We start from the raw sequence: 72,089 nt of genomic DNA on the forward strand, positions 1-72,089 counted from the left end.
TGCTGGAGCGCGTGCTGCGGTTGGGTGCTGCTATAGTGACCAGTGAACTGAGATAAGGCAGGGCTTTACCTAGCAAAGACTTGAAGATGAACTGGAGCCAGTATGTTTGGCGATGAGTATGAAGCGAGGGCCAGCCAACGAGAGAGTACAGGTCGCAGTGAGAAGTATATGGGGCTTTGGTGACAAAACGGATGGCACTGTGATAGATTGCATCCAATTTGTTGAGAGTTTGAGGCTATTTTAGAAATGATATCACCGAAGTCGATTGGTGGATAGTCAGTTTTACAAGGGTATGTTTGGCAGCATGAGTGAGGGATGCTTTGTTGCAAAATAGGAAGCCCATTCTAGATTAAATTTTGGATTGGAGATGCTTGCTACCATTGGAACATACAAATGGACTGTGCTTTGATTTGCAGTCACTGCCCTCTCTCTGTTTCTTTCATATTGATTCTATACTGTTGAGGAAAGAGTTTGCAAGGAAGCATTTCACACCCAGTGTCCTGTAGAGGTCAGACCTGGGTAGAAAAGTGTTTTGTAGTTTATTTCAGCTTTTCAAATGCTAAAGGTAGTTTAATATATATTTTAGGATCCCATTAGCAACAGCTAGTCTTACTGGGGTGTGACAAAAAAATAATTTGGCAATTGTCATATGTTAATGGTTGAAGTGTGTTTGTGCATCTGTTACACATACACACAACCAGTAGGTCACATGGGGGAAGACGCGGTGAGCCGTTGTTTTTTTTAAACCCGGTGTGCTGTTTCCTTGCGCTATATGGAAGTGAGTTCCAGCCAATCATGGCTCTATAACACTGTGCGTTTAATTTGTTCTGGATTTGGGGACTGTGAAAAGACCCCTGTTGGCATGTCTGGTGGGGTAAGTGTGTGTTGACTATGCAAACAATGAGGAATTAAAACAAGAAATGCAGTCAACATTCCCTCAACTACCAGAAACAAAGGAAAACAAATCTGTTTCCACAAGTGGTGTGATCCACAATCCCTTTTTCTCCAGACCCAGTCTGTCCCTAATCAGCAAACATATGGTAGGCAGAAGAGAAACCCACATTTAAAAGACTAGGCATTTTGGAAGTCAAATTGTTTATTGAACAAATCATGCAAGAGTAGCAGGAACACCAGGACACATCAAAATCATAACCGTACAACCGAAGTGTCAGCAATAGTGGCCAAAGCAGATGTAAAATTTAGTCGTATGGTTTTGAAAATAATTCATACCATTGTAGTGTTCACCCCTGTAAACAATTTGCATAATGATGCACAAGTGAAGAAGATCCTCATTTCAAACAAGCGCATTAGTTTGCATTATTCCTCGCCTCAATTACCTTTGCCCTTTTCTTCATATGGAGGCACAGTAACAGGAGAAAGACGATTAAGGAGTTGGGCAAACCAAATTATGATTTCCCTATCTAGCTTGTTGAGGGGTGGGGCCGTCTGTTCAAGGCTGTCCGCCGCTCCTGCAGAGGCACGGGGGCCGGCGGACGCTTCTGCAGAGGTATGGTTGGCAGTTGCTTCAGCTAAGGCGCGGGCCGCTTCTGCAGAGGTATGGTTGGCAGTTGCTTCAGCTGAGGCGCGGGGGCCAGCCGCTTCTGCAGAGGTATGGTTGGCAGTTGCTTCAGCTGAGGCGCGGGGGCCAGCCGCTTCTGCAGAAACATGGTTGGCAGTTGCTTCAGCTAAGGCACGGGCCGCTTCTGCAGAGGCGCGGGGGCCGGTGGCCGCTTCTGCGGAAGTATGGTTGGCAGTTGCTTCAGCTGAGGCGCGGGGGCCAGCCGCTTCTGCAGAGACATGGTTGGCAGTTGCTTCAGCTGAGGCGTGGGGGCCAGCCACTTCTGCAGAAACATGGTTGGCAGTTGCTTCAGCTAAGGCGCGGGCCGCTTCTGCAGAGGTATGGTTAGCAGTTGCTTCAGCTGAGGCGCGGGGGCCAGCCGCTTCTGCAGGGACATGGTTGGCAGTTGCTTCAGCTGAGGCGCGGGCCGCTTCTGCAGAGGCGCGGGGGCCGGTGGCCGCTTCTGCAGAGGTATGGTTGGCAGTTGCTTCAGCTGAGGCGTGGGGGCCAGCCGCTTCTGCAGAAACATGGTTGGCAGTTGCTTCAGCTAAGGCGCGGGCCGCTTCTGCAGAGGTATGGTTGGCAGTTGCTTCAGCTGAGGCGCGGGGGCCAGCCGCTTCTGCAGAGACATGGTTGGCAGTTGCTTCAGCTGAGGCGCGGGCCGCTTCTGCAGAGGCGCGGGGGCCGGTGGCCGCTTCTGCAGAGGTATGGTTGGCAGTTGCTTCAGCTGAGGCGTGGGGGCCAGCCGCTTCTGCAGAGACATGGTTGGCAGTTGATTCAGCTGAGGCGCGGGGGCCAGCCGCTTCTGCAGAGACATGGTTGGCAGTTGCTTCAGCTGAGGCGCGGGGGCCATTGGCTTCTGCCGAGGCATGGTTGGCAGTTGCTTCAGCTGAGGTGTGGGCCGCTTCTGCCGAGGCATGGTTGGCAGTTGGACCCGGCGTCACACTTGCCAGGGTATTGTGGCCAGTAGCTTTAGCAGTTGGACCAGACACCACACTTGCTTGGGATCCAGGTGTTTCAGGTCCAGTGCAGGCAGGATGCCCATAAGCATCACCTAGGAAACAAAACATTACTGTAAAATGCCAGCCTTAAGCCATTGGAACTAGACTGATTTGAATTAGTTTGAACCAAAACGCACCTTGAAGGGTAAAACACGTTATCCCTCCAATTAGCAGGCAACAAATCCAAGAAACACTACAAAACATTCAAACAGTTAAACATAAATAACCAGTGAACACTTTAAGACACGGTAAACCAACCAGATGAACGCATTGAAAAACTAACCTCAAAGAGAGTCCAAAAGTCACAGCCATTTTAATGATCTAAACCACAACCGTATTCAGAACTAATGCTAGCCAGACACACTGCCAGAATACCCCTGTTGCAATGTCTAACAGCTGTTTTGGTTGCACCTCATAAAGGAATCACAGACCCTTCTTACCTGAATGGCTAATTATGTACAGGTGTCAACCAATGAACCTAATTTCAATTGGTTCAATTTCCCAATTGCGATTGGGTGCTCTTGATTTCATGCAGCTGGTGTGCACTGGTGTGCTGGGGTGTGGAGTTTACACATCATGGACCAATCCGACAGTTTTAAAGAGTGAACTCTACCCACCCATTCCAGATTGAGCCAATTGCAAATATTTGTTTTGTACCCCATGGGGGATTCCAACATACACTGCAAGGGGAAATAGATGTCAGAAATGCAGTGCTTTATCACTGTAAGCTATCTGTCCAGAACCATATTTGCTTGCAATGCATTGTATTATCAAATCATGCCAGTGGACTTCTGGTAAGTATGCTTTAGTGAGCAAGAGTTGAACTTGACCCCAACAATGTTTATCTTCACCCAAAATGAATGCTGTATTGATGAGTCATTTCCCTCCACGCACTACTTCTCACCTGAATACATTTTTTTTATTTTAGGGGGTTGGGCAAAAGCTGAAATTGGGGTTGAGAGTTACCCTTTTATATACTGAACAAAACTGTAAATGCAACATGCAATTTCAAACATTTTACTGGGTTACAGTTTGTTTAAGGAAATCAGTCAAATTGAAATCAATTCATTAGGACCTAATCTGTAGATTTCAAATGACTGGGAATACAAATATCTGTTGATCACAGAACTTTTTTTTAAAGGTAGGGGCGTGGATCAGAAAACCAGTCAATATCTGGAGTGAACAACATTTGCCTCATGCAGCACAACACTTGTCCTTTGCATAGAGTTAATCAAGCTGTTATTTGTGGCCTGTGGAATGTTGTCCCACTCTTTTTCAATGGCTGGTTAACATTCACATGAGTCCTCTTACATTTGGGATCTTTACAGTCCCATTGATCAAACAACCAGGAAAAGATAGGCTCTGTCTCCCTCAGTTATGACCATCAACAAGATCAATAACTTATGCTAGCAAGAGAAGCTACAAATCGAACGAAGGAACATTAGATTAACCCTCTCAAACGTTTTCAGCTGGCTGTCAGAATTGCACTGATAATCAATGGAGATTTGCAGCCTACTTGTCCTTCTGCAGCTTGCCTGACAATCCATGCTTGTCCCAACCAAGCACCCAAGCTAACTGGCTAAAGTTGGCTCGCTTGTTAGCGAGCTTATTCCAGACAGAAACGAGAGAACACCTCACTGACCATTTTACTCAGTGTAGCAGAGCTAGTTAGGCTGTTACATGTTATCTATAGCGTTCTTGACTAACAATTACTTCTGTTGTCTACGTTTACTGACACCGGTCATATTCAGCAGGTGTTGCACATTTGTAAATTCATCAGTTGTTCTGCGTTCTGTCACACAGATGAGTGCTCTGAAATCGGAGTAGATAGCCAGAGTGAATTTACCAACGCTATCAAATCAAATTTTATTTGTCACATACACATGGTTAGCAGATGTTAATGTGAGTGTAGCGAATTGCTTGTGCTTCCAGTTCGGACCATGCAGTAATAATCAACGAGTAATCGAACCTAACAATTCCAAAACTACTACCTTATACAAACAATTGTAAAGGGATAAAGAACATGTACATAAAGAGATATGAATGAGTGATGGTACAGAACGGCATAGGCAAGATGCAGTAGATGGTCTAGAGTACAGTATATATATATATATATATATGAGTAATGTAGGTTATGTAAACATATTAAGTAGCATTGTTTAAAATGGCTAGTGATATATTTTTAAATCAATTTCCATCATTAATGTGGCTGGAGTTGAGTCAGTGTGTTGGCAGCAGCCACTCAATGTTAGTGGTGGCTGTTTAACAGTCTGATGGCCTTGAGATAGAAGCTGTTTTTCAGTCTCTCGGTCACTGCATTGATGCACCTGTACTAACCTCGCCTTCTGGATGATAGCCGGGTGAACAGGCAGGAGCTCGGGTGGTTGTTGTCCTTGATGATCTTTATGGCCTTCCTGTGACATCGGGTGGTGTAGGTGTCCTGGAGGGCAGGTAGTTTGCCCCCGGTGATGCGTTGTGCAGACCTCACTACCCTCTGGAGAGAGAGCCTTACGGTTGTGGGAGGAGCAGTTCTTCATTGTAAAGGGCTTAAACATTGTAAAATAAATAAACATAAATATGAGTTGCATTTACAATGGTGTTTGTTCTTCACTGGTTGCCCTTTTCTTGTGACAACAGGTCACAAATCTTCTTGCTGTGATGTCACACTGTGGTATTTCACCCATTCGTTATGGGAGTTCATCAAAGTCGGGTTTGTTTTTTTCTAATTCTTTGTGAGTCTGTGTAATCTGGAGGAATCATTTGTCTCTAATATGGTCATACATTGGGCAGGAGGTTAGGGCATGCAGCTCAGTTTCCACCTCATTTTGTGGGCAGTGTGCACATAGCCTGTCTTCTCTTGAGAGCCAGGTCTTCCTATGGCGGCCTTTCTCAATAGCAAGGCTCACTGAGTCTGTACATAGTCAAAGCTTTCCTTAATTTTGGTCAGTTACATTGGTCAGGTATTCTCTGTTTAGGGCCAAACAGCATTCCAGTTTGCTTACATTTTGTTGATTGTTTCAAGAAATTGTCTTTTTCTGTTTTGTTGATTGTTCCAAGAAATTGTAAATTTTCTCATGATTTGGTTCCCCTCTAGGGTGAACACTGACTTTGTGAGTGTTGCTCATCTGAAACTGCAGTTGAAAAGGGAAAGATGCATTACATCCCTCTGTAAAACCATTTCTACACAACATTATCTCATCACCAATGGTTTGCTGGTTGCACAAACAACAACATAGAAAATACATTTCTGAAATATTCAAGGAACTTTTTAACTCATTTTAAACTTGCCAAACATTTACACATTGGAGAGCTGTGAATATCGCTACCGCTCCTCAGTAAACATCACAAAGAGAAAGAGTGAGAGCTCAGCGCATGTGAAAAAGGAAAGAGAAAATAAATCGTAAAATGAGTCGCACAGCAAGGTGCTCCCTGAATAAAACTCCTTTGCACAGCAAAGGTATTTCGTTTCACATGAGACCAAATTGTTCACACTTTAGAGTCCAGTTTAAGACACATTGAAGTCATAAATCAATGATGCCACCTGACAATGATTTTCGTAGGCGGGATACACGCGCACACACACTCACACAGTACCTAATAACATCTAAACCACCTGCTATAGACCTACTCAGGGTATACGTGATTCCACTATCCAAGAGTCTACTGTCGAGGCATCAGAACATCACACCTTCTCTCCTAGTGTATTGTGGTAACTTATAGAACACACACACACACACACACAGCTTCTCTCCTAGTGTGATGTGGTAACTTAACACTCAGATCTAGCTCTAACTCTGAGGAAGTTAGACAGATAACTAACTTCAAGGAGAAAGAGAGAACAGAACAACTATCTTCCAGAACTCTGTCCCCCAAACACACAGAATGCCAAATGTGCCGGGAGCACTAGAGGGATTTAGATTTGAGATTCCTCTCTCCATGTCTGTGTAAGAGATACGACTGATGGGATTGGAAGTGACAAGGCTATAATTCAGTTTGGTCATGGAGCAGTCCCTTGCAGGATCCTTCCCCTCTTCTCTCCTCTCTCCCTTCGTCATTCCCTTTCCTCTCTCCCTTCGTTCCTCCCCTCTCTCCCTTCCTCCTTTGTCCTTCCCCTCTTCTCTCTCCCTTCCCCTCTCTCCCTTTGTCCTTCCTCTCCTTTCACCTGTTCCCTCTCTCCTTCCCTTCTTCCTCCATAGGAACTGTGTGAAACCATGTCAAGGCCTCTATCAAATAGCTGTGTGATCAGCCATGGTCCTGGGTGACTCAATAGACTTTACCCTCTGTTTCATCCCTCTATACTGCCATCTCCACTCTCTCCAACTCCCATCCTCTATACCTTTCCTTCACTTCTCATCTCTCCTTTCCTCAGTCTCCATCCTCTCTACATCTCCCCCACTTCTCATCTCTTCTTTCCTAGGTCTACATCTTCTTTAACCCTCCCCCACTTTTCATCTCTCCTTTCCTCACTCACCCTTAACATAGTCAACTTCAAGGACTGTGTGTGTGTGTGTGTGTGTGTGTGTGTGTGTGTGTGTGTGTGTGTGTGTGTGTGTGTGTGTGTGTGTGTGTGTGTGTTTGATGGGAGGGGGGTTTAAGACCTGTATGGGCTTCAGGAGCATATAGGAGTTTTGTATTCTCTCTGTAAAGGCTGTGATCACAGAGTCTCTGCTGTTGGACTACACTGTCAAAGTCACTAATAGTATATACTTTGACCATACGGTCTACAGTCCTCCATTGGACTATATATGCATTTTAGTCATTTAGCAGAAGCTCTAACGCAGAGACACTTAGTCAGACTAGTAATGGGATTACGCAGAGACACTTACAGTCAGACTAGTAATGGGATTACACAGAGACACTTACAGTCAGACTAGTAATGGGATTACGCAGAGATACTTACAGTCAGACTAGTAATGGGATTATGCAGAGATACTTACAGTCAGACTAGTAATGGGATTACGCAGAGACACTTACAGTCAGACTAGTAATGGGATTACGCAGAGATACTTAGACTAGTAATGGGATTACGCAGAGATACTTAGACTAGTAATGGGATTACGCAGAGACACTTAGACTAGTAATGGGATTACGCAGAGACACTTAGACTAGTAATGGGATTACGCAGAGACACTTAGACTAGTAATGGGATTACGCAGAGACACTTAGACTAGTAATGGGATTACGCAGAGACACTTAGACTAGTAATGGGATTACGCAGAGACACTTAGACTAGTAATGGGATTACGCAGAGACACTTAGACTAGTAATGGGATTACGCAGAGACACTTAGACTAGTAATGGGATTACGCAGAGACACTTAGACTAGTAATGGGATTACGCAGAGACACTTAGACTAGTAATGGGATTACGCAGAGACACTTAGACTAGTAATGGGATTACGCAGAGACACTTAGACTAGTAATGGGATTACGCAGAGACACTTAGACTAGTAATGGGATTACGCAGAGACACTTAGACTAGTAATGGGATTACGCAGAGACACTTAGACTAGTAATGGGATTACGCAGAGACACTTAGACTAGTAATGGGATTACGCAGAGACACTTAGACTAGTAATGGGATTACGCAGAGACACTTAGACTAGTAATGGGATTACGCAGAGACACTTAGACTAGTAATGGGATTACGCAGAGACACTTAGACTAGTAATGGGATTACGCAGAGACACTTAGACTAGTAATGGGATTACGCAGAGACACTTAGACTAGTAATGGGATTACGCAGAGACACTTAGACTAGTAATGGGATTACGCAGAGACACTTAGACTAGTAATGGGATTACGCAGAGACACTTAGACTAGTAATGGGATTACGCAGAGACACTTAGACTAGTAATGGGATTACGCAGAGACACTTAGACTAGTAATGGGATTACGCAGAGACACTTAGACTAGTAATGGGATTACGCAGAGACACTTAGACTAGTAATGGGATTACGCAGAGACACTTAGACTAGTAATGGGATATTCTAATTTGCAGTTTTTCCAGCATTACGGCGTTAACAACAGTTCATTAATGAACCTCTGAAATGAGATCATTTTAATCTCTTCTTTATACGCAAATCACATGACCTTTTTCATCATTCACATGCTTGAAGCAAACAGCAAAAAAACAATCTATTATGTCAATGTTTACAATACCCTTTTACGGGCAATTAGGCATGTGTGATATAATCAGAAAGATATTATCAAATAGACTCCTAATGGATGCAAAGACACACACACACACCTGGAGGTAAAGCTCCCTGGGCACTGTGCAAGCCTTTTCCCTACATAAGTAACCCTGAAGCTAACTTATCATTGGATAGGTGGACTATAAAACGGAGGACCCTGCCTGAGGCACCTGGAGAAGGCTTTAATCCTAAAAACCTGTACGCAATACATTTTCTATCAAGAGCGGATGAATAGTGAGTACTCAGTGTAGTGTACAGTAATGCTTGTTTTACCATTATATTAAACCAGGCAGGACCGCAAGGCAGTAGAACTCTCTAGCATGTCTAGGAAATCCAGGAGAGCTGGAGACCTTATCTAGGTCAAATGAAGAGGTGGATAGGGAGATACACTCTGGAGAGATACAGGGATACATTCTGGAGAGATACAGGGATACAGTGCCTTGCGAAAGTGTTCGGCCCCCTTGAACTTTGCGAACTTTTGCCACATTTCAGGCTTCAAACATAAAGATATAAAACTGTATTTTTTTGTGAAGAATCAACAACAAGTGGGACACAATCATGAAGTGGAATGACATTTATTGGATATTTCAAACTTTTTTAACAAATCAAAAACTGAAAAATTGGGCGTGCAAAATTAATCAGCCCCTTTACTTTCAGTGCAGCAAACTCTCTCCAGAAGTTCAGTGAGGATCTCTGAATGATCCAATGTTGACCTAAATTACTAATGATGATAAATACAATCCACCTGTGTGTAATCAAGTCTCCGTATAAATGCACCTGCACTGTGATAGTCTCAGAGGTCTGTTAAAAGCTCAGAGAGCATCATGAAGAACAAGGAACACACCAGGCAGGTCCGAGATACTGTTGTGAAGAAGTTTAAAGCCGGATTTGGATACAAAAAGATTTCCCAAGCTTTAAACATCCCAAGGAGCACTGTGCAAGCGATAATATTGAAATGGAAGGAGTATCAGACCACTGCAAATCTACCAAGACCTGGCCGTCCCTCTTTCAGCTCATACAAGGAGAAGACTGATCAGAGATGCAGCCAAGAGGCCCATGATCACTCTGGATGAACTGCAGAGATCTACAGCTGAGGTGGGAGACTCTGTCCATAGGACAGCAATCAGTCGCATATTGCACAAATCTGGCCTTTATGGAAGAGTGGCAAGAAGAAAGCCATTTCTTAAAGATATCCATAAAAAGTGTTGTTTAAAGTTTGCCACAAGCCACCTGGGAGACACACCAAACATGTGGAAGAAGGTGCTCTGGTCAGATGAAACCAAAATTGAACTTTTTGGCAATAATGCAAAACGTTATGTTTGGCGTAAAAGCAACACAGCTCATCACCCTGAACACACCATACCCACTGTCAAACATGGTGGTGGCAGCATCAGAAAAGAAAAGAAAAGCAGGGACAGGGAAGATGGTTAAAATTGATGGGAAGATGGATGGAGCCAAATACAGGACCATTCTGGAAGAGAACCTGATTGTCACGACTTCTGCCGAAGTCGTTGCCTCTCCTTGTTCGGGCGGTGCTCGGCGTTCGACGTCACCGGTCTTCTAGCCATCATTGATCCTTTTTTCATTTTCCATTGGTTTTGTCTTGTCTTCCCACACACCTGTTTTCAATCCCATTCATTACCTGTTGTGTATTTAACCCTCTGTTTCCCCTCATGTCTTTGTCAGAGATTGTTTTATTGTCAGTATAGTGTGATTGTTGTATAGGTGCGCGTCGGGTCCTCGTATCCATGTTTGGTTTGTACATTTATTGTTATGGAGCATACTCGTGGAACTTTATTAAAAGACTCCCTTTTACACTCAGTTTGACTCTCCTGCGCCTGACTTCCCTGCCACCTATTACACCTATGCATGACACTGATGGAGTCTGCAAAAGACCTGAGACTGGGACGGAGATTTGTCTTCCAACAAGACAATGATCCGAAACATAAAGCAAAATCTACAATGGAATGGTTCAAAAATAAACATATCCAGGTGTTAGAATGGCCAAGTCAAAGTCCAGACCTGAATCCAATCGAGAATCTGTGGAAAGAACTGAAAACTGCTGTTCACAAATGCTCTCCATCCAACCTCACTGAGCTCGAGCTGTTTTGCAAGGAGGAATGGGGAAAAAATGTCAGTCTCTCGATGTGCAAAACTGATAGAGACATACCCCAAGCGACTTACAGCTGTAATCGCAGCAAAAGGTGGCGCTACAAAGTATTAACTTAAGGGGGCTGAATAATTTTGCACGCCCAATTTTTCAGTTTTTGATTTGTTAAAAAAGTTTGAAATATCCAATAAATGTCGTTCCACTTCATGATTGTGTCCCACTTGTTGTTGATTCTTCACACAAAAAAACTGTTTTATATCTTTATGTTTGAAGCCTGAAATGTGGCAAAAGGTCGCGAAGTTCAAGGGGGCCGAATACTTTCGCAAGGCACTGTACATTCTGGAGAGATACAGGGATACACTATGGAGAGATACAGGGATGCATTCTGGAGAAATACAGGGATACACTATGGAGAGATACAGGGATACACTATGGAGAGATACAGGGATACACTATGGAGAGATACAGGGATACATTCTGGAGAGATACAGGCATGCATTCTGGAGAGATACAAGGATACACTATGAAGAGATACAGGGATACACTATGGAGAGATACAGGGATACATTCTGGAGAGATACAGGGATACACTATGGAGGGATACATAAGAACAAATTCTTATTTACAATGATGGCCTCCCTTGGGAACAGTGGGTTAACAGTCTTGTTCAGGGTCAGAATGATCTATTTTTACCTTGTCAGCTCAGGGATTCAATCCAGCAACCTTTTGTTATTTTGTTATGCAAATTGTTTTGTTTTTGTTTATTGCAGCAATGAATCACAAAACAGAACAATAAAGTTCAGCATGTCCTGAATACATCTAGAGAAAAAAAAATTGCATTCAAAAGATTGACATTAAATAAATCACATTTTGAGAAAATAGTGAAGCCCATTACTTTGACATATTGTTTTATGATACCTATTTACGTTATTCAATGTGTTCAGAGAAAGATGAAGGGTCAGGGAGGTATTCTGACAGGCGGCTATTACCGAGGGCAGAGCGTGGGGGACGAGGCCGAGCTGCCTAGAACCAGCTGATACAAGAATCACTCCGTTAAAAGTTTTAAGGAATTAACACATTAACATAAAAAAAAAAGATTGGCTACTATGGCAACACTATTGTCCTGTTCTGAATTCACATCTAGTCCCTAGTGTGGTCTAAAAAGGCACCCTGTTCCCTTCTTTTGACCAGAGCCCTATGGAATAGACTGCCATTTTGTCCCACTGTGACTCTCTCTCCCTTTACTTGTTCTGAAACAAAATCCAGAAATTAGCTTGTTGTCCAGTCATTCTGAATACAATAGCCCCTATCAACACACACACACACTGAAATGCATTCATGGTTCACTGTCGCTGTGTTGTTCATTTGCATCAATTGAAGTATTGAAGTAAATCCGTCAATTTAAGATGGAGATATCTGGCTTTTTGCATTGGATGTTGCATATGCGGTAAAATAATAAATAAAATAAAAAGTGGTAGAACAAGAGTGATGTTTGTCAGACCATGAGACATCCCCGAAAATGGGTCTTCTCACGAGAACGTATATGTGGCGTCCAAAATGGTTTGGCCCGCAAACTACAATGACCCCTGTATGGAAAGGGAAGAGTCTCTCTCTCTCTCTCTCTCTCTCTCTCTCTCTCTCTCTCTCTCTCACACACCTGGGGTGGGAACAGTACAAAGCAGAGTAAATATCTCTCAGGACTAACAGAGGAAATTAGTGCAAGCTAAATAGGGATTGTGCAATGCATCCAACTCTTGTTTATTAAATGTGTCAACGTTGTAATTGTTGCCTATCCATATTTATATTGTCCGAAATAAACTATTGATATAAATATCTAGACTTTGTTACTACCTGTCCAGAAATACAGTTTGTTAGTACAAAGGCAGTAATGAAGTCTGTGACTAAATACGAAGAGGCATGCCGTCACTGCAGGCTCAGTCAGCTGGGCATTACCTTGGCATCAGAGTTGCTCCTGTACGTGTTATGACAGAGCTATAGCGCCCTCATCCTGTCCTCTGTGGAATTACAACATCCACCTCCTGGAGTCACAGGTGAAGGAAGATTTACTAGCTGTTAGGAGAAGTGGATAAGAATGTAGTGAATTAGGATGTTAGGAGTAGTGAATAAGTATGTAGTGAATAAGGATGTTAGGAGAAGTGAATAAGGATGTAGTGAATAAGGATGTTAGGAGTAGTGAATAAGGATGTTGGGAGAAGTGGATGAGGATGTAGTGAATAAGGATTTTAGGAGTAGTGAATAAGGATGTAGTGAATAAGGATGTTAGGAGAAGTGGATGAGGATATTAGGAGTAGTGAATAAGGATGTTAGGAGAAGTGAATAAGGATGTTAGGAGTAGTGAATAAGGAAGTTAGGAGTAGAGAATAAGGATGTTAGGAGTAGTAAATAAGGATGTTAGGAGAAGTGGATGAGGATATTAGGAGTAGTGAATAAGGATGTTAGGAGAAGTGAATAAGGATGTTAGGAGTAGTGAATAAGGAAGTTAGGAGTAGAGAATAAGGATGTTAGGAGTAGTGGATAAGGATGTTAGGTGTAGTGAATGAGATTAGGAGTAGTGGATAAGGATGTTAGGAGTAGTGAATACGGATGTTAGATGTAGTGAATAAGGATGTTAGGAGTAGTGAATAAGGATCTTAGGAGTAGTGAATAAGGATCTTAGGAGTAGTAAATAAGGATGTTAGGAGTAGTGAATAAGGATGTTAGGAGTAGCGAATAAGGATGTTAGGAGTAGTGGATAAGGATGTTAGGAGAAGTCGATAAGGATGTAGTAAATAAGGATGTAGTGAATAAGGATGTTAGGAGTAGTGAATACGGATCTTAGGAGTAGTGAATAAGGATGTTAGGAGTAGTGAATAAGGATGTTAGGAGTAGTGAATAAGGATGTTAGGAGTAGTGATTAAGGATGTTAGGAGAAGTGGATGAGGACAGGAGGAGAAATGGATAAAGATGTCCCTCTCTCCGCTCTCCCCCCCTCTCTCTCCCCATCTCTTTCTCCTCCCCTCTCTCTCTCTCGCTCTTAATCTCCAGCCTCTCTCTCCCCTCTTTCTCTCCCCCCCTCAATTTCTCATCTATTTGGTGTAAAACGAAACACGTAATTATCCATGCACTTCATTTTTATTCAAATCACAAACAAGCAATTAACAGCCTCCTCCCTCCACTGCAGCGACAGACTGAAACACACCTGCTTCCTCCCTCCACTGCAGCGACAGACTGAAACACACCTGCTTCCTCCCTCCACTGCAGCGACAGACTGAAACACACCAGCCCCTCCACTGCAGCGACAGACTGAAACACACCAGCCCCTCCACTGCAGCGACAGACTGAAACACACCAGCCCCTCCCTCCACTGCAGCGACAGACTGAAACACACCTGCTTCCTCCCTCCACTGCAGCGACAGACTGAAACACACCAGCCCCTCCCTCCACTGTAGCAACAGACTGAAACACACCAGCCCATTCCTCCACTGCAGCGACAGACTGAAACACACCAGCCCCTCCCTCCACTGTAGCAACAGACTGAAACACACCAGCCCCTCCACTGCAGCGACAGACTGAAACACACCAGCCCATTCCTCCACTGCAGCGACATTCTGAAACACACCAGCTTCCTCCCTCCACTGCAGCGACATTCTGAAACACACCAGCCCATTCCTCCACTGCAGCGACAGTCTGAAACACACCAGCCCATTCCTCCACTGCAGCGACATTCTGAAACACACCTGCTTCCTCCCTCCACTGCAGCGACAGACTGAAACACACCAGCCCATTCCTCCACTGCAGCGACATTCTGAAACACACCAGCCCCTCCACTGCAGCGACAGACTGAAACACACCAGCCCCTCCACTGCAGCGACAGAATGAAACACACCAGCTTCCTCCCTCCACTGCAGCGACAGACTGAAACACACCAGCCCATTCCTCCACTGCAGCGACATTCTGAAACACACCAGCCCCTCCCTCCACTGCAGCAACAGACTAATAAACAAAGTAGAATAGTGTAACAGTATCACTTTAGTCCGTCCCCTCGCCCATACCCGGGCTCGAACCAGGGACCCTCTGCACATATCAACAACTGACACCCACGGAGCATCGTTACCCATTGCTCCACAAAAGCTGTGGCCCTTGCAGAGCAAGGGGAACCACTACTTCAAGGTCTCAGAGCAAGTGACGTCACCGATTGAAACGCTATTAGCGTGCACCACCGCTAACTAGCTAGCCAATTCACATCCATTACAATAGCATCTGTAATACAGTATTATACAGTACTGACACAAACATACTGTCATGATCGTCGTACGAACTGGAAATATACTCAGACCAACGTGCAGCATGATTTGGGTTTTAAATAAAGGAAACTCACAAAAAACAATAAACAGCAAACGAAACGTGAAGTCCAAGCAGTGCTCACAGGCAACTACAACGAAACAAGACCCTTCAAAAACCAGTGGGGAAATGGCTGCCTAAATATGATCCCCAATCAGAAACAACGATAAACAGCTGCCTTGGGAACCATACCAGGCCAACATAGAAATAAATGCACTATATCACCCACCCAGACTGGGCACCGGCGCATAGGAAGGCCCCTGCCATGGAGCTGGACTGGACGCCGTGGTCGGACTGGGCATCGTCTGTGGACCGTCTCGGGAGGTTCCGGACTGTGGACCCTCATTGGAGGTTCCGGACTGTGGACCGTCTCGGGAGGTTCCGGACTGTGGACCCTCATTGGAGGTTCCGGATTGTGAAACGTTGCCGGAAGCTCTGGACTTGGGACCATCGCCGGATGCTCTGGACTGGGAACTATCTCCGGATGCTCTGGACTGGGAACTATCTCCGGATGCTCTGGACTGGGAACTATCTCCGGATGCTCTGGACTGGGAACTATCTCCGGATGCTCTGGACTGGGAACTATCTCCGGATGCTCTGGACTGGGGTTCTTCGCAGGAAGCCTGGTGCGTGGGGCCGGCACTGGTGGTACCAGACTGTTGACACACACCTCGGGGCGAGCGCGAGGAGCAGGCACAGGACGTACCGGAATGGGGAGGCACACTGGAGGACTGATGCGTGGGGCAGGTTCAGGTGGTACCGGACTGGGGACACGCACATCAGGGAGAGTGCGAGGAGGCGGCACAGGACGTACTGGGCTGTGGAGGCGCACTGGAGACCTGGTGCGTAGAGCTGGCACAGATGGTGCCGGAACAATGACACACTTCGACTCCCTGACGGTCTCTGGCTCATTCCACATTCCCCCAAAAAAATGTTGGGCTGTCTTTTGGTCTTTCTCTGTGGCCTCGAACCCCGGCGTCGTCGATGTCCTCCCTTCTCTCCCTGCATCTGCTTCCACGGAAGGCTTTCGTCCCCAGCCATAATTTCCTCCCAAGTTCAGGATGTCTTCTCCTCCTTTATCTCCTCCCAAGCCCAGGATACCTTCTCCTCCAGGGCACGCTGCTTGGTCGTGTTGTGGTAGGATCTTCTGTCACGATCGTAGTACGAACTGCAAATATACTCAGACCAGCGTGATTTGGGTTCCACATGTTAATAAAATTAAGGAAACTCACAAATAACCCTAAACAGCAAACGAAACGTGAAGTCCAAGCAGTGCTCACAGGCAACTACAACGAAAGAAGATCCTACAAAAGCAAGTGGGGAAATGGCTGCCTAAATATGATCCACAATCAAAGACAGCGATAAACAGCTGCCTCTGATTGGGAACCATACCAGACCAACATAGAAATAAATGCACTAGATCACCCACCCTAGTCACACCCCGACCTAACCAAAATAGAGAATAAAAAAGGCTCTCTATGGTCAGGGTGTGACACATACAGTATTATACAGTACTGACACACACATACAGTATTATACAGTACGCATACACACATACAGTATTATACAGTACTAACACACACATACAGTATTATACAGTACTAACACACACATACAGTATTATACAGTACTGACACAGTATTATACAGTACTGATACACACATACAGTATTATACAGTACTAACACACACATACAGTATTATACAGTACGCATACACACATACAGTACTGACAGTATTATACAGTACTAACACATTATTATACAGTACTGACACACACATACAGTATTATACAGTACTGATAGAGTATTATACAGTACTGACACACACATTCAGCATTATACATTACGCATACACACATACAGTATTATACAGTACGCATACACACATACAGTATTATACAGTACTGACACATTATTATTCAGTATTATACAGTACTAACACACACACACAGTATTATACAGTATGCATACACAAATACAGTATTATACTGTACTGACACAGTAGTATATAGTACTGACACACACATACAGTATTATACAGCACGCATACACACATACAGTACTGACAGTATTATACAGTACTAACACACACACACACAGTATTATACAGTACTGACACACACATACAGTATTATACAGTACGCATACACACATACAGTACTGACAGTATTATACAGTACTAACACACACACACACAGTATTATACAGTACGCATACACAAATACAGTATTATACTGTACTGACACAGTATTATATAGTACTGGCACATACACATAGAGTATTATACAGTACTAACACATTATTATACAGTACTGACACACAAATACAGTATTATACAGTACTAACACACACATACAGTATTATACAGTACTGACACACACACACACAGTATTATACAGTACGCATACACACATACAGTATTATACAGTACTGACACAGTATTATATAGTACTGACACACAAATACAGTATTATACAGTACTAACACACACAAACAGTATTATACAGTACTAACATATTATTATACAGTACTGACACACACATACAGTATTACACAGTACGCATACACACATACAGTATTATACAGTAGTGACACAGTATTATACAGTACTGACACACAAACATACAGTATTATACAGTACTAACACAGTATTATACAGTACTGAGACACACACATACAGTATTATACAGTACTAACACATTATTATACAGTACTAACACACACATACAGTATTATACAGTACTGACACACAAACATACAGTATTATACAGTACTAACACATTATTATACAGTACTGACACACACATACAGTATTATACAGTACTGACACACAAACATACAGTACTAACACACACATACAGTACTGACAGTATTATACAGTACGCATACAGTATTATACAGTACTGACACACACATACAGTATTATACAGTACGCATACACACACAGTATTATACAGTACGCATACACACATACAGTATTATACAGTACTAACACACACATACAGTATTATACAGTACGCATACACACATACAGTACTGACAGTATTATACAGTACTAACACATTATTATACAGTATTATACAGTACTGACAAAGTATTATATAGTACTGACACACACATACAGTATTATACAGTACGCATACACACATACAGTATTATACAGTACAGACACTCTGACACACACAGTATTATACAGTACAGACACACTGACACACACAGTATTATACAGTACAGACACACTGACACACACAGTATTATACAGTACAGACACACTGACACACACAGTATTATACAGTACAGACACACTGACACACACACAGTATTATACAGTACAGACACACTGACACACACAGTATTATACAGTACTGACACACACACAGTATTATACAGTACAGACACACTGACACACACAGTATTATACAGTACAGACACACTGACACACACACAGTATTATACAGTACAGACACACTGACACACACAGTATTATACAGTACAGACACACTGACACACACACAGTATTCTACAGTACAGACACACTGACACACACACAGTATTATACAGTACAGACACACTGACACACACACAGTATTATACAGTACAGACACACTGACACACACAGTATTCTACAGTACAGACACACTGACACACACACAGTATTCTACAGTACAGACACACTGACACACACAGTATTCTACAGTACAGACACACTGACACACACAGTATTATACAGTACAGACACACTGACACACACACAGTATTCTACAGTACAGACACACTGACACACACACAGTATTATACAGTACAGACACACTGACACACACAGTATTATACAGTACAGACACTCTGACACACACACAGTATTATACAGTACAGACACACTGACACACACACAGTATTCTACAGTACAGACACACTGACACACACACAGTAGTATACAGTACAGACACACTGACACACACACAGTATTATACAGTACAGACACACTGACACATACAGTATTATACAGTACAGACACACTGACACATACAGTATTATACAGTACAGACACACTGACACACACACAATATTATACAGTACAGACACTCTGACACACACACAGTATTATACAGTACAGACACACTGACACACACAGTATTATACAGTACAGACACTCTGACACACACACAGTATTATACAGTACAGACACACTGACACACACACAGTATTCTACAGTACAGACACACTGACACACACACAGTATTATACAGTACAGACACACTGACACACACACAGTATTATACAGTACAGACACACTGACACATACAGTATTATACAGTACAGACACACTGACACATACAGTATTATACAGTACAGACACACTGACACACACACAATATTATACAGTACAGACACTCTGACACACACACAGTATTATACAGTACAGACACACTGACACACACAGTATTATACAGTACAGACACACTGACACACACACAGTATTATACAGTACAGACACACTGACACACACACAGTATTATACAGTACAGACACACTGACACACACACAGTATTCTACAGTACAGACACACTGACACACACACAGTATTATACAGTACAGACACTCTGACACACACACAGTATTATACAGTACAGACACACTGACACACATACAGTATTATACAGTACAGACACACTGACACACACAGTATTCTGCAGTACAGACACACTGACACACACAGTATTATACAGTACAGACACACTGACACACACACAGTATTATACAGTACAGACACACTGACACACACACAGTATTATACAGTACAGACACTCTGACACACACACAGTATTCTACAGTACAGACACACTGACACACACAGTATTATACAGTACAGACACACTGACACACACACAGTATTATACAGTACAGACACACTGACACACACACAGTATTATACAGTACAGACACACTGACACACACAGTATTATACAGTACAGACACACTGACACACACAGTATTATACAGTACAGACACACTGACACATACAGTATTATACAGTACAGACACACTGACACACACAGTATTCTACAGTACAGACACACTGACACACACACAGTATTATACAGTACAGACACACTGACACACACAGTATTATACAGTACAGACACACTGACACATACAGTATTATACAGTACAGACACACTGACACACACAGTATTCTACAGTACAGACACACTGACACACACACAGTATTATACAGTACAGACACACTGACACACACAGTATTATACAGTACAGACACACTGACACATACAGTATTATACAGTACAGACACACTGACACACACAGTATTCTACAGTACAGACACACTGACACACACACAGTATTATACAGTACAGACACACTGACACACACAGTATTATACAGTACAGACACACTGACACACACAGTATTCTACGGTACAGACACTCTGACACACACACAGTATTATACAGTACAGACACACTGACACACACAGTATTCTACGGTACAGACACTCTGACACACACACAGTATTATACAGTACAGACACACTGACACACACAGTATTATACAGTACAGACACACTGACACACACAGTATTCTACGGTACAGACACACTGACACACACACAGTATTATACAGTACAGACACACACTGATCCCACTGGATTAGGAAATAGCTGATACATAGGGAGGAGTGGATGGAAGGTGAGTGGGTGAATGGACGGTAGAGGGAGGGATGGATTGAGGGTGGAGGGATGGATTGAGGGAGGGAGGGAGGGAGGGAGGGAGGGAGGGAGGGAGGGAGGGAGGGAGGGTGGGAGGGAGGGAGGGAGAGAGGGATGCATTGGCACTACTAACCATTCTATTCCTTCATGCTCTATTGTTCTTTCCTGTGATATTGACTAAGATGCTGGATGATGTTTTATGGAGATTTCAAGCTATTTAGGAACACTAGGCTTCCACCCCAGCCAAAGGTACAACAAGATACCACAAGCAATAGGATAATTGATTAATTGTCTAGATCAATGTGTGTGTGCCAGAGCCGAGAGCTCGCCTTTCTACACAGCCAGAGTTGAGTTCACCTTTCTTCACAGCCAGCCCAGCACTCTTCATCATTGTTGGATGAGGAGCATCACTACCCCCTAATGGACAAACAATGCACAAACAGTACCCCTTTGTCTCTAGTAAAATGTTGGTTGATGAGTGGACTGCTGTAGTATTGTTTTTAGAGATTGTAGTTTATGATGGTAGTTCTCATATGTTTTATTTGTTTACTGAGAAGCTAATTGGTATGCATGAAAACAGCTTTACCGCTCAGTCTGAGAGACACACAAACGTTTATGCATGCACACACACACACACACACACACACACACACACACACACACACACACACACACACACTACTCTCTCTGTTATATGCTAATGCAGGAAGGCTCCAACTCCCACAGCCCCCAGCCAAACCAGATAAACAAAGTGCTGTAGTTTAAGTTTAGCACCTCAGACAGACTCTATAATCTGGTGGGGGGTGGGGGGGGGGGAACAGTGTGATTAGAAATGATTAGATTGGGCTACACAAGATGAGAGGGGGGGGGGACACACTCCACATTTATGGTGGCCAGAACAGGTTACACAAGGTGGTGAAATTACCTAGCCTATCAGAAGGCAAGTTGGAGCCATTACCTATATGTCCTATACTGAAGTTTTGGAAAAGGAGTTTCTCCTGACCACATGACCATATAAGGAAAACCATCTGTTCAAGGTGGTCAGTACATGTGTGTCGGCAGTGTGGTTTACTAGGTGTTGCAAGGTCAAGCAAAAAGAGAGTCCTCCCAGCGAGGAAGTTCAAGTGTGTCCAGCTCTCTATCACAGGAAGACTTTGGTATTTGATTAGGATCCCCCAGTAGCTGTTGCAACCAAAAAAAACAGCAGCTACTCTTCCTGAGGTCAAAACATGAAACATGATATAATACAGAACATTAATAGACAAGAACAGGACAGAACTACATCAAAACAATGTTTTAAATGCACACGTAGCCTACATATCAATACATACACACACTATCAACAATGGCAAGAAAAAAGTAGTGAACAGTTTGATATTACCTGGATTTCTGCATATATTTCATCATAAAATTTGATCTGATCTTCATCTAAATCACAATAATAGACTAACAGTCTGCTTAAACTATTAACACACAAATTGTATTTTTCTTGTCTATATTGAATACATACAGTGCCTTGCGAAAGTATTCGGCCCCCTTGAACTTTGCGACCTTTTGCCACATTTCAGGCTTCAAACATAAAGATATAAAACTATTTTTTTGTGAAGAATCAACAACAAGTGGGACACAATCATGAAGTGGAACGACATTTATTGGATATTTCAAACTTTTTTAACAAATCAAAAACTGAAAAATTGGGCGTGCAAAATTCATCATTTAAATATTCACAGTGTAGGTTGGGGAAAAGTATGTGAACCCCCTAGGCTAATGACTTCTCCAAAAGCTAATTGGAGTCAGGAGTCAGCTAACCTTTAGTCCAATCAATGAGATGAGATCAGAGATGTTGATTAGAGCTGCCCTGCCCTATAAAAAACACTCACAACATTTGAGCTTGCTTTTCACAAGAAGCATTGCCTGATGTGAACCATGCCTCGGACAAAAGAGATCTCAGAAGAACTAAAATTAAGAATGGTTGACTTGCATGAAGCTGGAAAGGGTTACAAAACTATCTCTAAAAGCCTTGGATGTTCATCAGTCCACTGAAAGACAAATTGTCTATAAATGGAGAAAGTTCAGCACCGTTGATACTCTCCCTATGAGTGGCTGTCCTGCAAAGATGACAAAAAAAAAGCCACTGCTGTCCAAAAAAACATTGCTGCACGTCTGAAGTTTGCAAAAGTGCACCTGGATTTTCCACAGCGCTACTGGAACAATATTCTGTGGACAGATGAAACTACAGTTGAGTTGTTTGGAAGGAACACACAGCACTATGTGTGGAGAAAAAAAGGCACAGCACACCAACATTAAAACCCCATCCCAACGGTAAAGTATGGTGGAGGGAGCATGATGTCCTGACTTAGAGCATCTGGACGGTTCGGACTTAGAATATGTGAACAACTACAAATAAGCAGGTGTCTGGCTAGACTGTAAACTCTCCTTCCAGACTCACATTAAGTATCTCCAATCCAAAATTAAATCTAGAATCAGCTTCCTATTGCACAACAAAGCATCCTTCACTCATGCTGCCAAACATACCCTTGTAAAACGTACTATCCTACACTATCCTTGACTTCAGCGATGTCATTTACAAAAATAGCCTCCAACACTCTACTGGATGCAGTCTATCAAAGTGCCATGTGTTTTGTTACCAAAGACCCATATACTACCCACCACTGTGACCTGTATGCTCTCATTGGCTGGCCCTCGCTACATATCTGTCACCAGATCATCTATAAGTCTTTGCTAGGTAAAGCCTTATCTCAGCTCACTGGTCACCATAACAACACCCACCTGTAGTACGCGCTCCAGCAGGTATATCTCACTGGTCACCATAACAACACCCACCTGTAGCACGCGCTCCAGCAGGTATATCTCACTGGTCACCATAACAACACCCACCTGTAGTACGCGCTCCAGCAGGTATATCTCACTGGTCACCATAACAACACCCACCTGTAGTACACGCTCCAGCAGGTATATCTCACTGGTCACCATAACAACACCCACCCGTAGGACGCGCTCCAGCAGGTATATCTCACTGGTCACCATAACAACACCCACCTGTAGTACGCGCTCCAGCAGGTATATCTCACTGGTCACCATAACAACACCCACCTGTAGTACGCGCTCCAGCAGGTATATCTCACTGGTCACCATAACAACACCCACTTGTAGTACGCGCTCCAGCAGGTATATCTCACTGGTCACCATAACAACACTCACCCGTAGTACGCGCTCCAGCAGGTATATCTCACTGGTCACCATAACAACCCCCACCTGTAGTACGCGCTCCAGCAGGTATATCTCACTGGTCACCATAACAACACCCACCTGTAGTACGCGCTCCAGCAGGTATATCTCACTGGTCACCATAACAACACCCACCTGTAGTACGCGCTCCAGCAGGTATATCTCACTGGTCACCATAACAACACCCACCTGTAGTACGCGCTCCAGCAGGTATATCTCACTGGTCACCATAACAACACCCACCTGTAGTACGCGCTCCAGCAGGTATATCTCACTGGTCACCATAACAACACCCACCTGTAGTACGCGCTCCAGCAGGTATATCTCACTGGTCACCATAACAACACTCACCCGTAGGACGCGCTCCAGCAGGTATATCTCACTGGTCACCATAACAACACCCACCTGTAGTACGCGCTCCAGCAGGTATATCTCACTGGTCACCATAACAACACCCACCTGTAGTACGCGCTCCAGCAGGTATATCTCACTGGTCACCATAACAACCCCCACCTGTAGTACGCGCTCCAGCAGGTATATCTCACTGGTCACCATAACAACACCCACCCACATAATTGTTTGTGTGTTAGTATAAGCACACTATTGTTGTGACCTAGATGAAGATCAGATCTCATTTGATGATCCAATTTATGCAGAAATCCAGGTAATTCCAAAGGGCTCACATACTTTTTCTTGCCACTGTAGGTTAAAAATCTGCCACACTGTCTTTGAATCAGCTGTTTTCTCAGAAAAGAAACACATTTAAAAACCACACACTACTTATCCTTTTTATCTATGAAAGGTCTTTCACAACTAGCTCAATTTCTTTTCATCTCTTCACACATTTCTTTGTGGATTCCACCTATGTAAATGTATTTTGCCTTATGATGAATCAGCAGAGGAGTTATTTCCTGTCAATGCGTATGTTTCCATGTTTTCCTCTCCTCCATTACCTTTGACCTTTTTCAAAGTGTTGAGGAGAGGACAGGAGGCAAAGCAAAACCAAAACTGGGATCCTTCCACAGTGGAAGCTCCACAAGATGGTGAAAGCTATCCGAGGGAACGACGGAGCTATTTCCACATGAGTAGAAAATACTGTACAAGGCCAATCTGTTCAGATCAACAGAACACGGGGAGCCTTCAGATAGGCGGCAGGGTAGCCTAGTGGTTAGAGTGTTGGACTAGTAACCGAAAGGTTTGACTAGTAACCGACTAGTAACCGAAAGGTTACTAGTCAAATCCTAGTCAAATCCCCGAGCTGACAAGGTACAGAACAGGCAGTTAACCCACTGTTCCTAGGCTGTCATTGAAAATAAGAATTTGTTCTTAACTGACTTGCCTGGTTAAATAGAGGTAAAATAAATAAAAAATTAATAAAACAAAGGCTGTAGGGTTCTCTGATGGCCCTCCTGATATCCAATCTGGTCCCAAAAAGATTGGATAGGTTTTCCCTTCCTCCCCCACCATCTCTACCCAGGCCCCAGATCTTTCTCTCTGCACCTCTGGAACTCTCATCTACTTACACCTCTCTCTCCATGCATACAATTACACCCCCACCCATCCCCGCATACAATTACACCCCCCCCCCCACCTCCCCACCAGACATTCCCTTCATTAGCACAAGTACAGTAGAGCAGACAGAAAGGAGACTAGGCAGAAAAGGAATGTCATCATCATGGTTAAACATGGAGTTGTGCATTTCATGCACTGTAAATCCCTATGGGGGTGGGGGGGTAAACAGAGTTGCTGAGTTCATGCACTGTAAATCCCTATGGGGGTGGGGGTAAACAGAGTTGGTGAGTTCATGCACTGTAAATCCCTATGGGGGGGGGGGGGTAAACAGAGTTGCTGAGTTCATGCACTGTAAATCCCTATGGGGGTGGGGGTAAACAGAGTTGCTGAGTTCATGCACTGTAAATCCCTATGGGGGTGGGGGTAAACAGAGTTGCTGAGTTCATGCACTGTAAATCCCTATGGGGGTGGGGGTAAACAGAGTTGCTGAGTTCATGCACTGTAAATCCCTATGGGGGTGGGGGTAAACAGAGTTGCTGAGTTCATGCACTGTAAATCCCTATGGGGGTGGGGGTAAACAGAGTTGCTGAGTTCATGCACTGTAAATCCCTATGGGGGTGGGGGTAAACAGAGTTGCTGAGTTTATGCACTGTAAATCCCTATGGGGGTGGGGGTAAACAGAGTTGCTGAGTTCATGCACTGTAAATCCCTATGGGGGTGGGGGTAAACAGAGTTGCTGAGTTTATGCACTGTAAATCCCTATGGGGGTGGGGGTAAACAGAGTTGCTGAGTTTATGCACTGTAAATCCCTATGGGGGTGGGGGTAAACAGAGTTGCTGAGTTTATGCACTGTAAATCCCTATGGGGGTGGGGGTAAACAGAGTTGCTGAGTTTATGCACTGTAAATCCCTATGGGGGTGGGGGTAAACAGAGTTGCTGAGTTTATGCACTGTAAATCCCTATGGGGGTGGGGGTAAACAGAGTTGCTGAGTTCATGCACTGTAAATCCCTATGGGGGTGGGGGTAAACAGAGTTGCTGAGTTCATGCACTGTAAATCCCTATGGGGGTGGGGGTAAACAGAGTTGCTGAGTTCATGCACTGTAAATCCCTATGGGGGTGGGGGTAAACAGAGTTGCTGAGTTCATGCACTGTAAATCCCTATGGGGGTGGGGGTAAACAGAGTTGCTGAGTTTGGCTTTACTACCATGTCTCTCTTATGCGGTCAGGCATAAGGTCGTCTGAACGTTAAGACAATTAAATAAACACTATGGTTGTGTTTTCAAACACTTGTTGGTTGGCTACCTGTAATATGACCGGAGCATTAGACAATGCAATAGAAACACTGTGGTTGTGTACCTGTAAAACAACCTGAAGAACCTATCTATTCCTACCTCCTCACGCCATTTGCACACACTGTATATAGACTTTTTCTATTGTATTATTGACTGTACGTTTGTTTATTCCAGGTGTAACTCTGTTGTTTGTGTCACACTGCTTTTGCTTTATCTTGGCCAGGTTCCAGTTGTAAATGACAACTTGTTCTCAACTGGCCTACCTGGTTAAATAAAGGTGTTCTCAACTGGCCTACCTGGTTAAATAAAAGGTGTTCTCAACTGTCCTACCTGGTTAAATAAAGGTGTTCTCAACTGTCCTACCTGGTTAAATAAAGGTGTTCTCAACTGGCCTACCTGGTTAAATAAAGGTGTTCTCAACTGGCCTAACTGGTTAAATAAAGGTGTTCTCAACTGGCCTGCCTGGTTAAATATAGGTGAAATAAAAAAATAAAATTCAACTGGTCCATTGCCTTAGTCTTTGATAATGGCAAATATGACATGATATACACATTACATTCTGCCACTCAGAAATCATGAGATAAGAGACATTTAGAAAATGAACAACCAAACTATGACTCATTGACATATGTCTGTCTGTCTATCTGTCTGTCAGAACGTATTGTAAAGTGGCTGTTCCACTGATGTCAGAAGGTGAATTCACCAATTTGTAAGTCGCTCTGGATAAGAGCGTCTGCTAAATGACTTAAATGTAAAAAATGTAAATGACATAGCAGTGGGAGAAAGCCATCGATTGAGAACCGGATTGGTCAATACCACTGATGTCGAAAAGGATTGGCCAATACCACTGATGTCGAAGAGGATTGGTCAATACCACTGATGTCGAAGAGGATTGGCCAATACCACTGATGTCGAAGAGGATTGGTCAATACCACTGATGTCGAAGAGGATTGGCCAATACCACTGATGTCGAAGAGGATTGGTCAATACCACTGATGTCGAAGAGGATTGGTCAATACTACTGTGATTACTGTATTTAGTGTCTGCTAAACTCAGCATGGTTGATGCCTCAGATTAGTCCATCATAGTCTCCTCAAGCTAGGGGGACAATGAACTACAACGGAATAAAATCACACTAAACTAAAGCAAGATAACCTGCTGCCAGGTATATGAATGGAGCTAGAAGCTCTAGGAGTCATCCAATCAAGCACAAGCCGAGTTTGAGTTGGTGGTTTATTGATATTCTGCCTTGTAGCAACAAAAGAAAAAAAAAAAATGGAGAAAACAATATTTTCACTTTGTGATTGAGAAAAATATGGTTGTTGTACACTCCACCAGACAAAACAAATAAATATGCAGAAATTGAAATATAAAAATGTTTGGTTAAGTTTGACGGCAGTTATACACCAGTGTCTAAAATGTAAAAAAAAACACTTTTTTGAGAAAAAAAAGATATAACTGGACATTTAAAAGGTAAAAGACAAAAACATAATTGATCAAAACTAACATACCACAGTTTAAGACTTCACATGTCAAGAAGATACTTCACAGTATAGTTACCAGATAAAAATATTGGTAGTTAAAAAATAAAAAGCATGGCAAATCCGCAAGAAAATAGAGATTCATAATGGAAATATATACTTAATGAGGCCAATTAGTACATTCTAAGTACATGTTCTGTCTGGTAGTGAGTCCAGAAGTGTTTGTAAACATTCATTAACATTCAACATCAATGAAAATAAACCAAAATGTCTTGAACCCTGTAACATATGCTGGAAAACCAATGAACCCTCTCATACTGTAAGAAGCATTGGGGTGGCAGGTAGCCTAGTGGTTAAAGCATTGGACTAGTTACCGAAAGGTTGCTAGATCGAATCCCCGAGCTGACAAGGTAGAAATCTGTCATTCTGCCCCTTGAACAAGGCAGTGGATGAACACTTAAATTGTAAAAAAAAAAATTGTGTGGGTAGGAATCAAAACTCAGTGTTTGCAGAACATCCATAGAAAACAAAAGGGAGTTAAACAATAAAAGGAGAAGCTTGATTCCTGAAACAAAATGCCTTTCCCGATGACTCGAGACTTCTTTCAACGCATCATAAACAAAATCTAATCAAAAAAAGGTCAACCACTATGAATCTTCTAGAACAGATAGACATCAAATGGATTAACAAAAACAGCACACCTTGAAAACAATTAACTAAAATGAGAACATGGAAATAAAAGTGATGTTGAACACAATACTGAGAGAGAAATTAAAACCCACCACAATGAGAGAGATGGGATTAAAACAAATCATACCGAGAGAGATGGGATTAAAACCAATCATACCGAGAGAGATGGGATTAAAACAAATCATACCGAGAGAGATGGGATTAAAACAAATCATACCGAGAGAGATGGGATTAAAAACAAATCATACTGAGAGAGATGGGATTAAAAACAAATCATACTGAGAGAGATGGGATTAAAAACAAATCATACTGAGAGAGATGGGATTAAAACAAATCATACTGAGAGAGATGGGATTAAAACAAATCATACTGAGAGAGATGGGATTAAAACCAATCATACTGAGAGAGATGGGATTAAAACAAATCATACTGAGAGAGATGGGATTAAAACAAATCATACTGAGAGAGATGGGATTAAAACAAATCATACTGAGAGAGATGGGATTAAAACAAATCATACTGAGAGAGATGGGATTAAAACAAATCATACTGAGAGAGATGGGATTAAAACAAATCATACCGAGAGAGATGGGATTAAAAACAAGACTAGAGAGACAAGAGAAGCAGAAACAACCAAATCTCAAACAAAGAGCCATTTAAATAAAGCCCCACTGTCACCATCATGGTGACTTTCAACTGCCTTTTGCCTGGAGGCCAGCGGAACATTAGTGGAACAGTGTCTTTTCACACACATGCAAATGTCCATGAGCTGAAGGTGATAGGTAGAGGAATGGAGGGAGGAGGGGAACAGACAAGGAGAGAAGGACAAATCAAGATTAAAGATGCATTTAGCTAAAATTCCAATGCATTAAGCTTCACCCACGTGCTCTACCCAAACAAATAGTGTGTTCGGTTGAAGAAAAATCAACATTTTTAAAGAGGGTGAGATGATACTGATGGCTCTGTTTGAGGAATTGAAGGAGGGAGAAGGGATTGTTTAGGATTCTGAAGAGACAAGAGAGCATTTCAGTTTGTTACAGGGGCACCGTTCTGCTTAAATCTAGTGTAACAGAGTATGAACACCATTGCACTCGGTGCCCTCTCTCTCTCAGCCATGCCCTCTCTCTCTCAGCCATGCCCTCTCAGCCATGCCCTCGCCCTCTCAGCCATGCCCTCTCTCTCTCAGCCATGCCCTCGCCCTCTCAGCCATGCCCTCGCCCTCTCAGCCATGCCCTCGCCCTCTCAGCCATGCCCTCGCCCTCTCAGCCATGCCCTCGCCCTCTCAGCCATGCCCTCGCCCTCTCAGCCATGCCCTCTCTCTCTCAGCCATGCCCTCGCCCTCTCAGCCATGCCCTCTCTCTCTCAGCCATGCCCTCTCTCTCTCAGCCATGCCCCCTCTCTCTCAGCCATGCCCTCGCCCTCTCAGCCATGCCCTCGCCCTCTCAGCCATGCCCTCTCTCTCTCAGCCATGCCCTCTCTCTCTCAGCCATGCCCTCTCAGCCATGCCCTCTCTCTCTCAGCCATGCCCTCGCCCTCTCAGCCATGCCCTCGCCCTCTCAGCCATGCCCTCGCCCTCTCAGCCATGCCCTCTCTCTCTCAGCCATGCCCTCTCTCTCTCAGCCATGCCCTCTCAGCCATGCCCCCTCTCTCTCAGCCATGCCCTCTCAGCCATGCCCTCGCCCTCTCAGCCATGCCCTCTCTCTCTCAGCCATGCCCTCTCAGCCATGCCCTCTCAGCCATGCCCTCTCAGCCATGCCCTCGCCCTCTCAGCCATGCCCTCGCCCTCTCAGCCATGCCCCCTCTCTCTCAGCCATGCCCTCTCAGCCATGCCCTCTCTCTCTCAGCCATGCCCTCTCTCTCTCAGCCATGCCCCCTCTCTCTCAGCCATGCCCTCTCAGCCATGCCCTCTCTCTCTCAGCCATGCCCCCTCTCTCTCAGCCATGCCCTCGCCCTCTCAGCCATGCCCTCTCTCTCTCAGCCATGCCCCCTCTCTCTCAGCCATGCCCTCGCCCTCTCAGCCATGCCCCCTCTCTCTCAGCCATGCCCTCTCTCTCTCAGCCATGCCCCCTCTCTCTCAGCCATGCCCTCGCCCTCTCAGCCATGCCCTCGCCCTCTCAGCCATGCCCTCTCTCTCTCAGCCATGCCCTCTCAGCCATGCCCTCTCAGCCATGCCCTCTCTCTCTCTCTCAGCCATGCCCTCTCAGCCATGCCCTCTCAGCCATGTACCAGTGGCACTCCGTGATGCAGGGCTCTCTTCCACATATAGTAGGTGGAGCGGGGAGTCAGGGGGAAGAAGGACCTGAACTCTTTGAAGGTGGGGAAGGACTTCTCCTCGAAGCGTTTCTGGAGGAACAGTTTGGCCTTGGCCTTGAAGTTAGCCAGGGCCACCAGATCCATCACAAACATCTGGTTGTCTGTTGTGGTGGTGGTGGTCGACATCTTGGTTGGGTTGGGGAGGGGCAAAGGGGACATGGGTAAAGGGAGGGGAGCATCGAACGCGGGTGTCACAAAAGTCATTGTGGAAGGGCCTCTCAGACCCTCTGTTGGATCCCCCCCTAAGAACAACACGTCCTGAGTCACGTCCTGACTCACGTCCTGAGTCACGTCCTGAGTCAGACCCCTCATCTTTATCTCACTCTCCGTCACGCCGTTAACATTCTCCGTTACTGTGTTGTTGTTTTCCATAATATTCTCAGGCCTGTTCACCTCTGGAGACAGGGACGGATGGGTGCTTTTCTCCTTCCTGTTTTGACTCGGGCCGTTGCGCCACATCCAATAGAAACAGAGTGACAGGGAGGGGTAGTTCACTTTGAACTTGGACATCGGCCATCTTGACATCCACACCTTCACCTTGGCTGCTTCTCTCAGCTTCTTCCTGTGTAGGAACACCAACCTGAACCCTTTGTGGTTGTTTCTACAGATCTTCATTCTGGGGAAGACAGCAGCAGCATGACCCTGGCTCTCAGTACCCCCGATAGGGGACAGTCCACCAGTGGAGCTACTCTTATCCACATCAGAGTTGTCTTCACTACTCCTAGCCTTGTAGCCTCTATTGAACAGCATGGCTTCCCTTCTCCAGTTGTAGTAAGTGGATCTGTATTCATTCAAATTAAACTTGTGTTAAATTGCATTTAAAATTGTAACACACTTAGTAAAATCAATAAAATGAAGGAGATGAATAAAAGAAAATGATTGATTAAAGGCCACGCTTTATAGCAGTTAAATCCTTGTCACTGACCTGGAGATGCCTGGGAAGCTCCTCTTGAAGATCCTGAAGGGGAAGGAGGTGTTCATAGCGATGCAGTTCTGAAGAACTTTCTTGGCTTCCTGCATCAGCGCCAGGTTCTGGGCCCGTTCCCCGTCCACCTTATCATTGTTGTAGTTCAGGCCGAACATACCGGCCACGCTGTCGTGGTGCTCTGGGTCTGGCTCTACCGCTTGGTCCTCCTCCTGCCTGGGCTTGGACTCTGGGGAGGACCAGGACTCTTGCTCCGTGCTGTCCCCTGGACTCACCTCGTCCGTGGAGAAACTACCGCCGGACGAGATCAGCTCGTGCTTCCAGGCATAGTAGGTGGACCTGGGAGAGAATGACATTGTTGTTCCAAAAGGAAAGGTAATTCAGAGGCAACAGAACTATACAAGACAGCGGTAGCATAACTACAGCATTCTGGGCACAGAAAAGTCAAGTTAAAAATCTAGATATTTTTTAACCATTTAAAAAGGTATTTTTTTGTAAATACATCATGCCATGTGGTGATCTCAACTGTATTGACAATGCTTTCAGTATCTTATTTACCGGGAGATCTCAGGGAAGAACTCCTTAAACTGGTGCAGAGGCATAAGTTTCCCTTCCAGATAACACGCCTGGACGAAGTGCTTGGCCTCGTACCTTCATAGAAAGAGATTGAATGAGTATTAAATCTGTCTATGTCAGCAGAAGGTTAAACATACAGACCAAACAACACCACAATAAACACAGCACCACAAACACCAGAACAAAACACCAGAACAAATCACAAGCCATTAAAGTGCGAATGACCCGGAGTGCCATGACGCTGTCATCAGTATCTACGACTGAAAAAGAGTATAAAGAGTATTGAGCTGTATAGAGGTGGACCTGGCAGCTGATTTCTTGCGGTGCTCCTGAGTCTGCCGTCTCCAGCGGTAGAAGGTACTCTTGGTGATGTTGTACTTGTCCTTCAGACTGGAGTAGGACAGGCGAGAGTCCTGCTTGAGAAGCTCCTGGGTCTTCAACAGAGGGGGGGGCCTCTTTTCTGTGTTAGGACTGCACATCCGGAGGTCACTAGCCTGGACTAACGCTACAAAGACTATGGGTCTAAATCTGGAGCTGGTGGAGCCCACCTCTAGCTCTCCAGACCACATGATGTGCAAGGTGATAGGATCCACGTCTTTGGGGTAGGACCTGGGTCTTATCAGGCGGTTGAAGTAGGGTCGTATCTTGAGGTTGTACATGGGGTAGACAGAATAGATGTTGCACTGGAGGACAGAGGAGAGGGCATAGAGGTGCCACATGTTGGCATAGGAGCCAGAGAAGCAGGAGGCTTTGACATCAGCGTCAAATATAGCCTCGAGGACGGACAGGGGCAGGTTGAGCATGTCCTGGGACTCCTCGGCACACAAGCTGAACCTGGCCGCCTGCAGCATCACCTTAGAGTCGATCATACCACACAAGTAGTACCTCTTCCACAGCAGCATGTCGACCACTGTACGCACCTGGAGGGAATAGAGTACATGTTTCGGTACTTGTCAAAATACAGATTAGGCTACAAACCAATATAGTAACTAATTATATATTTCTAAAATGTGTTGTCAGAATACAGTATTTTATATTTTGAAAACACAGAAAAAATACATTTTTTTTTAGCTCCGAGTTCAAAGAAACATTCAAAGGGACATAATTATAACCTTCCTGCCTTGGAAATACAAATCCACAGAAGCAAATAAAACACATTTCATTCAAATGCTATGTGAAACACTTCCTGCTCACCTGTAGCTCCAGACTGAGATGAGTTGTCCCCACTAGCAGCATGCTGGCTGCATCAAACAACAGGTTCCCCTCTCCCTTACAGACCAGAGGCAGGAGGCCTCCGGGGGCGTCAGCAGGGTACAGGCCATGGGCCACGCCGTCGATGCCCGCCCAGCCGGGGAACTCCTGGCAAGGGGAGGAGGGCAGGGTGAAGGGGGTCAGTACCTGGTGGACCTCCAGAGCTACCTTGGTGAGGGCGTGCAGGCCGGAGCTCTCTGTGGCATCCTGAAGCTGTCCTAGAACTGACAGAACCACATCCTTCCTCTGAATCATACCTGCTGGGATACGGAGACAGAACAGAGATAGTTATATAGGAAGATGCACAAAAACCTTACAGAAAGATATTGTACAGAAACTGGACAGAAGCTTTCCAGTAAAATAATTCAATGTAGTGTTGTCTCTCTTGTCATGATGTGTGTTTTGTCCTATATTTTTATTTTGAATCACAGCCCCTGTCCACTGCAGGAGGCCTTATGCCTTTTGGTAGGCCTACATTGTAAAAAAGAAAGTGTTCTTAACTGACGTGCCTAGTTAAGGCAAAATAAATAAAATTAATGAAAAATTTAATTCTGCTGTTGCATGAAACATTTTCAAGAGTAGACTTAACAAGACATCTGTTTACGGTTTTGATTGAATAGGCTCGACATACATACATTTATAACCGACTGCAAATGATTGAATTCTAGTGTCCCGATGAATGCGCAAACATTAGCTGCGCATGTTCAAACTAACAAGAACTACACTGTTTAGTGAAGGCATATGTCTGTGACAATGTTGTTTAAAGCATTTAAAATATATTAAATTCCCTATTAGAAATTGTAACCTGTGTAAAACACCCAATAGCAGTCTCCACGGAGATAAAAGTCGCTTATTTACCGTACTAAGTGAAGTGCAATATTTCAGCCAAATACAACGCACGAAGAAGACGTGTGGGCACGCAGTACAAGAATACGTGTGCTGAACCGAGGAACTATGGGTCATTATAATTATTTCATTAAAAAAAGGAAACAATCTCTACACTACTGATTCATGGTCAGTAATAAACGCGTGCGCAAAATTGCACCAGCCACCTTTGCCTGAAAACAGGTTCGGTCTATGTGCCAATTTTTTCTCCCGATTACATCTCTGCAGTACTTTATACACTGCAACAACAACAACAAAATAGTCATTCGGGCACATTCCTTACCTGAAATATTTGGTATAAATAGTTTTCCAAGAGGACGTCACTCACTTCTGGAGTGGTAAAATGCACAGCATAGATTTTGAGTTTTCGTTCCAGTTTCCCCCTCAGATAGTTAGTCCATTGTGTGTGCGTGTAAAAATGTAATCTGCGTGCTTGCGCCAATTCAGCCAACCTCGGTCCACTCCAGATGGGACACCTTGGAGAGAAATTTGAGTGATTAGCCCAACCTCCCTTCAGGAAATTGTCAATTGCCTAATAGTTTTTTTTTTGCCTGTGGCTTCAGAAAACACCGCACTCCTTCCCTCGCGCAGGGCCACGGTCAATATCAACGTGAAGTGTTCACAAAAGCCGCGGTGTCAAAGGCTATCTGTAGAGGAACAGTTATATGGGTATATATCGGGTTGCTGACTACTTTAGGATTTTTACAACGTTGTTATGGGTTTGTTTTGTTTGGATAGTTTGTGGTTTTTTCACGCTGTTGCTTAATATTTAGGCCTAGTTCATTTACAAGTTTATTTAATTTCCAAGTTCTAGAGCTTTCCAAAACATACATGTTTTACTCATATCATCCTTGTAGAATATTGAATAATTTACACAGAACATGGATTATTTAACTTGAGTTTACAACAGCACATTTGGTGTTGTGTGGTGACCTGGCCTCCCTGTTTCTTCTTACACAAAGGCCTTCTTCATGGAAGTGCAGAAAAGTCCTCCAAATAACAGTGACCTCACTTTGTACTTTCTATAACTTGTGCATATTAACATTGATAGTCTGATGACCCATATCCAACTCCCATTGTCACGTCAGACCAGTAACACTCTCAGAACCTGTACTGAACAGACTGGAGGCATTGTCCCATGTGGCTCAGTTGGTAGAGCATGGCATTTGCAAAGCAAGGGTTGTGGGTTTGATTTCCATGGAGGACCAGTATGAAAACTATTGTAGTGTCTCTGGATGAGCGTCTGTTAAATGACTCACTACTGTAGTGGCTCTGGATAAGAGAGTCTGTTAAATGACTCACTACTGTAGTGGCTCTGGATAAGAGAGTTTGTTAAATGACTCACTACTGTAGTGGCCATGGATAAGAGAGTCTGTTAAATGACTCACTACTGTAGTGTCTCTGGATACGAGAGTCTGCTAAATGACTCACTACTGTAGTGGCTCTGGGTAAGAGAGTCTGTTAAATGACTCACTACTGTAGTGGCTCTGGGTAAGAGAGTCTGTTAAATGACTAAAATGTGGTGTGGAGCTGTTCCTCACAGCTCTGTCTTGCAAGTCTTTTGTTCTCCACACACTGCACAACAACCCTGTATGTCAACCACACCAGACTAAACCCATTTAATCTATGCACACACACACACACACACACACACATCTAAAACAAATGTATAAACCCCCACCTTTGTCTCCCCTCTGTCCAATGCCGTCCTGGGTAGACGTGCTGGTGCCTGGGTGTTCTGGTGACTGGGGTTCAAGGGATTGACCTGCTGGGAGGGAGATAGAGATTACACAACCATTTATCTGGGGGTTTAGGTCAAACCACAGCTATATGTAAGTGAACAGATATTAGATACAGGCGGATGGGAATATTCAAACCTATTTTAGGATAGATTATAGACAGGAAAGTCTAAACTGGACTCTCACAGAACTCTCTACCTCTGTTTATTTTTCCTTCATTTAACTAGGCAAGTCAGTGAAGAACAAATTCTTATTTACAATGATGGCTTACCCTGGGCTAATTGTGCACCAATGGGACTCCCAATCACGGCCAGATGGGATAGAGCCTGGACTTCAGTGACACATCTAGAACTGAGATGCAGTGTCTTGGACCACTGAGCCACTCAGGAGCCCACTGGCTTGCTTGCTCTGTCTATCTCTTTCATTATGTTTTCCACTTTTGATTGGACTGCCATTGATGTGTTTGGAGTATTGGCTTCCAGATTGATTGAATAGCTCTGTGTGATATTTTCAGATTCCTCACATCAAAAGAAGCTATTTCCGAATATAGTACAGGCTATAGTAAAGGCCCATAGCAATAGAATACTCTTGACCTTGTAGATACTACAAAGCTAGTCTGCAGGAGGCCCTTGATTTAAAACCAAGTACTTTCATTCTTGAATTTCATTTCAACCCAACATATCTTCCACAGGGAAGAAGGTATTGGCCACATCCCAGGGAAGGTATTGGCCACATCCCAGGGACGGTATTGCCCACATCCAAGGGAAGGTATTGGCCACATCCCAGGGAACATATTGACCACATCCCAGGGTAAATATTGACCTCATCCCAGGGAACATATTGACCTCATCCCAGGGAACATATTGACCTCATCCCAGGGAACATATTGACCACATCCCAGGGAAAATATTGACCTCATCCCAGGGAACATATTGTCCACATCCCAGGGAACATATTGTCCTAATTTTTCCCCATTTGCTTCAAATCTGCCAAGTCTGGTTCTGTCTTTGGGAAACTTGTGGATGTTTGTCATTTTTCATGTAAGTCTTATATTTGTGTGTGTGGGTGGGTGGGTGGGGGGGGGGGTGTTACTTCCTTGATATTAATATTGAAGTTTGTTTTAATATGTCTAATGTTTAATATGTCTAATGTTTGTAGTTAAGTTTTGGACTGACCCCAGCAACCCTTTACAATGAAGGTTTCATTTGTGATCTGTACTTGAGCTGTTGAACTGACTCTTCTTGGGGAAAGATATCCTGCTGTGTTTTTATTCACTTCCCATTGGCTGAGCAGATTGATATTCTGGTCTTGTGGAGTCCATTGACTGGGGTCAGCCCCACACCTTAAGTGTGTTGATTAGCTGTACTGTGCTACACTGTGGACACAGGAGGGAGGGCTGGCCAAAGGTGTTTGAATGCAAATAGAGCAACACTGAGGTCGGCTCCGATAGTCTCTCACATGCTGTGTGTGTGTGTGTGTGTGTGTGTGTGTGTGTGTGTGTGTGTGTGTGTGAAGACAGTCCACTTAGTTTAGTTTATTAATTCGACCATTTAAAAAAAAAACAAGCACACATAAAACTTAAAAGCCATACATGCACATGAATAAAATCATGGAGGTTAACACACAATACAGTCTGGGACTTATTTCCATTGTTAAATCATGGAGGATAACACACAATACAGTCTGGGACTTGTGTCCATTGTTAAATCATGGAGGATAACACACAATACAGTCTGGGACTGATTTCCATTGTGGTCCTTTTGAGACAAGATGGCTACACAAGATGGAACACAGTATGGCTGTGAAATAATTCATCAAAAACAGAGAAGAAGAACATCTATCTCGTCATTCCAGTTACATCATAGGGGTTATTCATATGGGCACAGAAGACATCAAACATATTTTTACTTTATTTTTAAAGCTGCCCAGAGAGGATGTTGTTTTTATAGGCAGAGGCAACTCATTCCATTCTGAGGCTCCAGTACACAAGAAACTGGTTCACCTTTGTGCCCAGGGGCCCTGGAATCATGGGAATGAGTAGAATTGTGTAACATTTGTTTTAAAACAGCAACCTTGTCTTTACATGGCAAAATGAGTAGAATTGCAGAGAATTTACTTTTAACGTTGCATTTTTTTTTTAACGTTTCCATCCAGACAGCTGATGAAACTGAAGAGTTTTTCTGTCTGTGATAAAGTCCTTTTGTGGGGAAAACTAATTCTGATTGGCTGGACCTGGCTCTCCAATGGGTGGGCTTGGCTCCCCAGTGGGTGGGTTGTTGCCCAGTAGTGTCAAATCCATAGATTAGGGGTTAATGAATTTATTTAAATTGACTGATTTCCTTATATGAACTGTAATTTAGTAAAATCTTTGAAATTGTTGCATGTTGTGTATATATTTTGTTCAGTAAAGATAGATAATGTATATTTGTCTGGCCCATGGCCCACCATGCAGAATTTATTTTGGCCCACCATGCAGATTATATTTTGGGCCACCACTCAGATTACACATTTTGGCCCACCACTCAGATTACAAATTTTGGCCCACCACACAGATTATATTTTGGCCCACCACTCAGATTATATTTTGGCCCACCACTCAGATTATATTTTGGCCCACCACACAGATTATATTTTGGCCCACCACACAGATTATATTTTGGCCCACCACTCAGATTATATTTTGGCCCACCACACAGATGACACATTTTGGCCCACCACTCAGATTATATTTTGGCCCACCACACAGATTACACATTTTGGCCAACCACACAGATTATATTTTGGCCCACCACACAGATTACACATTTTGGCCCACCACTCAGATTACAAATTTTGGCCCACCACTCAGATTATATTTTGGCCCACCACACAGATTACACATTTTGGCCCACCACTCAGATTACAAATTTTGGCCCACCACTCAGATTACACATTTTGGCCCACCACTCAGATTACAAATTTTGGCCCACCACTCAGATTATATTTTGGCCCACCACTCAGATTATATTTTGGGCCACCACACAGATGACAAATTTTGGCCCACCACTCAGATTATATTTTGGCCCACCACACAGATGACACATTTTGGCCCACCACTCAGATTACAAATTTTGGCCCACCACTCAGATTATATTTTGGCCCACCACCTGGATTACACATTTTGGCCCACCACTCAGATTATATTTTGGCCCACCACACAGATTATATTTTGGCCCACCACACAGATTATATTTTGTCCCACCACACAGATTATATATTGTCCCACCACACAGATTATATTTTGGCCCACCACTCAGATTATATTTTGGCCCATAGCCTGGTGGACTGTCTTCACTGATCTGCAGTCCTGCTACAACCTGTCCTGTAGAGTGACGTCCTGTCCTGTAGAGTGACATCCTGTCCTGTAGAGTGACATCCTGTCCTGTAGAGTGACATCCTGTCCTGTAGTGACATCCTGTCCTGCTACATCCTGTCCTGCAGAGTGACAACCTGTCCTGCTACATCCTGTCCTGTAGAGTGACATCCTGTCCTGTCCAGCAGTGTGATGTCCTGTAGTGTCGCATCCTGTAGTGCATAGGCAGAAATCCCAGGGGGGATGGGGACACACAACCCCATGTCACAGCCACGGCAGGACCAACCTTGTTGCCAGAAGCACCAATATAGGGGACAGTGGCACAGCATTGTCCAGTTACCTCAGTGATAGCACAAAACCAAAACACCCACCCAATTTATAGAACCGCAAAACTCTTTCCAACAGAGTGTGGCGATTTCCCCTGGCTACATTATAATCCATCAATAAAAGGAGTGTTGTGTTCAGTGTAGTCAAGGGTTTTCAAGCCAGCCATCTTTTGGCCAAAGAGTGGATGCTGCCTTCATTAGTGCAGGATTTAAGAAATGGAGAAAAGCCATTGTAAAATTCACAACACATCAAAACTGCTAAACCCACCGCCACTTTGTAACTGTAAAGCACACCAACTACAGTGGGGCAACAAAGTATTTAGTCAGCCAACAATTGTGCAAGTTCTCCCACTTAAAAAGATGAGAGAGGCCTGTATTTTTTCATCATAGGTACTCTTCAACTATTACAGACAAAATGAGAAGAAAAAAAATCCAGAAAATCACATTGTAGGAATTTTAATGAATTTATTAGCAGATTATGGTGGAAAATAAGTATTTGGTCACCTACAAACAAGCAAGATTTCTGGCTCTCACAGTGGAGTTGGATAAGTCTCTAGATCAGTACCCTGAGCTGAACATAGATTCTCCTTCAGTGCAGTTGCCTCTCTTTCACAACAAATACCCCTGTAGCAGCAGTGGAGGGCAGCAGAGGTCCTCAGGAGGCTTCCAGTGGAGGTGTGGGGGTTGTTTGACCAAGTTGAGGTGCTGATCAGAACTTTGTTTGTGGTGCCAGTGTCAAATCAATCAAATTTATTTATAAAGCCTGTCTTACATCAGCTGTGTCACAAAGTGCTGTACAGAAATCCAGCCTAAAACCCCAAACAGCAAGCAATGCAGGTGTAGAAGCACGGCGGCTAGGAAAAACTCCCTAGAAAGGCCAGAACCCAGGAAGAAACCTAGAGAGGAACCAGGCTATGAGGGGTGGCCAGTCCTCTTCTGGCTGTGCCGGGTGGAGATTACAACAGAACATGGCCAAGATGTTCAAATGTTCATAGATGACCAGCAGGGTCAAATAATAAAAGTCCCAGTGGTTGTCGAGTGTGCAACAGGTCAGAACCTCAGGAGTAAATGTCAGTTGGCTATTCATAGCCGATCATTCAGAGTATCTCTACCGCTCCTGCTGTCCCTAGAGAGTTGAAAACAGCAGGTCTGGGACAGGTAGCACTTCCGGTGAACAGGTCAGGGTTTCATAACAGTTGAAACTGGAGCAGCAGCATGGCCAGGTGGACTGGGGACAGCAAGGAGTCATCGGGCCAGGTAGTCCTGAGGCATGGTCCTAGGGCTCAGGTCCTCCGAGAGAGAGAGAGAGAGAGAGAGAGAGAGAGAGAGAGAGAGAGAGAGAGAGAGAGAAAGAAAGAAAGAAAGAAAGAAAGAAAGAAAGAAAGAAAGAAAGAAAGAAAGAAAGAAAGAGAGAAAGAAAGAAAGAAAGAAAGAAAGAGAGAAAGAGAGAGAGAGAATTAGAGAGAGCATATTTAAATGCACACTGGACACCGGATAAGACAGGAGAAATACTCCAGATATAACAGACTGACCCGAGCCCCGACAGTATCGGGGCAGCATAAATACGTGTCTTCATATGAGGCTGAGAGGAGTTTCACTCCGCAGGTTGAAACCTTGACTACGGGCTAGCAGTCCCAAGAGAGACTGAACAGCACAGTTGTCTGTAATCAAATCAAAACCGTCTATTTGTTGTAGTCCACAATCATCTCCTTAGTCTTGGTTACGTTGAGGGATAGGTTGTTATTCTGGCACCACCTGGCCAGGTCTCTGACCTCCTCACTATAGGCTGTCTCGTTGTTGTCGGTGATCAGGCCTACCAATGTTGTGTCGTCTGCAAACTTAATGATGGTGTTGGAGTTGTACCTGGCCACGTAGTAGTGGGTGAACAGGAAGTACAGGAGGGGACTGAGCACAAACTGCTAAGGGGCTCCAGTGTTGAGGCAGATGTGTTGCTACCTACCCTCACCACCCGGGGATGGCCCGTCTGTAATTTCAGGATCTAGTTGCAGAGGGAGGTGTTTAGTCCCAGGATCCTTAGCTTAGTGATGAGCTTTGAGGGTACTATGGTGTTGAACGCTGAGCTGTAGTCAATGAATAGCATTCTCACATAGGTGTTCCTTTTGTCCAGGTGGGAAAGGGCAGTGTGGAGTGCAATAAAGATTCTATCTGTGGATCTGTTTGTGCGGTATGCAAATTGGACTGGGTCTAGGGTTTCTGAGATAATGGTATTGATGTGAGCCATTACCAGCCTTTCAAAGCACTTCGTGGCTACAGACGTGAGTACTATGGGTCTGTAGTCATTTAGGCTGGTTGCCTTAGTGTTCTTGGGCACAGTGACTATGGTGGTCTCCTTGAAACATGTTGATATTACAGACTCAATCAGGGACATGTTGAAAATGTCAGTGAAGACACCTGCCAGTTGGTCAGCACATGCCCGGAGCACACGTCCTGGTAATCCGTCTGGCCCCGCAGCCTTGTGAATGTTGACCTGTTTAAAGGTCTTACTCACGTCGGCTACGGAGAGCGTGATCACACAGTCGTCCGGAACAGCTGATGCTCTTATGCATGCCTCAGTGTTGCTTGCCTCGATGCGAGCATAGAAGTGAATAAGTTTGTCTGGTAAGCTTGTGTCACTGGGCACGAGCTCAGTGTACATAAAGACAGGCTGGACAGTCTCGAGAGGTAAAATATCTGCCAGCAATTTGTTGGATCCATTGAAACCCGCGAACATTTTGTTTGGTTCTTTTGTTCATTAGTTCAGTAGTATGTATAGCAGTGGTTCTCAAGCTTTTTGGGGTCCTGGAACCCATATTTTGAGGCAAGGCAGGCAAGGTTTTGAGCGGTCCTCAGGGACCACCACCCCCACTATATTATATGTAAAGTTACTGGAAACCTTGTGAGAGTAAAAGGAGCAGGTTTCTGGACACGATAGCATTGATTCAAGGCATAGTGTACAGACAAAGGTAAGGTAGGATGTGAGTACATTGGAGGTAAACCTAGGCATTGAGTAATGAAGAGAGAGATATAGTCTCTAGAGATGTTTAAACCAGGTGATGTCATTGCATATGTCGGAGGTGGAACAACATGGTTGGTTAAGGCATATTGAGCAGGGCTAGAGGCTCTACAGTGAAGTAAGACAGTAATCACTAACCAGGACAGTAATGGACGAGGCATATTGATATTATAGAGAGGCATGCGTAGCCAAGTGAACATATGGGTCCAGTGAGTGGTTGGGCTGACTGGGGACACGGCGATTCAGACAGTTAGTAGTCCGGGGCAAGCTAGCAGTTAGCAGGCCGGGTTAGCAAGGGCTAGAAGTTAGCAGGGGCTAGCAGTTAGCAGACCGGATTAGCAAGCAAGCAGTTAGCAAGGGCTAGCAGTTAGCAGACCGGGTTAGCAAGCAAGCAGTTAGCAAGGGCTAGCAGTTAGCAGACCGGGCAGGCAAGCTAGCAGTTAGCAGACCGGGTTAGCAAGCAAGCAGATAGCAGGGGCTAGAAAGTTAGCCTTTGGGGGATGTCGCGATGGGGGTAAGTCTGTTTTTGCCTCTTTGTGCGGTGACGTCGATAGACCAGTCGTGGAATTAGTAGGGTTCCAAGTAGCTCTTGGTAGCTAGCAGGCCGAGCTGGTTAGCATAATGGGCCTTCAGCGCGCGTCGCCTAGTTGTGAAGATCCAGATGAAAATGTTCAGTTTGCGGTAGGAATCCGGGAATAAAAATAATAGCTCCGTTATGCTCTGGTTAGAGTCATGTCCTGTAGTGTCCTGTCTTGCAGTATTCTGTCTTGTAGTATCCTGTCCTGTATGGTAGGTCCGTTATGCTCTGGTTAGAGTCACGTCCTGTATGGTAGGTCCGTTATGCTCTGGTTAGAGTCACGTCCTGTATGGTAGGTCCGTTATGCCCTGGTTAGAGTCACGTCCTGTATGGTAGGTCCGTTATGCTCTGGTTAGAGTCACGTCCTGTATGGTAGGTCCTTTGTGCTCTGGTTAGAGTCACGTCCTGTATGGTAGGTCCGTTATGCTCTGGTTAGAGTCACGTCCTGTATGGTAGGTCCTTTGTGCTCTGGTTAGAGTCACGTCCTGTATGGTAGGTCCGTTATGCTCTGGTTAGAGTCACGTCCTGTATGGTAGGTCCGGAATGCTCTGGTTAGAGTCACGTCCTGTATGGTAGGTCCGTTATGCTCTGGTTAGAGTCACGTCCTGTATGGTAGGTCTGTTATGCTCTGGTTAGAGTCACGTCCTGTATGGTAGGTCCGTTATGCCCTGGTTAGAGTCACGTCCTGTATGGTAGGTCCGTTATGCTCTGGTTAGAGTCACGTCCTGTATGGTAGGTCCGTTATGCCCTGGTTAGAGTCACGTCCTGTATGGTAGGTCCGTTATGCTCTGGTTAGAGTCACGTCCTGTATGGTAGGTCCGTTATGCTCTGGTTAGAGTCACGTCCTGTATGGTAGGTCCGTTATGCTCTGGTTAGAGTCACGTCCTGTATGGTAGGTCCGTTATGCTCTGGTTAGAGTCACGTCCTGTATGGTAGGTCCGTTATGCTCTGGTTAGAGTCACGTCCTGTATGGTAGGTCCGTTATGCTCTGGTTAGAGTCACGTCCTGTATGGTAGGTCCGTTATGCCCTGGTTAGAGTCACGTCCTGTATGGTAGGTCCGTTATGCTCTGGTTAGAGTCACGTCCTGTATGGTAGGTCCGTTATGCCCTGGTTAGAGTCACGTCCTGTATGGTAGGTCCGTTATGCTCTGGTTAGAGTCACGTCCTGTATGGTAGGTCCGTTATGCTCTGGTTAGAGTCACGTCCTGTATGGTAGGTCCGTTATGCTCTGGTTAGAGTCACGTCCTGTATGGTAGGTCCGTTATGCTCTGGTTAGAGTCACGTCCTGTATGGTAGGTCCGTTATGCTCTGGTTAGAGTCACGTCCTGTATGGTAGGTCCGTTATGCTCTGGTTAGAGTCACGTCCTGTATGGTAGGTCCGTTATGCCCTGGTTAGAGTCACGTCCTGTATGGTAGGTCCGTTATGCTCTGGTTAGAGTCACGTCCTGTATGGTAGGTCTGTTATGCTCTGGTTAGAGTCACGTCCTGTATGGTAGGTCCGTTATGCTCTGGTTAGAGTCACGTCCTGTATGGTAGGTCCGTTATGCTCTGGTTAGAGTCACGTCCTGTATGGTAGGTCCGTTATGCTCTGGTTAGAGTCACGTCCTGTATGGTAGATCCGTTATGCTCTGGTTAGAGTCACGTCCTGTATGGTAGGTCCGTTATGCTCTGGTTAGAGTCATGTCCTGTAGTGTCCTGTCCTGTCCTGTCCTGTAGTGTCCTGTCCTGTAGTGTCCTGTAGTGTCCTATCCTGTCCTGTAGTGTCCTGTAGTGTCCTGTCCTGTCCTGTAGTGTCCTGTCCTTTAGTGTCCTGTCCTGTAGTGTCCTGTAGTGTCCTGTCCTGTCCTGTAGTGTCCTGTAGTGTCCTGTAGTGTCCTGTAGTGTCCTGTCCTGTCCTGTAGTGTCCTGTCCTTTAGTGTCCTGTCCTGTAGTGTCCTGTCCTGTCCTGTAGTGTCCTGTAGTGTCCTGTCCTGTCCTGTAGTGTCCTGTCCTGTCCTGTAGTGTCCTGTCCTGTCCTGTAGTGTCCTGTCCTTTAGTGTCCTGTCCTGTCCTGTCCTGTAGTGTCCTGTCCTGTCCTGTAGTGTCCTGTAGTGTCCTGTCCTGTCCTGTAGTGTCCTGTCCTGTCCTGTAGTGTCCTGTCCTGTCCTGTAGTGTCCTGTCCTGTCCTGTAGTGTCCTGTAGTGTCCTGTAGTGTCCTGTCCTGTAGTGTCCTGTCCTGTCCTGTAGTGTCCTGTAGTGTCCTGTAGTGTCCTGTCCTGTAGTGTCCTGTAGTGTCCTGTCCTGTACTGGGGAGTATATCGGACTGAATTCAAATACCTTGAAGAAGGAAAAGCATGTTAATTGGCCTACTAAGGAAGGACAACGGAAGCATTACCTCTTGGATACGTCCCAAATGCCCCCCTGTTCCCTACAAAGAGCCCTAAGGCACTATAAAGGAAATAGAGTTCCATTTGGGTTGCAGTCCTTGGCTGAGGCCCAAATGGATGGAAAGATTTGTATCCTCCTCATCATTATTGCTATCTGTGTTTCTAAATCTTTTTTAAAATCTTTTTTTTTAATGGAATGTTCCTCAAATGTTCTATCTTTATTTCTGGAACACCAACTCATGATGATCAATAGAACTGTTTGTGGTCGTATTTCTCCTCCACCTTGACCTTTCTTTGTTACTTGAGAAAAAATGGCCCCTGGTATCAGGGGAGAGAGGTGTGTTTATCCAGCTGGACCTGGTACCAGGGGAGAGAGGTGTGTTTATCTTGCTGGACCTGGTATCAGGGGAGAGAGGTGTGTTTATCTAGCTGGACCTGGTACCAGGGGAGAGAGGTGTGTTTATCCAGCTGGACCTGGTACCAGTTGAGAGAGGTGTGTTTACCTAGCTGGACCTGGTACCAGGGGAGAGAGGTGTGTTTATCCAGCTGGACCTGGTATCAGGGGAGAGAGGTGTTTATCCAGCTGGACCTGGTATCAGGGGAGAGAGGTGTGTTTATCCAGCTGGACCTGGTACCAGGGGAGAGAGGTGTGTTTATCCAGCTGGACCTGGTATCAGGGGAGAGAGGTGTGATTATCCAGCTGGACCTGGTACCAGGGGAGAGAGGTGTGTTTATCCAGCTGGACCTGGTACCAGGGGAGAGAGGTGTGTTTATCCAGCTGGACCTGGTATCAGGGGAGAGAGGTGTGATTATCCAGCTGGACCTGGTACCAGGGGAGAGAGGTGTGTTTATCCAGCTGGACCTGGTACCAGGGGAGAGAGGTGTGTTTATCTTGCTGTACCGGGTATCAGGGGAGAGAGGTGTGTTCATGTTGCTGAACCTGCTACCAGGGGAGAGAGGTGTGTTTACATATATACAGTGCCTTGCGAATGGATTCGGCCCCCTTGAACTTTGCGACCTTTTGCCACATTTCAGGCTTCAAACATAAAGATATAAAACTGTATTTTTGTTGACCACAGAAAGAAAGAAAGAAAGAAAGAAAGAAAGAAAGAAAGAAAGAAAGAAAGAAAGAATCGAGAGAATTAGAGAGAGCATACGTAAATTCACACAGGACACTGGAGAAATATTATGCATATGTAAAAAAGCTGTCGTGTCACATTCACTGTTTTCAAACCCCTGTCATAGATGAGCCAAGGCGCAGCGTGCATGTAATTCCACATCTTTTAAAAAGTGAAACTTTCACAAAAAAAAACAGGTAAACAGAAACTGAACATGATGCAACCGTGGCGCACACAAACAGAAAAGAAATAATTACCCACAACATAGGTGGGAAATAGGCTGCCTATATATGATTCACAATCAGAGACAGCGATATATATATATATAAACAAAGTTATATATTCAGTGTTATAGAGTCAGTGTTATAGATTTATAGAGTCAGTGTTAGAGTCAGTGTGCCCTAGGTAATTTAATTAAAGATGATTTCATTGTGAAACATCAGGGATGACATCAGATTTTAGATTGCTTCCCACTAGCCCTCTCTCTGGCCGCCGTATCTGTTTTGTCTTAGGCTAGAGCGAGAGAGAGAGAGAGAGAGAGAGAGAGAGAGACAGAGCGAGAGAGAGAGAGAGAGAGAGAGAGAGAGCGAGAGAGAGAGAGAGCGAGAGAGACAGAGGGAGAGAGAGAGAGAGAGAGAGAGAGAGAGAGAGAGAGAGAGAGAGAGAGAGAGAGAGAGAGAGAGAGAGAGAGAGAGAGACAGAGCGAGAGAGAGAGAGAGAGAGAGAGAGAGAGAGAGAGAGAGACAGAGCGAGAGAGAGAGAGAGAGAGAGAGAGAGAGAGAGAGAGAGAGAAACAGAGGGAGAGAGAGAGAGAGAGTGTGTGCAGTCTGTTATGTGTGTACTGCTACTATCTGCTCACACACACACACACACACACACACACACACACACACACACACACACACACACACACACACACACACAGTTTAACATAGATCTGCTCCTGATGTTTCCTTCCTCGGATTATCTCTATCTCTGACTCTCTCTCTCACCTCTCCCCTGTTCTCTCTCTCCCCCGTTCTCTCTCATCTCCCCATTCTCTCACTCTCCTCCATTCTCTCCTCCACTCTCCCCCATTCTCTCTCTCTCCTCCCCTCTCCCCCGTTCTCTCGCTCTCCTTCCCTCCCACCGTTCTCTCTCCTCCCATCTCCCTGTTCTCACTCTATCGCTCTCTCTCTACTCTCCTCTCCCTTTTCTCTCTCTCCTCCCCTCTCCCCGTTCTCTCTCCCCCCCTCTCCCCCTTCTCTCTCTCCTCCCCTCTCGCCCGTTCAATCTCTCTCCTCCCCTCTCCCCCATTCTCTCTCTCTACAGCCAACTTGACACAACTGTGGGAAGCATTGGAGCCTTACATGGGCCAGCATCCAGCCAACTTGACACAACTGTGGGAAGCATTGGAGCCTTACATGGGCCAGCATCCAGCCAACTTGACACAACTGTGGGAAGCATTGGAGCTTTACATGGGCCAGCCTCCAGCCAACTTGACACAACTGTGGGAAGCATTGGAGCTTTACATGGGCCAGCATCCAGCCAACTTGACACAACTGTGGGAAGCATTGGAGCTTTACATGGGCCAGCATCCAGCCAACTTGACACAACTGTGGGAAGCATTGGAGCCTTACATGGGCCAGCCTCCAGCCAACTTGACACAACTGTGGGAAGCATTGGAGCCTTACATGGGCCAGCATCCAGCCAACTTGACACAACTGTGGGAAGCATTGGAGCCTTACATGGGCCAGCCTCCAGCCAACTTGACACAACTGTGGGAAGCATTGGAGCCTTACATGGGCCAGCCTCCAGCCAACTTGACACAACTGTGGGAAGCATTGGAGCTTTACATGGGCCAGCATCCAGCCAACTTGACACAACTGTGGGAAGCATTGGAGCCTTACATGGGCCAGCATCCAGCCAACTTGACACAACTGTGGGAAGCATTGGAGCCTTACATGGGCCAGCATCCCTGTGGAACACTTTTGACACCTTGTAGAGTCCCTGGCCCGATGAACTGAGGCTGTTCTGAGTGGAAAAGGGAGGCATGAAACTCAATATTAGGAAGGTGATCTTAATGTTTTGTACAATCAGTGTATGTTTACATTGCCAAAGCCACAGAAGAAAAAACAATAAACAAAAGTGAGAAAAAAATGAAATTAACAGTAAATATTACACTCAAGAAGATTTGTGAAAAGATAGACAATTCAAAATGTTAAACGGATAAATATTGATGGTATTTAAAACGTCTTTCTCTCTCTCTCTCCCTCTCCCTCTCCCTCTCCCTCTCCCTCTCCCTCTCCCTCTCCCTCTCTCTCTCTCTCTCTCTCCCTCTCCCTCTCCCTCTCCCTCTCCCTCTCCCTCTCTCTCTCTCTCTCTCTCTCTCTCTCTCTCTCTCTCTCTCCCTCTCCCTCTCCCTCTCCCTCTCTCCCTCTCCCTCTCCCTCTCGTGAGCTCATTTCCAGGATGTGTGTGATGTCTGATCTGAGGCGTGTATTTCCTGTCAGAGGCTACAGGCTCAAGTAGAGTTGAACAGAGAAGAGGAGAAGAGGAGAAGAGAGAGGTTGGAGCAGAGGGCAGTGACAATAGGACACTCCTTAAAATGACCCCCTCCCTCATCTGTCATTCTGTCTTGCACTACCTCTCCCTTCTATTCCTCCCTCTGTTTCTCTCTCACTGCGATTACAATGTCCTGCCTGCAGACAGCGTGGCGACATCATCTGTTACCGGTAATATTATGAGGGTTATGTGAGGTGAATAACAGATAAAAAGGGCTGCAACACCACATGCCGAAATGTTATACCTATCAACAACACAATATAAAACCTATCAACACCACACCACAATATTAAAGCTAGCAAAACCACAATATTATACAAATCAACATAACAGTATAATACCTATCAACACCACAATATCATATAATACCTATCAACACCACAATATAATATAATACCTATCAACACCACAATATCATATAATACCTATCAACACCACAATATCATATAATACCTATCAACAACACAATATAAAACCTATCAACACCACACCACAATATTAAATACCATCAACACCACAATATAATACCTATCACCACAATATAATATAATACCTATAGCAAAACCACAATATCATATAATACCTATCAACACCACAATATAACATAATACCCATCAACACCACAATATAATATAATACCCATCAACACCACAATATAATATAATACCTATCAACACCACAATATAATATAATACCCATCAACACCACAATATAATACCTATCAACACCACAATATAATACCTATCAACACCACAATATAATATAATACCTATCAACACCACAATATAATATAATACCTATCAACACCACAATATAATACCCATCAACACCACAATATAATATAATACCCATCAACACCACAATATAATATAATACCTATCAACACGACAATATAATACCCATCAACACCACAATATAATATAATGCCTATCAACACCACAATATAATATAATACCTATCAACACGACAATATAATACCCATCAACACCACAATATAATATAATACCTATCAACACCACAATATAATATAATACCTATCAACACCACAATATAATACCCATCAACACCACAATATAATATAATACCTATCAACACCACAATATAATATAATACCTATCAACACCACAATATAATATAATACCTATCAACACCACAATATAATATAATACCCATCAACACCACAATATAATACCATCAACACCACAATATAATATAATACCTATCAACACCACAATATAATACCCATCAACACCACAATATAATACCCATCAACACCACAATATAATATAATACCCATCAACACCACAATATAATATAATACCTATCAACACCACAATATCAACACCACAATATCAATATAATACCATCAACAACACCACAATATAATATATAATATAATACCCATCAACACCACAATATAATATAATACCTATCAACACCACAATATAATATAATACCTATCAACACCACAATATAATATAATACCCATCAACACCACAATATAATATAATACCCATCAACACCACAATATAATACCCATCAACACCACAATATAATATAATACCTATCAACACCACAATATAATATAATACCTATCAACACCACAATATAAATATAATACCCATCAACACCACAATATAATAATACAATATAATACCATCAACACCACAATATAATATAATACCTATCAATATAATATAATACATCAACACCAATATAATATAATACCCATCAACACCACAATATAATACCTATCAACACCACAATATAATACCTATCAACACCACAATATAATACCCATCAACACCACAATATAATATAATACCCATCAACACCACAATATAATATAATACCTATCAACACCACAATATAATATAATACCCATCAACACCACAATATAATATAATACCCATCAACACCACAATATAATACCTATCAACACCACAATATAATACCCATCAACACCACAATATAATATAATACCCATCAACACCACAATATAATATAATACCCATCAACACCACAATATAATATAATACCTATCAACACCACAATATAATATAATACCCATCAACACCACAATATAATATAATACCTATCAACACCACAATATAATATAATACCCATCAACACCACAATATAATATAATACCCATCAACACCACAATATAATACCCATCAACACCACAATATAATATAATACCCATCAACACCACAATATAATATAATACCCATCAACACCACAATATAATACCCATCAACACCACAATATAATACCCATCAACACCACAATATAATATAATACCCATCAACACCACAATATAATACCCATCAACACCACAATATAATACCCATCAACACCACAATATAATATAATACCTATCAACACCACAATATAATACCTATCAACACCACAATATAATACCTATCAACACCACAATATAATATAATACATCAACACCACAATATAATATAATACCCATCAACACCACAATATAATAATACCCATCAACACCACAATATAATATAATACCTATCAACACCACAATATAATATATAATATAATATAATATAATAATAATACCCATCAACACCACAATATAATACCTATCAACACCACAATATAATACCTATCAACACCACAATATAATATAATACCCATCAACACCACAATATAATACCCATCAACACCACAATATAATACCCATCAACACCACAATATAATATAATACCTATCAACACCAATATAATATAATACCCATCAACACCACAATATAATACCTATCAACACCACAATATATAATACCCATCAACACCACAATATAATACCTATCAACACCTATCACAATATAATATAATACCTATCAACACCACAATATAATATAATACCCATCACACACCACAATATAATACCCATCAACACCACAATATAATATAATACCTATCAACACCACAATATAATAATACCTATCAACACCACAATATAATATAATACCCATCAACACCACAATATAATATAATCAACCCATCAACACCACAATATCAACACCACAATATAATACCTATCAACACCACAATATCATATAATACCTATCAACACCACAATACAATATAATACCCATCAACACCACAATATAATACCCATCAACACCACAATATAATATAATACCTATCAACACCACAATATAATATAATACCCATCAACACCACAATATAATATAATACCTATCAACACCACAATATAATATAATACCCATCAACACCACAATATAATACCTATCAACACCACAATATAATATAATACCCATCAACACCACAATATAATATAATACCCATCAACACCACAATATAATATAATCAACACCACAATATAATACCATCAACACCACAATATAATATAATACCTATCAACACCACAATATAATATATAATCAACACAATATAATATAATGCCATCAACACCACAATATAATATAATACCCATCAACACCACAATATAATATAATACCTATCAACACCACAATATAATATAATACCTATCAACACCACAATATAATATAATACCCATCAACACCACAATATAATATAATACCCATCAACACCACAATATAATATAATACCTATCAACACCACAATATAATACCCATCAACACCACAATATAATACCCATCAACACCACAATATAATATAATACCTATCAACACCACAATATAATATAATACCCATCAACACCACAATATAATTCCCATCAACACCACAATACAATATAATACCTATCAACACCACAATATAATGTAATACCTATCAACACCACAATATCATATAATACCCATCAACACCACAATATCATATAATACCTATCAACACCACAATATCATATAATACCTATCAAAACCACAATATCATATAATACCCATCAACACCACAATATAATACCCATCAACACCACAATATAATACCTATCAACACCACAATATATAATATAATACACAATATAATATAATACCTATCAACACCACAATATCAACACCACAATATAATACCCATCAACACCACAAATAATAATACAATATAATATAATACCTATCAACACCACAATATAATATAATACCATCAACACCACAATATAATATAATACCCATCAACACCACAATATATAATACCCATCAACACCACAATATAATATAATACCTATCAACACCACAATATAATATAATACCTATCATCATACCACAACACAATATAATATAATACCCATCAACACCACAATATAATACCTATCAACACCACAATATAATATAATACCTATCAACACCACAATATAATATAATACCCATCAACACCACAATATAATACCTATCAACACCACAATATAATACCCATCAACACCACAATATAATACCCATCAACACCACAATATAATACCTATCAACACCACAATATAATATAATACCTATCAACACCACAATATAATATAATACCTATCAACACCACAATATAATACCTATCAACACCACAATATAATATAATACCTATCAACACCACAATATAATACCCATCAACACCACAATATAATACCTATCAACACCACAATATAATATAATACCTATCAACACCACAATATAATATAATACCTATCAACACCACAATATAATATAATACCCATCAACACCACAATATAATATAATACCTATCAACACCACAATATAATATAATACCTATCAACACAATATAATATAATACAATATAATATAATACCCATCAACACCACAATATAATACCCATCAACACCACAATATAATATAATGCCCATCAACACCACAATGTAATATAATACCTATCAACACCACAATATAATATAATACCATCAACACCACAATATAAATATAATACCCATCAACACCACAATATAATACCCATCAACACCACAATATAATATAATACCAACATCAACACCACAATATAATATAATACCTATCAACACCACAATATAATATAATACCCATCAACACCACAATATAATACCCATCAACACCACAATATAATAACCCATCAACACCACAATATAATATAATACAATATAATACCCATCAACACCACAATATAATATAATACCCATCAACACCACAATATAATACCCATCAACACCACAATATAAATATAATATAATACCATCAACACCACAATATAAATATAATACCCTATCAACACCACAATATAATATAATACCCATCAACACCACAATATAATATAATACCCATCAACACCACAATATAATATAATACCCATCAACACCACAATATAAATATAATACCTATCAACACCACAATATAATATATAATACCCATCAACACCACAATATAATATAATACCCATCAACACCACAATATAATATAATACAATATAATACCTATCAACACCACAATATAATATAATACCATCAACACCACAATATAATATAATACCCTATCAACACCACAATATAATATAATACCCATCAACACCACAATATAATACCATCAACACCACAATATAATATATAATATAATACCTATCAACACCACAATATAATATAATACCTATCAACACCACAATATAATACCCATCAACACCACAATATAATACCTATCAACACCACAATATAATACCTATCAACACCACAATATAATATAATACCCATCAACACCACAATATAATACCCATCAACACCACAATATAATATAATACCTATCAACACCACAATATAATACCTATCAACACCACAATACAATATAATACCTATCAACACCACAATATAATACCTATCAACACCACAATATAATACCTATCAACACCACAATATAATACCTATAATATAATACCTATCAACACCACAATATAATACCTATCAACACCACAATATAATATAATCAACACCACAATATAATACCCTATCAACACCACAATATAATACCTATCAACACCACAATATAATATAATACCCATCAACACCACAATATAATATAATATAATACCTATCAACACCACAATATATAATACCTATCAACACCACAATATAATAATACCAATATAATCAACACCACAATATAATACCCATAATATAATACCTATCAACACCACAATATAATAATACCAATATAATATAATACCTATCAACACCACAATATATAATATAATACCATCAACACCACAATATAATACATCAACACAATATAATATAATACCTATCAACACCACAATATAATATAATACCCATCAACACCATAATACCTATCAACACCACAATATAATACCTATCAACACCCAATATAATATAATACCCATCAACACCACAATATAATAATCAACACCACAATCAACACCACAATATAAATATAATACCACCATCAACACCACAATATAATATATAATACATCAACACCACAATATAATATACCTATCAACACCACAATATAATACCCATCAACACCACAATATAAACACCACAATATAATATAATACCTATCAACACCACAATATAATACCCATCAACACCACAATATAATACCCATCAACACCACAATATAATACCTATCAACACCACAATATAATACCTATCAACACCACAATATAATATAATACCTATCAACACACAACAATATATCAACACCTATCATCAACACCACAATATAATACCTATCAACACCACAATATAATATAATCAACACCACAATATAATATCAACACCACAATATAATATAATACCTATCAACACCACAATATCATATAATACCTATCAACACCACAATATAATATAATACCTATCAACACCACAATATAAATATAATACCTATCAACACCACAATATAATACCACAATATAATATAATACCAATATAATATAATATCAACACCACAATACCTATAATATAATACCTATCAACACCACAATATAATACCCATCAACACCACAATATAATACCTATCAACACCACAATATAATATAATACCTATCAACACCACAATATAATATATAATACCTATCAACACCACAATATAAATATAATACCCAATATAATATCAACACCACAATATAATATAATACCTATCAACACCACAATATAATATAATACCTATCAACACCACAATATAATACCTATCAACACCACAATATAATATAATACCTATCAACACCACAATATAATATAATACCTATCAACACCACAATATAATACCTATCAACACCACAATATAATATAATACCTATCAACACCACAATATAATATAATACCTATCAACACCACAATATAATATAATACCTATCAACACCACAATATAATACCCATCAACACCACAATATAATATAATACCCATCAACACCACAATATAATATAATACCTATCAACACCACAATATAATATAATACCTATCAACACCACAATACAATATAATACCTATCAACACCACAATATAATATAATACCTATCAACACCACAATATAATATAATACCTATCAAATACCAATACAATATAATACCATCAACACCACAATATAATATAATACCCATCAACACCACAATATAATATAATACCCATCAACACCACAATATAATATAATACCTATCAACACCACAATATAATATAATACCTATCAACACCACAATATAATATAATACCTATCAACACCACAATATAATATAATACCCATCAACACCACAATATAATACCTATCAACACCACAATATAATATAATACCTATCAACACCACAATATAATATAATACCTATCAACACCACAATATAATACCTATCAACACCACAATATAATATAATAACACCACAATATAATACCTATCAACACCACAATATAATACCTATCAACACCACAATATAATATAATACCTATCAACACCACAATATAAATATAATATAATACCTATCAACACCACAATATAATACCTATCAACACCACAATATAATATAATATAATATATCAACACCACAATATAATACCCATCAACACCACAATATAATATAATACCTATCAACACCACAATATAATATAATACCTATCAACACCACAATATAATATAATACCTATCAACACCACAATATAATATAATACCCATCAATATAATACCTATCAACACCACAATATAATACCCATCAACACCACAATATAATACCCATCAACACCACAATATAATATAATCAACACCAATATAATATCAACACCACAATATAATACCTATCAACACCACAATATAATATAATATAATACAACACCACAATATAATACCTATCAACACCACAATCAACACCACAATATAATACCATCAACACCACAATATAATCAACACCACAATATAATACCTATCAACACCACAATATAATATAATCAACACCACAATATAATACCTATCAACACCACAATATAATATAATACCCATCAACACCACAATATAATATAATACCTATCAACACCACAATATAATATCAACACCACAATATAATATAATAATCAACACCACAATATAATATAATAATCAACACCACAATATAATAATCAACACCACAATAATACCTATCAACACCACAATATAATATATAATATAATACCTATCAACACCACAATATAATATAATACCTATCAACACCACAATATAATATAATACCTATCAACACCACAATATAATATAATACCTATCAACACCACAATATAATATAATACCTATCAACACCACAATATAATATAATACCCATCAACACCACAATATAATATAATACCTATCAACACCACAATATAATACCCATCAACACCACAATATAATATAATACCTATCAACACCACAATATAATATAATACCCATCAACACCACAATATAATATAATAACTATCAACACCACAATATCAACACCACAATATAATACCCATCAACACCACAATATATAATACCCATCAACACCACAATATAATAATATAATATAATACCTATCAACACCACAATCAACACCACAATAATATAATACCCATCAACACCACAATATAATACCCATCAACACCACAATATAATATAACCCATCAACACCACAATATAATAATACCCATAATATATAATACCTATCAACACCACAATATAATAATAATACCCATCAACACCACAATATAATACCTATCAACACCACAATATAATATAATATAATACCCATCAACACCACAATATAATATAAATATCAACACCACAAATATAATACCCAATATAATATCAACACCACAATATAATATAATACCCATCAACACCACAATATAATATAATACCTATCAACACCACAATATAAATATCAACACCACAATATAATATAACCTATCAACACCACAAATATAATCAACACCACAATATAATAATACCCATCAACACCACAATATAATATAATACCTATCAACACCACAATATAATACCCATCAACACCACAATATAATATCAACACCACAAATCAACATATAATATAATACCTATCAACACCACAATATAATACCCATCAACACCACAATATATAATACCCATCAACACCACAATATAATATAATACCCAATATAATATAATATCAACACCACAATATAATACAATATAATACCTATCAACACCACAAATAATATAATACCTATCAACACACAATATAATATAATACCTATCAACACCAATATAATAATATAATATAATACCTATCAACACCACAATATAATATAATACCCATCAACACCACAATATAATATAATACCTATCAACACCACAATATAATATAATACCTATCAACACCACAATATAATATAATACCTATCAACACCACAATATAATATAATACCCATCAACACCACAATATAATATAATACCCATCCACAACAATATAATATAACCACAATATAATATAATACCCATCAACACCACAATATAATATAATACCCATCAACACCACAATATAATATATAATATAATACCTATCAACACCACAATATAATACCCATCAACACCACAATATAATAATCAACATAATATAATACCTATCAACACCAAATATAATATAATATCAACACCACAATATAATACCTATCAACACCACAATATAATATCAACACCACAATATAATATAATATAATACCATCAACAACAATATAATATAATATATAATATAATACCCATCAACACCACAATATAATACCACATCAACACCACAATATAATATAATACCCAATATAATATCAACACCACAATATAATATAATACCCATCAACACCACAATATAATACCCATCAACACCACAATATAATACCCATCAACACCACAATATAATATAATACCCATCAACACCACAATATAATATAATACCCATCAACACCACAATATAATACCTATCAACACCACAATATAATATAATACCCATCAACACCACAATATAATATAATACCCATCAACACCACAATATAATATAATACCTATCAACACCACAATATAATATAATACCTATCAACACCACAATATAATACCCATCAACACCACAATATAATACCCATCAACACCACAATATAATACCTATCAACACCACAATATAATATAATACCCATCAACACCACAATATAATATAATACCCATCAACACCACAATATAATATAATACCTATCAACACCACAATATAATATAATACCCATCAACACCACAAATATAATACCACATCAACACCACAATATAATACCCATCAACACCACAATATAATATAATAATCAACACCACAATATAATATAATAATATAATACCTATCAACACCACAATATAATATAATACCCATCAACACCACAATATAATACCTATCAACACCACAATATAATAATATAATATAATACCCATCAACACCACAATATAATACCCATCAACACCACAATATAATATAATACCCATCAACACCACAATATAATATAATCAACACCACAATATAATACCATCAATATAATATAATAATCACCACAATATAATAATATAATATAATACCTATCAACACCACAATATAATATAATACCCATCAACACCACAATATAATACCCATCAACACCACAATATAATATAATACCCATCAACACCACAATATAATATAATACCTATCAACACCACAATATAATATAATACCTATCAACACCACAATATAATATAATACCCATCAACACCACAATATAATACCTATCAACACCACAATATATATAATACCATCAACACCACAATATAATACCCATCAACACCACAATATAATATAATACCCATCAACACCACAATATAATATAATACCTATCAACACCACAATATAATATAATACCTATCAACACCACAATATAATATAATACCCATCAACACCACAATATAATATAATACCCATCAACACCACAATATAATATAATACCCTATCAACACACACAATATAATATAATACCTATCAACACCACACAATATAATACCCATCAACACCACAATATAATACCCAATATAATCAACACCACAATAATATAATACCCATCAACACCACAATATAAATATCAACACCACAAATAATATAATACCCATCAACACCACAATATAATACCCATCAACACCACAATATAATACCCATCAACACCACAATATAATATAATACCCATCAACACCACAATATAATACCCATCAACACCACAATATAATATAATACCTATCAACACCACAATATAATATAATACCCATCAACACCACAATATAATACCCATCAACACCACAATATAATATAATACCCATCAACACCACAATATAATATAATACCTATCAACACCACAATATAATACCCATCAACACCACAATATAATATAATACCTATCAACACCACAATATAATATAATACCCATCAACACCACAATATAATATAATACCTATCAACACCACAATATAATATAATACCAATATAATATCAACACCACAATATCAACACCACAATATAATATAAATATAATACCCATCAACACCACAATATAATATAATACCTATCAACACCACAATATAATATAATACCTATCAACACCACAATATAATATAATACCCATCAACACCACAATATAATATAATACCCATCAACACCACAATATAATACCCATCAACACCACTATCAACACCACAATATCAACACCATAAATATAATACCACAATATAATATAATCAACACCACAATATAATATAATACCCATCAACACCACAATATAATATAATACCCATCAACACCACAATATAATATAATACCCATCAACACCACAATATAATATAATACCCATCAACACCACAATATAATATAATACCCATCAACACCACAATATAATATAATACCCATCAACACCAATATAACAATATAATACCCAATAATATAATCAACACCACAATATAATACCCATCAACACCACAATATAATACCTATCAACACCACAATATAATATAATACCCATCAACACCACAATATAATACCCATCAACACCACAATATAATATAATACCCATCAACACCACAATATAATATAATACCCATCAACACCACAATATAATACCCATCAACACCACAATATAATACCCATCAACACCACAATATAATACCTATCAACACCACAATATAATATAATACCCATCAACACCACAATATAATACCTATCAACACCACAATATAATATAATACCTATCAACACCACAATATAATATAATACCCATCAACACCACAATATAATATAATACCCATCAACACCACAATATAATATAATACCCATCAACACCACAATATAATATAATACCTATCAACACCACAATATAATATAATACCTATCAACACCACAATATAATACCCATCAACACCACAATATAATACCCATCAACACCACAATATAATATAATACAATATATCAACACCATCAACATAATATATAATATAATACCCATCAACACCACAATATATAATACCCATCAACACCACAATATAATATAATACCCATCAACACCACAATATAATATAATACCCATCAACACCACAATATAATACCTATCAACACCACAATATCAACACCACAATATATAATACCCATCAACACCACAATATAATACCCATCAACACCACAATATAATACCCATCAACACCACAATATAATACCCATCAACACCACAATATAATACCCATCAACACCACAATATAATATAATACCCATCAACACCACAATATAATATAATACCCATCAACACCACAATATAATATAATACCCATCAACACCACAATATAATACCCATCAACACCACAATATAATACCCATCAACACCACAATATAATACCTATCAACACCACAATATAATATAATACCCATCAACACCACAATATAATACCCATCAACACCACAATATAATATAATACCCATCAACACCACAATATAATATAATACCCATCAACACCACAATATAATACCCATCAACACCACAATATAATACCCATCAACACCACAATATAATACCTATCAACACCACAATATAATATAATACCCATCAACACCACAATATAATACCTATCAACACCACAATATAATATAATACCTATCAACACCACAATATAATATAATACCCATCAACACCACAATATAATATAATACCCATCAACACCACAATATAATATAATACCCATCAACACCACAATATAATATAATACCTATCAACACCACAATATAATATAATACCTATCAACACCACAATATAATCAACACCCATCAACACCACAATATAATACCCATCAACACCACAATATAATATAATACCTATCAACACCACAATATAATATAATACCCATCAACACCACAATATAATACCCATCAACACCACAATATAATACCCATCAACACCACAATATAATATAATACCCATCAACACCACAATATAATATAATACCCATCAACACCACAATATAATACCTATCAACACCACAATATCATATAATACCCATCAACACCACAATATAATATAATACCCATCAACACCACAATATAATATAATACCCATCAACACCACAATATAATATAATACCTATCAACATCAACACCACAATATAATATAATACCCATCAACCACAATATAATATAATACCCATCAACACCACAATATAATACCCATCAACACCACAATATAATACCCATCAACACCACAATATAATATAATACCCATCAACACCACAATATAATACCCATCAACACCACAATATAATACCCATCAACACCACAATATAATACCCATCAACACCACAATATAATATAATACCTATCAACACCACAATATAATATAATACCTATCAACATCATAATATAATATTATGCCTATCAACACCACAATATAATATAATACCTATCAACATCATAATATAATATAATGCCTATCAACACCACAATATAATACCTATCAACACCACAATCTCTCTCTCACACACACACACTCCCTCTGTCACACACACACACACTCTCTCTCTCTCCCTCAAACACTCTCTCTCCCTCACACACACACTCTCTCTTTGTCACACACTCTTTCTCACACACACTCTCTCTCTCACACACACTCTCTCACACACACACAGTCTCTCTCCCTCACACACACACACACACACACACTCTCTCACACACACACAGTCTCTCTCCCTCACACACACACACACACACACACACACACACACACACACACACACACACACACACACACACACACACACACACACACACACACACACACACACACACACACACACACACACTGTATAATTCTGGATGATGCCCCCTGCAGTATACAACCCAAAGGGTTAACAGCCCTTCCCTTCCCTGCTCTCTCACCTGATAGGCTGCCAGGGCTTGATGCTGCCATTCCTCTTAGCCAATAGTAGGGCTCGGTGGTGATGTCATGGGGAAGGAGAGGGGCTGTGGCTGATGCTGCTGCTAGCCTGTATCCAAGGGGCCAGACAGACAGAGAAGGAGACAGACAGCCTGAAAATTGGGACCACACAGGCACCACCATCATCATCTCAGCACTGATCTGGAGGAGGGTAAGGCTAAACAACAGCTAGATATAGAGAGGGAGGTTGATATTACAGAGTTATAAAACTAGTTATGGGATGTTACAATGCAATGTTTTGTAGATGTAGTGCAGACATCATCTCAGCACACTGCTCTGGAGGGGGGTGGGGAGGGGGTCAGAATGCACCTCTGCTAAACACAACCTAGAAAGAGATGAAGGAGGTGATATTGGCTGTTATTAGTGTCGATGTCGTAGCTGGATCATGTCGTCTACAGTACTCCATTTACCCTCGACTCCACGCTGTCTCCATTGCAGCTCTCTGTCTGTGTGTGTGTGTGTGTGTGTGTGTGTGTGTGTGTGTGTGTGTGTGTGTGTGTGTGTGTGTGTGTGTGTGTGTGTGTGTGTGTGTGTGTGTGTGTGTGTGTGTGTGTGTGTGTGTGTGTGTGTAAACTTGCAGGGTGTGTGTATGTGTATTTGTTGTTTGTTAGCGAGTCTAAGATGTGTATGTAAGTAGTGTACCTATCGGTATATGTGTTATGGGCACGTCTGTCTGGGTGGAGAACAGATATTTGACAACATCTTCATAACCATGTGTTCGAAAACAGCATTTGCAGCTGAACAATATCACTCACAAATTACATGTAGATTAATGTCATTTGGATATCATCTGTGAATGGATATCCTCTTTGAATGGATATCATTTTGAATGGATATCATCTGTGTATGGATATCATCTTTGAATGGATATCATCTTTGAATGGTTATCATCTTTGAATGGATATCATCTGTGTATGGATATCATCTTTGGTGCACTGGCTTCACTCTGGGTGTATTTGGAGGACATCAGGTAATAGGATAATGAAAGGAGAGAGAGATAGGCAGGCAGGAAGCCTAGTGGTTAGAGCGTTGGAAATGTTGCAAGATCGAATCCCCGAGCTGACAAGGTAAAAATCTGTCGTTCTGCCCCTGAACAAGGCAGTTAAACTACTGTTCCTAGGCCGTGATTGAAAATAAGAATTTGTTCTTTAACTGACTTGCCTAGATAAATAAAGGTTAAAAGAGAGAGAGGTATGTCACATGGTAGTTTTTTTCTGTATAGAAAGGTAATAATTTTCGGGATGGTAAACCCATTTTAGTGTAAACATAAACAACTACAACCAGATATAAGTCAGTGTCGACTGTTTTCGACCTGCTCTACCGCACCTGCTGTCTCGACCTCTGAATGCTCAGCTATGAGAAGCCAACTGACATTTACTCCTGAGGTTTCATCTGTTTCACCCTCTACAACCACTGTGATTATTATCTGACCCTGTTGGTCATCTATGGATGTTTGAACGTCTTCAAGAACAATCTGGCCTTAAATGGTCATGTATTCTTATTAGCTCCCCCTGGCACAGACAGAAGAGGAGTGGCCACCCCTCAGAGCCTGGTTCCTCTCTAGGTTTCTTCCTGGGTTCCTGCCTTTCTAGGGAGTTTTTGCCACCGTGCTTCTACACCTGCATTGTTTGCTGTTTGGGGTTTTAGGCTGGTTTTCTGTAAAGCACTTGGTGACATCATCTGCATTGTTTGCTCTTTGGGGTTTTAGGCTGGGTTTCTGTAAAGCACTTTGTGACATCATCTGCATTGTTTGCTCTTTGGGGTTTTAGGCTGGGTTTCTGTAAAGCACTTGGTGACATCATCTGCATTGTTTGCTCTTTGGGGTTTTAGGCTGGGTTTCTGTAAAGCACTTGGTGACATCATCTGCATTGTTTGCTGTTTGGGGTTTTAGGCTGGGTTTCTGTAAAGCACTTGGTGACATCATCTGCATTGTTTGCTGTTTGGGGTTTTAGGCTGGGTTTCTGTAAAGCACTTGGTGACATCATCTGCATTGTTTGCTGTTTGGGGTTTTAGGCTGGGTTTCTGTAAAGCACTTGGTGACATCATCTGCATTGTTTGCTGTTTGGGGTTTTAGGCTGGGTTTCTGTACAGCACTTGGTGACATCATCTGCATTGTTTGCTGTTTGGGGTTTTAGGCTGGGTTTCTGTAAAGCACTTGGTGACATCATCTGCATTGTTTGCTCTTTGGGGTTTTAGGCTGGGTTTCTGTAAAGCACTTGGTGACATCATCTGCTGATGCAAAAAAGGCTTAATAAAAACATTTGATTGACATAGAAAAGGTAATGGACCTATATATTTTTTAAATTAGGTCATCTTTGAGAACTTAACAATTACCAACAAAACAAAAAAATAGACAGTCAGGGAGAATCTGAAATTCCAGAAATCAGGAATATTTTTGTCATGGTATATTATTATTATATTATTATTATTTATTATATTATTATTTATTATTATATGGCCCCCCTTGATTTTGTTATATTGTTTGAGTCAGTCAGATAACATTAGAATATGGCATAAGCTGTGACAAATTGTGTAGAATTGCAAAAAAATTGCTTCAAAATTGTAAAATGTTCTCTCAAAGTGCGTAGAATTGCAATTGTGCGATTAACCACGCCTACTACCACGCCCCCAGCCACGCCCACCACCTAAGCCTCATTTTGATCCATAAAAAAAATCCTGTTTGTTGACAGGCAGAGACAGAACCTAGAGGAGACACGCTGTAGTGTTTTCTATCACTGTACTAGGAATGATACTGTTCAGGATGGAGGCCCTACTTCAGCTGTAGCAGTATGGCAGGGTTTGATTGTGTTTATTTGGCTATATCTTTGAACCCGGCATTGATCCAAATGAGGAAAAAAGGTATTCATTCTATTTTCAATCTATAGCCATTTTTAGGCCCCTTGAAAAAAGTATATTTGAGGCTTTTGTTGTGGAATGTCAATTCAGTGTTGAGGATTCCATCTGAAGGTCTGGGGGTGGAGTCAGACACCTGCCGTTCCCTCTGCATGTCGCACAAGTTTGATTCATCATTATGCAGGGGTGACAGCCCCCCCTCAATCTGTATATATATTTCACCACCATAAACAACCTGATTATAAACATTCATGATGATTACCACCATAAACACCCTGATTATAAACATTCATGATGATTACCACCATAAACACCCTGATTATAAACATTCATGATGATTACCACCATAAACACCCTGATTATAAACATTCATGATGATTACCACCATAAACACCCAGATTATAAACATTCATGATGATTACCACCATAAACACCCTGATTATAAACATTCATGATGATTACCACCATAAACAACCTGATTCTAAACATTCATGATGATTACCACCATAATCACCCTGATTATAAACATTCATGATGATTACCACCATAAACACCCTGATTATAAACATTCATGATGATGATCCAAACCTCACTTTCCAAACAACTCTATACAGTTTGAGTTTCTCTAACTTTTAATCTCTGTTTTTATTCCTTGAATACATTTTTTCTATTTGAAGCCATTTTTTGTCATTATGACTTCAAGCATCGGTCTCTTGAACATAGTATGGTTAAACCCCAGAATATTTTAATATTCATTCTTAGAAAGTAAATCCTCATTGAAGCCCTTTTTATCTACAGGAGCAGCATTGTGAGGAGCTAATCTCTGGTGAGGAACACAGACACATTGGGAACATGACCCTAGCAGGTAAGATATAACTTGAAATATACTGTATATTAATTGTTTACTAAGTATCTATTATAATTTCAGACAGTATATACAGAGATACACAATACTCGGAATACTCCATAAGGACAAAGCGAAAACAGGATTTTAGAAATTTTTGCAAATTTATTCCAAATAAAATACTGAAATACCTTATTCAGTATTCAGACACTTTGCTATAAGACTCGAAATTGAGCTCAGATACAACCTGTTACCATTGATCATCCTAGAGATGTTTCTAAAACTTGATTGGGGTCCACCTGTGGTAAATTCAATTGATTGGACATGATTTGGAAAGGCACACACCTGTCTATAAAAGGTCCCACAGTTGACAGTGCATGTCAGAGCAAAAACCAAGCCACGAGGTCGAAGGAATTGTCTGTAGAGCTCTGAGACAGGATTGTGTCAAAGCACAGATCTGGGGAAGGGTACCAAAACATTTCTGCAGCATTGAAGGTCCCCAAGAACACAGTGGCCTCCATCATTCTTAAATGGAAGAAGTTTGGAACCAGCAAGGCTCTTTCTAGACCTGGCCGCCAGACCAAAACTGAGCAATCGGGGAAGAAGGGCCTTGGTCAGGGAGGTGACCTAGAACCTGATGGTCACTCTGACAGAGCTCCAGAGTTCCTCTGTGGAGATGGAAGAACCTTCCAGAAGGACAACTGTCTCTGCAGCACTCCACCAGGCCTTTATGGTAGAGTGGCCAGACAGAAGCCACACCTCAGTAAAAGGCCCATGACAGCCCACTTGGAGTTTGCCAAAGGGCACCTAAAGGACTCTCAGACCATGAGAAACAAGATTCTCTGGTTTGATGAAACCAAGATTGAACTCTTTGGCCTGAATGCCAAGCGTCACGTCTGGAGGAAACCTGTCACCATCCCTACGGTGAAGCATGGTGGTGGCAGCATCATGCTGTAGGGATGTTTTTCAGCGGCAGGGACTGAGAGACTAGTCAGGATCGATGGATAGATGAACGGAGAAAAGCACAGACCAGTCAGGACCTCAGACTGAGGTGAAGGTTCACCTTCCAACAGGACAACAACACTAAGCACTTAGCCAAGACAACGCAGGAGGGGCTTCAGGAGGGCAAGTCTCTGAATGTCTTTCAGTGGCCCAGCCAGAGCCTGGACTTGAACCCGATCAAACATCTCTGGAGAAACCTGAAAATAGCTGTTCAGCAACACTCTCCATTGCAACCTGACAGAGCTTGAGAGGATCTGCAGAGAAGAATGGGAGAAACTGCCCAAGTACAGGTGTGCCAAGCATGTAGCGTCATACCAAAGAAGACTCGAGGCTGTAATCACTGCCAAAGGTGCATCAACAAAAGTACTGAGCAAAGGGTCTGAATACTTAAGTAAATGTTATATTTCCGTGCAAAAAAATGGGGTATTGTGATGTCATTATGGGGTATTGTGATGTCATTATGGGGTATTGTGTGTAGATTGATGATGTTTTATTTTATTTAATCCATTTTAGAATAAGGCTGTAATTTAACAAAAATGTGGAAAAAGTCAAGAGGTCTGAATACTTTCCGAATGCTCTGTATATTATAGGGAGTTTGGGTTAACATTAGTCTGGCTTATTCTTGTGTTGGCTTGGAATGTGTGGCTAGGTTTACACTGTCAGAGTTAAACTGTACCCTACAGTTGACCTAGGCTAAGCTGAATACCAACAGCAGAGATTGGCTAGATGTGGATTTTGGTCTTGTCCTCTACTGACCGAACTTTTAATCTACTGGGGGGGGGTTCTGATCTCGCTGTGTAGCAAAACAGAGCTGGGTCACACGAGGCAACAAAAAAATCACTGTTGTTTTTTAAATTTAAATATATACATCTATATCCTGACTGATCTTTTGATAATGATAGTAATTAGTGATGATGGGCTCTTGTCACCCAGAACCAAATATCTGTCCAACTATTCAATTTGCCATTGAGTTTAACATTTAAATGTGAACCGTCTCAAGAGATAATAACGATGATGATGATGATGATGATCATGATGACAAACTACTACGTGTCTGTGTCTATTCTTTACTATTAACTGTGTGTGTGTGTGTGTGTGTGTGTGTGTGTGTGTGTGTGTGTGTGTGTGTGTGTGTGTGTGTGTGTGTGTGTGTGCGCGTGTGCGCGTGTGCGTGTGTGTGTGTGTGTGTGTCCTGCAGCGTACAAAGAGAAGTTGAAAGAGCTCCCCCTGGTGTCTCTGTTCTGCTCCTGCATCAACCCTCAGACCATCGACTGTAAGCCCATATACAAAGCAGAAGGTAAGACGACGCGTTTAGACACTCAGTACACCTATCTTGCACCTTGGATTCTCCAAAGTGTGGCGTTCAAACATTGCTCAACGGCTATCAAGGTTCTAACTTGTGCCAGGAAAACATTCCACCGCACCATTACACCACCGCCACCAGCCCGTACCGTTGACACCAGGCTGGATGGGTCCACGGACTCATGCTGTTTACACCAAATCCTGACTCTGCCATCAGCATTATGCAGCAAGAACCAAGATTGGTTGGACCAGGCAGTGTTTTTCCACTCTATTGTCCAGTGTTGATGATGGCGTTGCCCACTGGAGTCGCTTCTTCTTATTGTTTTTAGCTGATAGGAGTGAAACCCAGTGTGGTCGTCTGCTGCAAAAGCAGTTCCCTGACAAGGAACGACGAGTTCTGCATTCCGAGATTCCGTTCTGCGTTCCGAGATTCCGTTCTGCGTTCCGAGATTCCGTTCTGCGTTCCGAGATTCCGTTCTGCGTTCCGAGATTCCGTTCTGCGTTCCGAGATTCCGTTCTGCACACCACTGTTTTACTTTGCCTTGATACCTGTCTGCCTGCTTTATATATCAAGCCACGGCCATGTGACTCACTGTCTGTAGGAGCTATCCATTTTCATGTACGGTGTACCTAATAAACTGCCCACTGAGATTTAATTTATATACACCATGTGAATTGTTGGTTTCATGAGCTGAAATAAAAGGTCTCAGAAATATTTCATATGCATTAAAAACATATTTTTCTTAAACTGTTTGCACAAATTTGTTTACATCCCTGTTAGTGAGCATTTCTCTTTCGCCAAGATAATCCATCCACCTGACAGGTTTGGCATATCAAGAAGCTGATTCAACAGCATGTACATTACACAGGTGAACCTTGTGCTGGGGACAATAAAAGCCACTCTAAAATGTGCAGTTTTGTCACACAGCACAATGCCACAGTTGTCTCAAGTTTTGAGGGGGCTTGCAATTGGCATGCTGACTGCATGAATGTCCACCAGAGCTTTTACCAGAAAAGT

The 72,089-nt window shown here is 41.2% G+C and overlaps 2 protein-coding genes across 2 annotated transcripts in view; one reads left to right on the forward strand and one right to left on the reverse strand.

Annotated features, from left to right (window-relative positions):
• Positions 1-31,284: 31,284 nt before the first annotated feature.
• On the reverse strand, positions 31,285-34,474 carry LOC135557247 (vertnin-like). Its single transcript, XM_064990452.1, has 5 exons — positions 34,163-34,474; positions 33,272-33,888; positions 32,951-33,043; positions 32,393-32,731; positions 31,285-32,248 (listed from the first exon to the last, which is right to left on the reverse strand). Exons 1-5 carry the CDS (start codon positions 34,472-34,474, stop codon positions 31,369-31,371), a joined length of 2,241 nt encoding a protein of 746 aa, XP_064846524.1. The 3' UTR covers positions 31,285-31,368.
• Positions 34,475-65,135: 30,661 nt separating this feature from the next.
• The window catches only part of stmn4 (stathmin-like 4), a 20,784-nt gene continuing 13,830 nt past the window's right edge, over positions 65,136-72,089 (forward strand). Inside the window, exons 1-3 of the mRNA XM_064991689.1 lie at positions 65,136-65,221; positions 68,722-68,788; positions 70,968-71,066. Coding sequence (XP_064847761.1) covers positions 68,776-68,788; positions 70,968-71,066 — 112 coding nt within the window. The 5' untranslated portion in view covers positions 65,136-65,221; positions 68,722-68,775. The remainder of the gene's footprint in view (positions 65,222-68,721; positions 68,789-70,967; positions 71,067-72,089) is intronic.

This window comes from Oncorhynchus masou, chromosome 16 (genome assembly GCF_036934945.1).
Source record: "Oncorhynchus masou masou isolate Uvic2021 chromosome 16, UVic_Omas_1.1, whole genome shotgun sequence".
NCBI lineage: Eukaryota > Metazoa > Chordata > Actinopteri > Salmoniformes > Salmonidae > Oncorhynchus > Oncorhynchus masou.

Bases quoted from the DNA above. Each gene is read 5' to 3' on its own strand.
- LOC135557247 (XM_064990452.1), bottom strand. From the start codon at position 34,474: ATGATTCAGAGGAAGGATGTGGTTCTGTCAGTTCTAGGACAGCTTCAG. The intron at 33,889-34,162 runs GTGAGCAGGAAG...TATTCCCTCCAG, and splicing joins ATCTCAGTCTGGAGCTACAG to GTGCGTACAGTGGTCGACAT. The intron at 33,044-33,271 runs GTCCACCTCTAT...CTTTCTATGAAG, and splicing joins CGCAAGAAATCAGCTGCCAG to GTACGAGGCCAAGCACTTCG.